The 72,089-nt window shown below is 44.5% G+C and overlaps 1 protein-coding gene across 2 annotated transcripts; it reads right to left on the bottom strand.

The window, feature by feature from the left end:
* Positions 1-44,715: 44,715 nt before the first annotated feature.
* VANGL2 (VANGL planar cell polarity protein 2) lies at positions 44,716-71,873 on the bottom strand. Of its 2 annotated transcripts, XM_060088332.1 has the most exons (9): positions 71,612-71,873; positions 59,920-59,942; positions 56,365-56,625; positions 56,106-56,226; positions 53,589-54,196; positions 52,661-52,797; positions 52,012-52,147; positions 49,137-49,368; positions 44,716-48,243 (listed from the first exon to the last, which is right to left on the bottom strand). In XM_060088332.1, exons 3-9 carry the CDS (start codon positions 56,433-56,435, stop codon positions 47,983-47,985), a joined length of 1,566 nt encoding a protein of 521 aa, XP_059944315.1. In that variant the 5' UTR covers positions 56,436-56,625; positions 59,920-59,942; positions 71,612-71,873; the 3' UTR covers positions 44,716-47,982. The 2 variants fall into 2 exon arrangements, with proteins under 2 accessions (XP_059944315.1, XP_059944314.1); XM_060088331.1 differs by lacking the exon at positions 59,920-59,942.
* Positions 71,874-72,089: the final 216 nt, after the last annotated feature.

The raw sequence follows: 72,089 nt of genomic DNA, 5'->3' as shown, positions 1-72,089 counted from the left end.
ATCTGATTAAACTGTAGAAACAAAGCTCCAGAACTAGCCCTGGTCTGAATGCTTTCTTTCTTGCTGGCTTTTTTTCTTCTCTCTCTCCTTCCTTCCTTCCTTTCTTCTCTGTCTTTCTCTGACTCCTTTTCTTTCTTTTTGATCTGTTCCCCCACTGTCCTTCTTTCTTTTTCTTTTGCATTGCTCTCAGTAATGCACATGTATCTTGATTGGGGAGCATTGTCACAAGGAGAGGAAGTAAGATCCTGAACATAAGATTTTGAGGTTCATAACTGAACTACTCTTATTCCACCAAAGGCATGAGAAAGAGGCAGGTAAGAGAAAGGAGCAAAACAGTGCTCCTTTGAAAGGAGAATCATAAAAACAAAAGCTCTTAGCCTTGTTTACCTTTCCTAAATAACATCAGAATACCTACATTTAAGAATAATAATAGCTCAACTCTGTGTAGATACTTTCTTCTGAAGTGTTCATCAAGTAGCTGGAAAGAGCAGGGACTTTGTCGTGGGTCAGACCTGAAAATGGTCCTGGTCCCTCCTTGCTAGCTGTTTGACCTGTAGGAGCTGCCCTGTAAGCCTGTTTCCTTGAGGCCCACACTCAGGCAGGCCTCAAGAGCACAGCCTACTGGTTGTTAATGGCCAGCGTCATCCTGATTGCCGACTGTGCTATACCTGTTGCCAAATGATTTTAGTCAATACTGGTTAGATGAAATAGTGTGTAAAGAGCCTATCATAGGGCCAGCCTGGAACATAGTAGTGGATGTTCAGTAAATTTTAATCCTACAGATTCTTTTTCTACCCACCAACCTGGAAGCAGTAAAAAAAATAAATAAATAAAATTATTACTTTTATGTTCCACAGCTCACAAAAAGGAAACCTGAGACACAAAGGTGGATGGACTGGCACCATAGTGAGTCAGAGGCACCAGCACTTGATCAAGCTCCTCACACTTGATTCAGAGCATAACCGCAAGACTCTCGGCCTCCCTGGTAATCAGTTAACACTTTTAAATCGGAAGGTGCATAAAGTTTGAAGTCAGAAAGATGTGCGTTCACATTCTATCCCTGCCACTTGCTATCTATATGATCTCAAACAAGTCACATAACCTTTTTAAACCTGTTTCTTCATGTGTAAAATGGGACCAATATATTGAAATGTTTAAGTGAGGTGATGCTTGTGTAAAAGGAGCTTAAAACGGTATTCTTTCTTTGTTAGTTTGGGCTAAGTCTACAAAACCAAAAATAAAACAATAGATGCCAAGCTCTCCTCACAGTACAAAGCTTGCCCTCTTTTTCAGGAATTTACTAAGGAGATAATCAAAAGCTGGCTTTGTGACCCTTAGCACATCCCCTGTATCAGGAGTTAAAGTTGAAGAGAAGGGGAAGCACAGAATTTCTTTAAAAGAGTTGTATAGGGCTTCCCTGGTGGCGCAGTGGTTGAGAGTCCGCCTGCCGATGCAGGGCACATGGGTTCGTGCCCCGGTCCAGGAAGATCCCACATGCCGCAGAGTGACTGAGCCCGTGAGCCATGGCTGCTGAGCCTGCGCGTCTGGAGCCTGTGCTCCGCAACGGGAGAGGCCACAGCAGTGAGAGGCCCGTGTACTGTAAAAAAAAAAAAAAAAAAGAGTTGTGTAAATGCTCGTGTTCACAGCATGGGGAAGGGGGACTTCCCTTCACCCTAAACCAACTGGATGGGCTTCAATAGAATCATAAACAGTAGATCATTCAGAGTTACCTGTGTCCTCTGGAGTTTGGGGTTTATAAGGACTGTGAAGAGAGGCTGTGGATTCATGGGCCTGAGGCCACAGAGCAGAGAAAAAAGAAGGCTGACCATCCACAGATGGCAGAACAGAAATAAGAATGTTTCCTCATACCAGACACAGGTTTTCTAAAATGGAGTTGACCTGGAGCCAGTTTGAAAACTCATGACTCCATAGAGGTACCTATGTTTACTATAGGAGGCTCATTCTTAGGAGTTGAAGTTAAAACCAGCCTGTCAGATAAGAAGCATAACCCACATGACAGGAATTACACTTACAGATTCCCAGCAGGGGAATCTTTGAAGAACGTACAATACCCCATTTTAATAAGCCAACAATATTAATCTGCCCATTTCCAGGTCACAGAACTACATAAGATGGCCTCAAATCTCCATCTACATCTTTTAGTAATCCAATGCCCTCTTTCATGGCATTGTTCTCATTGTCACTACTGGTTCCAAATTCCTGCTTCTGCTAAATTAGTTCAGTTTATGGATCATTTGACCACCTATGTGTGTTTCCCTACTCCTTACTACCTTAAACCCAGACAAGGGGACTTCCCTGGTGGCCCAGTGGGTAAGACTCTGCACTCCCAATGCAGTGGACCCAGGTTCAATCTCTGGTTGGGGAACTAGACCCTGCATGCATGCTGCAACTAAGAGTCCACATGCTGCAACTATGAGCCCTCATGCCGCAACAAAGTTCCTGCGTGCTGCAACTAAGACCCTGTGCAGCCTAAATAAATAAATAAATAGGTATATTTTTAAAAAGAGCAGACAAGACCTAAGGTTCTTTCCAAAATTTCCACCTGAAAAGCTCCATTTACACAAAGCTGTTGCATGGATAGAAGATTGTACTGAAGGTTTTTGGAAGAGAGTTTAAGCAACACAAAGTTCCACTCTTATTTTTATCTTCCCAGTAAGTATTTTTATTCCCATTCTTCTGGTAATAGACCCTTCCCCTCTAGGCAAAAATGTAGTCACATGACTTATGTAGGACACTCATAGTGCCTTTTATCACTGGCACTGATGATTGATCCAAGGGATGGAAATGTAATCCAAGGAAGGCTAATTAGAGAAGGTCCCTAGGATTGTTATATGCATACTTGGAACCCAAAAAGCTCTGTTTCTGTGGTCACTGAGCTGGGTCTGGCAGGAACCATATTTCCTACCACAAGGCAAAGTCCTGTCTGCAGTAAAGAGTGAATTCGGCATGGAAAGAAAAAGACAAGCAGAGATGAGCAAGATAGGAAAAGAAGGAAGGGGGGAAGAAGGGAAAGAGAGAGAGATATGGCAATGTTTTTTGGTTTTTTTGTTTTTTAAACATCTTTATTAGAGTATACTTGCTTTACAATGGTGTGTCACTTTCTGCTTTATAACAAAGTGAATCAGTTATACATATATATATGTCCCCATATCTCTTCCCTCTTGAATCTCCCTCCCTCCCACCCTCCTTATCCCACCCCTCTAGGTGGTCAAAAAGCACAGAGCTGATCTCCCTGTGCTATGCAGCTACTTCCCACTAGCTATCTATTTTACGTTTGCCAGTGTATATATGTCCATGCCACTCTCTCACTTTGTCCCAGCTTACCCTTCCCTCTCCCCGTATCCTCAAGTCCATTCTCTAGTAGGTCTGCATTTTTATTCCTGTCTTGCCCCTAGGTTCTTCTGACAATTTTCTTCTTTCTTTTCTTTTCTTTTTAGGTTCGATATATATGTGTTGGCATATGGTATTCATTTTTCTCTTTCTGACTTACTTCACTCCATATGACAGTGTCTAGGTCCAACCACCTCACTACAAATAACAGTTTCATTCCTTTTTATGGCTGAGTAATATTCCATTGTATATATGTGACACATCTTCTTTATCCATTCCTCTGTTGATGGACACTTAGGTTGCTTCCATGTCCTGGCTATTGTAAATAGAGCTGCAATGAACATTTTGGTACATGTCTCTTTTTGAATTATGGTTTTCTCAGGATATCTGCCCAATAGTGGGATTGCTGGGTTGCTTGGTAGTTCCATTTTTAGTTTTTTAAGGAACCTCCATACTGTCCCCATTAGTGACTGTATGACTTTACATTCCCACCAACAGTGCAAGAGGGTTCCCTTTTGCCCACACCCTCTCCAGCATTTATTGTTTGTAGATTTTTTGATGATTGCCATTCTGATCGGTGTGAGATGATATTGCATTGTAGTTTTGATTTGCATTTCTCTAATGATTAATGATGTTGAGCATCCTTTCATGTGTTTGTTGGCAATCTGTATACCTTCTTTGGAGAAATGTCTATTTAGGTCTTCTGCCCATTTTTGGATCGGGTTGTTTGTTTTTTTGATATTGAGCTGCATGTGTTGCTTGTATGTTTTGGAGATTAATACTTTGTCAGTTGCTTCATTTGCAAATATTTTCTCCCATTCTGAGGGTTGTCTTTTGGTCTTGTTTATGTTTTCCTTTGCTGTGCAAAAGCTTTTAAGTTTCATTAGGTCCCATTTGTTTATTTTTGTTTTTATTTCCATTTTTCTAGGAGGGGGGTCAAAAAGTATCTTGCTGTGATTTATGTCATAGAGTGTTCTGCCTATGTTTTCCTCTAAGACTTTGTTGGTGTCTGGACTTAAATTTAGGTCTTTAATCCATTTTGAGTTTATTTTTGTGTATGGTGTTAGGGAGTGTTGTAATTTAATTCTTTTACAGGTAGCTGTCCAGTTTTCCCAGCACCACTTATTGAAGAGGCTGTCTTTTCTCCACTGTATATTCTTGCCTTCTTTATCAAAGATAAAGTGACCATATGTGTGTGGGTTTATCTCTGGGCTTTCTATTCTGTTCCATTCATCTTTCTGTTTTTGTGCCAGTACCATACTGCCTTGATTACTGTAGCTTTGTAGTATAGTCTGAAGTCAGGGAGCCTGATTCCTCCAGCTCCATTTTTCTTTCTCAGGATTGCTTTGGCTATTCAGGGCCTTTTGTGTTTCCATACAAATTGTGAAATTTTTTGTTCTACTTCTGTGAAAAATGCCAGTGGTAGTTTGACAGAGAATGCACAGAATCTGTAGATTGCTTTGGGTAGTAGAGTCATTTTCACAATGTTGATTCTTCCAATACAAAAACATGGTTTATCTCTCCATCTATTTGTATCATCTTTAATTTCCTTCATCGGTGCCTTATAATTTTCTGCATACAGGTCTTTTGTCTCCATAGGTAGGTTTATTCCTAGATATTTTATTCTTTTTATTGCAATGGTAAATGAGAGTGTTTTGTTAATTTCATTTTCAGATTTTTCAACATTATTGTACAGGAATGCAAGAGATTTCTCTGCATTAATTCTGTATCCTGCTACTTTACCAAATTCATTGATTAGCCCTAGTAGTTTTCTGGTAGCATCTTTACGATTCTCTATGTATAGTATCATGTCATATGCAAACAGTGATAACTTTACTTCTTCTTTTCTGATTTGGATTCCTTGTATTTCTTTTTCTTCTCTGATTGCTGTGGCTAAAACTTCCAATACTGTGTTGAATAATAGTGGTGAGAATGGGCAATCTTGTCTTGTTCTTGATCTTAGTGGAAATGATTTCAGTTTTTCACCATTGAAGATGATGTTGGCTGTGGGTTGTCATATATAGCCATTATTATGTTGAGGAAATTTCCCTCTATGCCTACTTTCTGGAGGGTTTTTATCATAAATCGGTGTTGAATTTTGTTGAAACCTTTCTCTGTATCTACTGAGGTGATAATATGTTTTTTTCCCTTCAATTTGTTAATATGGTGTATCATGTTGATTGATTTGTGTATATTGAAGAATACTTGCATTCCTGGGATAAACTGCACTTGATCATAGTGTATGATCCTTTTAATGTGCTGTTGGAGTCTGTTTGCTAGTATTTTATTGAGGATTTTTGCATCTATGTTCATCAGTGACATTGGCCTATAGTTTTCTTTCTTTGTGACATCTTTGTCTGGTTTTGGTATCAGGGTGATTGTGACCTCATAGAATGAGTTTGGGAGTGTTCCTCCCTCTGCTATATTTTGGAAGAGTTTGAGAAGGATAGGTGTTAGCTCTTCTCTCAATGTTTGATAGAATTCGCCTGTGAAGCCATCTGGTCCAGGGCTTTTGTTTATTGGAAGATTTTTAATCATAGTTTCAATTTCAGTGCTTGTGATTGGTCTGTTCATATTTTCTATTTCTTCCTGGTTCTGTCTCGGCAAGTTGTGCATTTCTAAGAATTTGTCCGTTTATTCCAGGTTGTCCATTTTATTGGCATAGAGTTGCTTGTAGTAATCTCTCATGATCTTTTGTATTTCCACAGTCTCAGTTGTTACTTCTCCATTTTCATTTCTAATTCAATTGATTTGAGTCTTCTCCCTTTTTCTCTTGATAAGTCTGGCTAATGGTTATCAATTTTGTTTATCTTCTCAAAGAACCAGCTTTTAGTTTTATTGATCTTTGCTATCGTTTCCTTCATTTATTTCTGATCTGATTTTTAAAATTTCTTTCCTTCTGATAAATTGGGGTTTTTTTGTTCTTCTTTCTCTAATTGTTTTAGGTGTAAGGTTAGGTTGTTTATTTGAGATGTTTCTTGTTTCTTAAGGTAGGCTTGTATAGCTATAAACTTCCCTCTTAGAACTGCTTTTGCTGCATCCCATAGGTTTTTGGTCATTGTGTTTTCATTGTCATTTGTTTCTAGGTGTTTTTTGATGTCCTCTTTGATTTCTTCAGTGATCTCTTGGATATTAAGTAGTGTGTTGTTTAGCCTCTTGTGTTTGTATTTCTTACAGATTTTTTTCCTGTAATTGATATCTAGTCTCATATCATTGTGGTCAGAAAAGTTACTTGATACGATTTCAATTTTCTTAAATTTACCAAGGCTTGATTTGTGACCCTAGATATGATCTATCCTGGAGAATGTTCCAGGAGCACTTGAGAAGAATGTGTATTCTGTTGTTTTTGTTTTGTGATATGATATGATCTATCCTGGAGAATGTTCCAGGAGCACTTGAGAAGAATGTGTATTCTGTTGTTTTTGGATGGAATGTCCTATAAATATCAATTAAGTCCGTCTTGTTTAATGTATCATTTAAAGTTTGTGTTTCCTTATTTATTTTCATTTTGGGTGATCTGTCCATTGGTGAAAGTGGGGTGTTAAAGTCCCCTACTATGATTGTGTTACTGTCGGTTTCCCCTTTTATGACTGTTAGTATTTGCCTCATGTATGGAGGTGCTCCTCTGTTGGGTGCATAAATATTTACAATTGTTATATCTTCTTCTTGGATCAATCCCATGATCATTATGTAGTGTCCTTCTTTGTCTCTTGTAATAGTCTTTGTTTTAAAGTCTATTTTGTCTGATATGAGAATTGTTACTCCAGTTTTCTTTTGATTTCCATTTGCATGGAATATCTTTTTCCATTTCCTTACTTTCAGTCTATATTTCCATTTCCTCACTTTCAGTCCCTAGGTCTGAAGTGGGTCTCTTGTAGACAGCATATATACGGGTCTTGTTTTTGTTTCCATTCAGCCAGTCTATGTCTTTTGGTTGTAGCATTTAATCCATTTATGTTTAAGGTAATTATCGCTATGTATGTTCCTATTACCATTTTCTTAATTGTTTTGGGTTTATTATTGTAGCTCTTTTCCTTCTCTTGTGTTTCTTGCCTAGAGAAGATCCTTTAGCATTTGTTGCAAAGCTGGTTTGGTGGTGCTGAACTCTCTCAGCTTTTGCTTGTCTGTAAAGGTTTTAATTTCTCCATCAAATCTGAATGAGATCTTTGCTGGGTAGAGTAATTTTGGTTGTAGGTTTTTGCCTTTCATCACTTTAAATATGTCCTGCCACTCCCTTCTGGCTTGCAGAGTTTCTGCTGAAATGTCAACTATTAACTTTTTGGGGATTCCCTTTTGTGTTACTTGTTGTTTTTCCCTTGCTGCTTTTTTTTTTTTTTTTTTGCTGTACGCGGGCCTCTCACCGCTGCGGCCTCTCCCGTTGCGGAGCACAGGCTCCGGACACACAGGCTCCGCGGCCATGGCTCGCGGGCCCAGCCGCTCCGCGGCACGTGGGATCCTCCGGGACAGGGGCACGAACCCGTGTCCCCTGCATCGGCAGGCAGACTCTCAACCACTGCGCCACCAGGGAAGCCCCCCCTTGCTGCTTTTAATACGTTTTCTTTGTATTTAATTTTTGATAGTTTGATTATTATGTGTCTTGGTGTGTTTCTCCTTGGATTTATCCTGTATGGGACTCTGTGTGCTTCCTGGACTTGATTAACTATTTCCTTTCCCATATTAGGGAAGTTTTCAACTATAATCTCTTCAAATATTTTCTCAGTCCCTTTCTTTTTCTCTTCTTCTTCTGGGACCCCTATAATTCGAATGTTGGTGTGTTTAATGTTGCCCCAGAGGTCTCTGAGACTGTCCTCAATTCTTTTCATTCTTTTTTCTTTACTCTGCTCTGAAGTAGTTATTTCCACTATTTTATCTTCCAAGTCACTTATCCGTTCTTCTGCTTCAGTTATTCTGCTATTGATCCCTTCTAGAGAATTTTTAATTTCATTTATTGTGTTGTTCATCTCTGTTTGTTTGCCCTTTATTTCTTCTAGGTCCTTGTTAAATGTTTCTTGTATTTTCTCCATTCTATTTCCAAGATTTTGGATCTCTTTACTATCATTATTCTGAATTCTTTTTCAGGTAGACTGCCTATTTCATCTTTATTTGTTAGGTCTGGTGGGTTTTTGCCTTGCTCCTTCATCTGCTGTGTGTTTCTCTGTCTTCTCATTTTACTTAACTTACTGTGTTTGGGGTCTCCTTTTTGCAGCCTGCCGGTTCATAGTTTCTGGTGATTTTGGTGTCTGCCCCCAGTAGCTATGGTTGGTTCAGGGGGTTGTGTAGGCTTCTGGGTGGAGGGGACTAGTGTCTGTGTTCTGGTGGATGAGGCTGGATCCTGTCTTTCTGGTGGGCAGGTCCACATCTGGTAGTGTGCTTTGGCGTGTCTGTGGCCTTATTATGATTTTAGGCAGCCTCTGTCCTAATGGACTGGGTTGTGTTCCTGTCTTGCTAGTTGTTTGGCATAGGGTGTCCTGCACTGTAGCTTGCTGGTCGTTGAGTGGAGCTGGTCTTGGCATGAGATGGAGATCTCTGGGAGATTTTCAATATTTGATATTACATGTAGCTGGGAGGTCTTTTGTGGACCAGTGTCCTGAACTTGACCGTCTCACCTCAGTGGCACAGCCCTGACTCCTGGCTGGAGCACCAAGAGCCTGTCCTCTACATGGCTCAGAATAAAAGGGAGAAAAAAGAAAGAAAGAAAGAAGAAGATAAAATAAAATAAAGTAGAATAAAATAAAGTTATTAAAATAAAAAATATTAAGAAAAAATATTTTAAGTAAAAGAATTTTTTAAAAAGTGACAGACCCTTAAGACAAATGATAAAAGCAAAGCTATACAGACAAAATCACACACAGAAGTATAAACATACACACTCACACAAAGAGAAAAAGGGTTAAAAAAATATATATATATCGTTGCTCCCAAAGTCCACCTCCTCAATTTGGGATGATTCGTTGTCTATTCAGGTGTTCCATAGATGCAGGGTACATCAAGTTGATTGTGGAGATTTAATCCGCTACTCCTGAGGCTGCTGGGAGAGATTTCCCTTTCTCTTCTTTGTTCGCACAGCTCCCGAGTTTCAGCTTTGGATTTGGCCCCGCCTCTGTGTGTAGGTCGCCTGAGGGCGTCTGTTCTTCACTCAGGACGGGGTTAAAGGAGCAGCTGCTTCGGGGGCTCTGGCTCACTCAGGCCGGGGGGAGGGAGGGGTACGGATGCGGGACGAGCCTGCAGCAGCAGAGGCCAGCATGACGTTGCAACAGCCTGAGACTCACCGTGTGTTCTCCCGGGGAAATTGTCTCTGGATCACGGGACTCTGGCAGTGGTGGGCTGCACAGGCTCCCAGGAGGGGAGGTGTGGACAGTGACCTGTGCTTGCCAACAGGCTTCTTGGTGGCGGCAGCAGCAGCCTTAGCATCTCATGCCTGTTTCTGGGGTCCGCGCTGATACCCGAGGTTTGCGCAAGTCTCTGGAGCTCCTTTATGTGGCGCTCTTAATCCCCTCTCCTTGCGCACCAGGAAACAAAGAGGGAAGAAAAAGTCTCTTGTCTCTTCGGCAGCTCCAGACTTTTTCCTGGACTCCCTCCCAGCTAGCTGTGGCGCACTAGCCCCCTTCAGGCTGTGTTCACGAAGCCAACAACCCCAGTCCTCTCCCTGGGATCCGACCTCTGAAGCCCGAGCCTCACCTCCCAGCCCCCACCCATCCCAGCGGGTGAGCAGACAAGCCTCTCGGGCTGGTGAGTGCCGGTTGGCACCCATCCTCTGTGTGGGAATCTCTCCGCTTTGCCCTGCACACCCCTGTTGCTGCGCTCTCCTTAGTGGCTCCGAAGCTTCCGCCCTCCGCCACCCGCAGTCTCCGCCCGCGAAGGGGCTTCCTAGTGTGTGGAAACATTTCCTCCTTCACAGCTCCCTCCCACTGGTGCAGGTCCTGTCCCTATTCTTTTGTCTCTGTTTTTTTCTGTTTTCTTTTACCTTACCGAGGTACCTGGGGAGTTTCTTGCCTTTTGGGAGGTCTTCTGCCAGCGTTCAGGAGGTGCTCTGTAGGAGTTGTTCCACATGGAGATGTATTTCTCATGTATTTGTGGGGAGGAAGGTGATCTCCGCGTCTTACTCTTCTGCCATCTTGAAGCTCCTCCGAAGATCTCGCAATGTTAAATCAACTTTTTGGTTCCAGTTCCTGCAGCTCTGGTTTCTGTAACTCTTCCTTAGATGCTACAAACTCTCCTACTATCTTTCCAAACTTTGTGAGCCACTAAGATTTTTTTTATTGAAGCTTCTTTGAATTGGGTTTGTGTTACTTTCAAACAGAGAAGCCTAATTCATACAGAGAAAACAACAACAACAAAAAGCTTCAATTAAATGTTGTGTATCTCTAGCTTTAAAAGCCCTTTCCCCATTCTACACCCAGGAATGTTCACCCCATGTAGCTCTCTAGCTTCTTACTCTTTTGATAGCTTCACTCTTTTTCCTTGCTTCTTCCTTCTCTTTTCTATTCCCTCCTAGAGTCAAAACTAAATGGCTTCTCTTTTTATGCAGAACAGTTCAGCCACTTTTTTCATTATATTGGCCCCAAAATCCATGTTCTCAGATTATATCCTTTACCACGAGTGGTTTATCAAGGTATTTTCCTAAAGACAGTTCAATACAAAAAAAGTCTTGGGCCATTTGTTAGGGAAAAAAGTCCAATCCAGATATTCACTAACAAAATTTTGGATAATTGGACAGGTAAATTACTTAAGCTTTCTCATCTAAAAAATTACATTTTAGAGTTAAAGGGTCTATATAGGTGAGCTAGCCCAAACCCTTTAATAAACTTAGAGAAGTTAAGTGTCTTGTCTAGGTACAAAAGAGAGTTAGCAGTAATGTCAGGGCTCCTGATTCTTTATCCAGGACCTCTGGTCACCAGATAGGAGAATAAGCCTTTATGACCTACTGCCATAATATAGGTTGGTTTTGCTTCACAAACTCAATATTCAGAAGGAACCTCTGAGCTTCAGTATCTAAACTATAAATGACATAAAATAGATCACTAGTTCTCAAAAACTTTTAGATCTGGAAACTTTTATTTAAATGAAATTCTATACGGACTGAAAACAAAATAAAATAATAATAAATATATTTGTTCAGATCCTCCAATGAACAAGATGCCAAAGATTTACTGAGGGAGGTGCCTATGAGAAAAAGAGAAGGAACTGGAGAAGGAGGGAGGCTTTTCAGACCATGATGTAGATCTGACCCTTAGGAAAAAGAGAGGAAAGGAAGAAGAATTTGATTAGTAGAGTTTCCAACTGCTATGCAGTTCTAAGAAAGTCTCAGCTAGGCTGATGAGTCCTCAAGCCAAAATCACCCATCAGAGGAGTCTGCGTCTTACAAGAAAAGGTCTGCATTAGTATACAAACCACATTCAATCACTGACTATGAGCAGCCCATGAAAACCATGATCAGAGCATGTTGCTGGAGTCATCAATCAATTAGCCTTTCTGCAACAAAAGATCTCAGTGACATACTTTCATGACTACATCAATTTTTTAAAATGTTTTAAGCTGATGTTGCATTTGGTTCTTTTCTATACTTCAACTTCTCTCCTTATTGTGTTCATATGGGAAAAAATGGAAGACACAGAAAACAATCAAATGGAAGTTATAGAGTTAAAAAATACATATCTGAAATAAAAATTCCCTAGCTGGGCTTAACAGTTACAAAAGAAATGACCAGTGAACTTGATAACATAGTAATAAAAACCATCCAAACTGAATAATAGAGAGAAAAAATTACTTTAAAAAAGAGACAAGGACAGTATCTCAGTGAAGTGTGGCACTGCTAAGCAGAATAACATAAATGTAATCAGAGACCCAAAAGAGGGAGCAGAGAAATATTTCAAGGTATAATGGCCAAAAATATTCCAAATCTGATAAAACTATAAACTCACAGAAGCTCAGTCAGCACCAAGAAGCTCAGTCAACCCCAAGCAAGATACACATAAAAACCACAAAAAGTAATATCATAAACAAATTGTTGAAAACCAGTGATAAAAAAATCTTAAAAGCAGCCAAGGGAAAAAGGAGCCTTACATACAGGGGAAGAAAGATAAGAATTATTGCAGATGTTTAGTCAAAAAATTTTGCAAGCAAGCAGACAAAAAACATCCTTACAGTGTTGAAAGAAAAAACACTAAATCTAGAGTTCTCTCCAGAGAAAATATCTTTCAGAAAATAAGGCAAAATAAAGACTTTTAAAGAAGAATAAAAGGATAGAATTCATGACTTGAAGACATACACTACAAGAAATATTAAAATAAGTTCTTAAGGCTAAAATAAAAAGATTGCAGATGGAAATTTGGATGTACACTAAAGAATAAAGAGGATTGGCTCTAATCTCACCTAACAAACTCAAAAGCAAGACTCAAAATATTAAACAGTCTCCAAATAAATTAACAGCACACACAACTCAGAATTATTTTTAAAAAATACAAAAACCGGGCTTCCCTGGTGGCGCAGTGGTTGAAAGCCCGCCTGCCGATGCGGGGGACACGGGTTCATGCCCTGGTCTGGGAAGATCCCACATGCCGCGGAGCAGCTGGGCCCGTGAGCCATGGCCACTGAGCCTGCACGTCCAGAGCCTGTACTTCACAACAGGAGAGGCCACAACAGTGAGAGGCCCGTGTACCACACACAAAAAAAAAAAAAACCTCCAATAACCTAAAATTCACAAAACTGACATCCAATAAAAAAATTATCAGACATGCAAAGAATCAGGGTCATATGACTCATTTTGAGGACAAAAAAAAAAACAGCCAAAAAATGACACCGATGATAAAAAATAATAGAAAAGGACATTTAAACAGCTATTATAAACATATTCTATATGTCCAAGAAGGTAGAAGAGAGCATAAGCATATTAAGGAGAGACTTGGAAGGGAATTCCCTGGTGGTCCAGTGGTTAGGACTTGGCACTTTCACTGCCATGACCTGGGTTCAATCCCTGGTTGGGGAACTAAGATCCTGCAAGTCATACAGCATGGCCAGGAAAAAAAAAAAAAAAAAGGGAGAGACATGAAAGATATAAAACAGGCCCAATCTGAACTTCTAGAGATAAATAAATGCACTGGCTGAAAGTAAGAACTTATTAAACGCTGCATTAAAAAAAAGATTAGTGAACTTAAACTCTGTGTAAAAAAAGATTAGCAACAGAAACTACCCAAAATGAAACATAGAGAAAAGACTGAAAACAAAATAACCAAGAACTATTGACATTTAGGGCAACTTCAAATGGACCAATATACATGTAACTTGAGTCCAGGAAAAGGGGAGGGGAAAAAAGTTTGAAGTAAAATTAACAGTAAAATTTTTCAAGTTTGATGAAATTATAAACCCATAGATCCAAGAAACTCAATAAATTCCAACCACAAAAAAACTTAAGAAAACTATGCCAAGGTGCATCATAATCAAATTGTTTAAAACCAGTGATAAAGAGAGAAGCTTAGAAGCAGCCAAAGGAAAAAGGACATATGTACAGAGGAAAAAAGGTAAGAATGACAGCAGATTTCTCATTGGAAACAATGCAAGACAGTAGACAGTGGAGCAACATCTTGAGAGTGAGAGAAAAAACCTGTCAACCTAGAATTCTATATCCAGTGAAAATAGCCTTCAGAAACAAAACTGAAATAAAGACTGTTTCAGACATGCAAAAACTGAATCATCACCAGCAGACTGGCACCACAAGAAATGTCAAAGGAAGCCTTTCAGGAAGAATGATAATGATACCAAATGGTTTCATCAGAGGAGGTAGCACAGCTACCACTCAACCCCTTTCTTTACCCCTTTACTAAGGTGCTCCAGGTGGGGACTCTACAGATGCTTAACAATGCCTCAGAACGACCTCAAATGATCTATAAAGGCCTTTCTTGTTCTCACCATTTAAAATGACTTGATCACTGTACAGTAGAAACTAACACAACATTGTAAAACAACTATACCCCCAATTTTTAAAAAAAAACTTTACCTCTCTGACCATAAAAAATAAAATAAAATAAAAAGACTTGAGTCTGGATTGTGTGTTTTCTCTTGGGCATTTTTCCTATAAGCAGAATGAACAGCCACCAAATAAATATTAATGAGTGAGTAACTGAAATAGTTTCATGATGCAAAGAGTCAGGAATTAACAATGAGATTGTAGTCCAAAACCATCCTTTTTACAGTATTAGTGATATATACCAAGTATTGCTTTGATCATCAGCAATCAGGAATGTGGCAGAGGAAGTACAAAAAGGCAGAATTTGTGCTAGAACTGAAAGTCAGACAAAACCAATAGTAAAAATCATGTTATATAATAGTTAATAGCATACTGAATCTGACTGTTAAGAAACTGAGTGCTAATATAGAGCTTAGCACTATGCAGTGCAATCCCTATCAAATTACCAATGGCATTTTTCACAGAACTGGAACAAAAAAAATTTTTAATTTGTGTGGAAACACAAAAGACCCCAAATAACCAAAACAATTTTGAGACAGAAGAACAGAGCTGAAGGACTCATGCTCTCTGACTTCAGGCTATAATGCAATGCTACAGTAATCAAAACAGTATGGTACTGGCACAAAAACAGACACATAGATCAGTGGAATAGTGTAGAAAGCCCAGAAATAAACCCAAACACTTACAGTCAATTAATTTGCAACAAAGGAGGCAAGAATATACAATGGAGAAAAGGCAGTCTCTTGAAAAAGTGGTGCTGGTAAAACTGGACAGACACAAGTAAAAGAATAAATTAGAACATTCTCTAACACCATATACAAAAATAAACTCAAAATGGATTAAAGGCCTAAATGTAAAACCTGATACTATAAAACTCCTAGAAGTAAACATAGGCAGAAAACTCTTTGACATAAATCACAGAAATATTTTTTTGGATCCATCTCCTAGAGAAATGGAAACAAAAGCAAAAATAAACAAGTAGGACCTAATTAAGTTTAAAACCTTTTGCACAGGATAGGAAACCATAAACAAAACAAAGAAAACCTACAGAATGGGAGAAAATATTTGTAAATAATGCAATTGACAAGGGATTAAACTCCAAAATAGGCACACAGCTCATACAACTCAATAACAAGAAAACAAACAACCCAATCAAAAAAATGGGCAGAAGACCTAAGCAGACATTTCTCCAAAGAAGACATAGAGATGGTTAATAGGCACATGAAAAGATGCTCAACATCATTACTTATTAGAGAAATGCAAATCAGAACTGCAATGAGATATCACCTCACACCAGTCAGAATGACCATCAAAAAGTCTACAAACAAAAAATGCTGGAGAGGGTGTGGAGAAAAGGGAACACTCATATACTATTGGTGGGAATGTAAACTCGTGCAGCCACTATGGAGAACAGTATGGAGTTTCTTTAAAAACCTAAGAATAGGGCTTCCCTGGTGACGCAGTGGTTGAGAGTCCACCTGCCGATGCAGGGGACGTGGGTTTGTGCCCCAGTCCGGGAGGATCCCACGTGCTGCAGAGCGGCTGGGTCCGTGAGCCATGGCCACTGAGCCTGCGCGTCCGGAGCCTGTGCTCTGCAACGGGAGAGGCCACGACAGTGAGAGGCCCGCGTGTAGCAAAAAAAAAAAAAAAAAACCTAAGAATAGAGTAACCATTTGATCCAGCAATCCTACTCCTGGGCATATACCCCAAAAAGATGAAAACGCTAATTTGAAAAGATACATGCACCCCAATGTTCATAACAACACTATTTACAATAGCCAGGTCATGGAAGCATCATAAATATCCATCAACAGATGAATGGATATAGAAGATGTGATATATACATAAAATGGCATACTACCCAGCAATTAAAAAGAATGAAATAATGCCATTTGTGCAACATGAATGAACCTAGAGATTATCATACTAAGTTGTCAGGCAAAGAAAGACAAACACCATATGATATCACTTATATGTAGAATCTAAAAAAAAATGATACAAATGAACCTATTTACAAAACAGAAATATACTCACAGCCATAGAAAACAAACTTATGGTTACCAAAGGGGAAAGGGGTGGGGAGGGATAAATTAGAGATTTGGTATTAACAGATACTTACTACTGTATATAAAATAGATAACTAACAAGGACCTACTATATAGCACAGGGAACTATATTTAATTTCTTGTAATAACCTATAATGGAAAAGAATCTGAAATATTTACATATATGTAACTTTGCTATACACCTGAAACACTGTAAATCATTTATACTTCTATTTTTAAAAATTAAATTAAAAAAAAAGAAACTGAGTGCCAGGTCAACTCTACTACTAGTTACATAAGCTTGAGATTCACTCTTCTCTTCTGGACCTCAGTTTCTTTATATTTAAAATTAGGATTTTGGCTAAATAACTCTAAAAATCCTTCCAGCTCTAAAAGCGTGTGAGTCTATGAGAATAACTGAATTCAGACTAACCTCATCCTGTCTGTGACTATCTCAGCCTTCTCAATCTGACTAGTTTTCAGCAGGGAAATTCCCACAACCCCAAAATAGCCATTATTTTTGTAATTCAAAAAATAAAATTCGACAGCCTAGACGGGTCTTGAGGGCATTATGCTGAGTGAACTAAATCAGACAGAGAAAGACAAATACCATATGATCTCACTTATATGTAGAATCTAAACCTCCCCCCCCACCCCCCTCCAAAGAACAAATACAAAAACAAGCTTATGGATACAGAGAACAGATTGGTGGTGTCATTGGAAGGGGGTGTGTGTGCAAAATGGGTGAAGGTGGTCACAAAATAAAAACTTCCAGTTATAAAATAAGTCATAAGGATGTAATGCACAGCATGGTGACTATAATTAATAATACTTTATTGTATATTTTTAAGTTGCTAAAAGAGTGGTTCTTAAAAGTTCTCATCACAAGAAAAAAAGTTTGTTACGACTTTTTCTGTAAGGTGACAGATGTTTAGTAAACTAAACATATTGTAGTGATCATTTCACAATATATACAAATATTGAATCATTATTTTGTACACCTGAAACTAATATAATGTTATATGTCAATTATATCTCAGTTAAAAATTAAAATTAGTAATCGCTGTTTGAAAATCTTTTCAAAATGTATATATCATGTAATGTCCTTGAAAAGACAACACTATAGAGACAGAGAACAGCTCAGTGGTTGCCACGGTCTGCAGATGGGAGACAGGCTGACTACAGATGGGCAGCACAAGAGGATTTTTGAATGTGATAGAACTGCTACATATCTTCATTGTGGTGGTGGTTATATAACTATATGCATTTGAGAAGACCCACAGAAGTATATATCACAAAGAATGAATTTTACTGTGTGTAAATTTAAAACTAATTAAATAATTTTGTAAAGAATGAGTTAATAACTTCAGTGGTGATTCACATACTTTTTTTAAAGTTTACATCATTTTAACATATTCTAGATAAATTTCCAGGCATTAGATTTAACTTCTTATTTGAGTATCTAGTCTCTTGAAACTATCCCAATTCTTAGCATATACTTTAAAAATATATAATGACAATGTAAAATAAATATATTGTTTTAAAAATGTGACAGTGTATGTTCTCAAGACTTTTTAAAAACAGATTTATTGAGGTATAATTTATGTACCATAAATTCATCCATTTCAAGTGTACAGTTCAATGATTTTTAGTAAATTTGCAAACTTGTGCAATCATCACTATAATCCAATTTTAAAACATTCCATCACTCCAAAAAAGAACCTTATGCTCATTTGCAGTTTAAGAGATTTTCAAAAAAGTAAAGGAGGAGGAGTCAACCTGATAATAACTTTGCTAACACAGAATCACCAGACTGTCAGTGTCGTAGACCTCTTAAGACTATCTCACTCAAACTTCCACCCATGCTCAAATGCCTCTATAGTTACTGAGCATAGTTAGACAACATTCAGTGATAGGTAAGTAACGGTCTTATTTAACAACCCGTTTCATCCTTGGTCAGGTCCATTTATTGCAGTTATTCTTTAAAGCACTGAAGCCTCACATGGGCTACCTCCTGTAAGCCCTAACCCTCAGCTCAAAAGCTTCAGGAAGTCCTAACTCCAGAAAACTTAAGACTGTAAAAATCAAAACTATCTGTTCTAGGAAAAAGTTGGGGATCTCTTGGACTGAGCATTAAATTAGTATCCAAGGGAAGTACCAGGGGAAGGTTTAAAAGGTATTATTCTTAAGCACTTGTGTTTCAAACAGAAAACTGAAGTAAGTAAAAGAAGCCAATTGAGCATAGGCTTGGAAGATGGGCTGGAACATCAGGTGTCTGTAGAACTTGTCTGGGGTAGAGGATGAGAAGCAACAGAGCAAGAGGTTAGGTGACATGAGTTGAAAAGTCCAAGGGACTGTTTAAGACCATTCAAGGCAGAATTCTGAGGTCAACCAAGTCAAGAAGACCTGTCAGTAAAGTAGATCAAAACACTACTGTGTAATTTTAAATGAAACTAAAACTCAGAATACTTACATTTTGGTATATTACCCCATGCCATGAATTCCCTCACTTTCTACTAAGTGGGTAATAACTTGCATGACTGGTCCTTGTGTATTGCAACAGATGAGTAAAAAGACAGGTGGACAGGTCATAAACCTGTAAACCACCAAGAGGTTCTAGGAGAGCTGGGTACTTGGGAAATTACAAAACCACGAGGGATGGCTTCACAGTCTTGTGGCTTGTGCAGTCACACAGGGCCACACACTGAGAAGGTCCCTGTGTTTGGTTTAATGCTCTGATGTTGCAGTCCTGCAATTCTTAATAACTTTTTAATAAGGGACCATGTTTTCATCTTGCAACAGGGCATGCAAATTACATAGCTGGTCCTAAAACCCACTCACACCAAGGGTGGGAGGTGGGGGAGATAGAAATAACCACACATCACATTCACACAGCCCCTTAAGATTTCAAAGTCCTTTTGCACATCTTGCTTGACCCTCACAATGTTTTAAGAAGGAAAAAAAAGAAAAAGGAGGAGGGACTTCCCTGGTGGACCAGTTGGTAAGACTCCGCACTCCCAATGCAGGGGTCCCAGGTTCAATCCTTGGTCAGGGAACTAGATCCCGCCTGCATGCTGCAACTAGGAGTCAGCATGCTGCGACTAAGAGTTTGCATGCTGCACCAAAGAGTTTGCATGCTGCACCTAAGAGTCTGCATGCCTCAACTAAGAAGTCCTCATGCCACAACTAAAGATCCCACATATCGCAATGAAGATCCCGCGTGTCGCAATGAAGATCCCGCCTGCCACAATGAAGACCCAGTGCAGCCAAAATAAATAAATAAATAAATAAATAAATAAATAAATAAATATTAAAGGAAAAAAAAGAGGAAGAATAGTTGTAATTTGTCCAGGGGCATGGAATCGGGGGAATTTTAGAAGCAATGTTATCAACTGTGTGGTTTAATCTTTCCCTGCCCATTTTGCAAATAAAAGATCAGGTTCAGGGAGGTTAAAAGACTTGTCCAAGTTCACACAACAAATATAATACCAGGAAACAGGGCGCCTTTTTCTACTGCAGTGTTTTTGCCACTATACCATGTTGTCTCTGTGGATTGTGAGCTCCTTGAAGGCTGGACTTGATTATGTGTTGTTTTTGCAGGATCAGAGACAGTACCCAGTGAGTGTATATATAACTGCTTCCATTTTTTTAAAGACTTCATTATTTATATTTCAAATATCTCCTTTGATCTTCCCAACAAGTATATAAAGTAAATGAGGTAGGTACTGTTATCCTCATTTGCAAGTGAAGGAAACAGTTTCAAAGAGGTACATGTATTGTTAAAGAACTTTATAGTGACTGAGGGGGCAGACTGGTGAGCCTTACCCTTTCTTGTAAACTTCTCACCAACTCTCGCCATACCTCATTTCCATTTCTTCCCTGGGTACATCAGTGTTATTGTCCTAAAACAGGTAAGAAATCAGATATTTATTAAGCACTCACTCTGAATAAACATGCAAGAGAAACTAGAGCTATAGAAAAAGAAACTAAAATCTATATGTGTATATATACATATAGTCACACAGAAAGATAATGACTGAATCCCATTTGAATTTTAGAAGTGAAAGAGTCATTATAATTCATGTAGCCCAACAAATAAGAAAACTGAGGTCAGTCTAAAATCACACAGAAAATAGTTACAGAAGGGACCCAGGCTTTCTTGCTTCCAGGCCCAGTACACAACTTGGCTCCCCTGGCTCATTTCCCTAACTCTTTGCTTGGTGGCTTGAATTATCCCTTTGTTCTCTCCAAAGTTTCAAAACCTGAGAGTCAGCTATTGACAAGAGTCACCACACAAGCATCTCTGATCTGTGTGGCTTGGGGCAAGGTAGCAGAACGGGACAGGTATCCAGGGGAATTTACAGGTCGTTATGAATGTGGTAGTCCTCAACTCAGGGAAGTTAGGAGATACACAATATTAATAATACTTCAGTATTTTCATAATACTACATCTGTAAAATAACTACATGGAAACAATAAGTGAGAAGAGTAAAACAATAGGTATACAAAGTTAATAATTCCATTGTTCTCAAATTTGAACAGGGGGTCATTGATTACCCATAGTGGAAAGTAGTGGTGCATGTCTGTGGGAAAAGGATGGATTTTTTAAATAAATCACACTGGAACAACTGGACTCCTCCCCCTATCTGAGACCATACACAAAACGCAATTCCAGGAATATTAAAGACCTCAATATAAGAGGCAAAAATATAAAGATTTTCAAAGACAGTATAGGAGAATATCTTGATGATCTTGGCATAAGAAATGATTTCTTAAACAAGACACAAAAAGCACTAATCATACTCATACATTAAATTTTTTTAATCTGTTCAACTAAAGAAATCATCAAGAAAGTGAAAAGCCAAGCCACAAACTGAGAGCAGATATTTATAATATATATATATAACTGACAAAGGACTAATATCCAGAATTATATAATGAACTCCTATGAAGAAAGAGAGAGAGAGACAATAAAACAAAGAGGCAAAAGATATGAGCAGACATTTCCCAAAGGGCAGGGAAGAACTCCAAATGGTCAATGAAGACATGAGAAATTGCTCAGCCTTTTTAATAATCACAGAAATGCAAATTAAAACCAAAATGAAGTACCATTACACACCTTCAGAATACAAAAATATTTAAGTTTGATAATATCAAGTGTAGGAACATAGAGCAATGTAAACTTGGTATAAGTTACACCTGCTGGGTGCAGAGAAATTTGGTATAAATAGTTTAGTTTTTTCTTCCACTTAGAAATTCTACCCAAAAATGTACACCTTAGACTTGAAGGAATTCCTGACAGGTGCACCAGGAGACATATGCAAGAATGTTCACAGAAGCACTGTGCTTATTGACTCAAACCTAGAAACAACCCAAATGCTCTTCAACAATAAAATGCATAAATAAACTGTGATTTATTCACATGATATAATATTATACAACAACAATCAAAAAAACTATAGTTGCAGGCATCAATCTAGCTCACATACATAGGGATGCATGAAAAAAGCAAGTCACAAAATAACATGTGTGGTGTGATCCATTTATATAAAGACATAACCAAGCAAAAATAAGCCATATTCTTTAGGGATGCCAACATCCTTGAAGTTTAACAGTTGTTAAGCTATAAGGAAAAGAAATGATTATCACAAAGTCAGGACAGTGTTACCTAGAAGGGGGAAGAAGGAGCATGTGCCAGGGAGGGACACAGAAAGCAATGTTCTATTCTTTAAACTGGGATGGTGGTTATACTAGAATGTGCTTTAACTTTAAACTAGTTCATGAAAAAGTACATAGTATATTAAATCATGAAATTGCCATTTTATATGTCAAATCTGAGCAAATATTGACAATTTTACACGGCTCAATATAAAATATACGTATATATGTGTGTTTATACAATACGATCTATTTCACAATAAAAAATGAAAAAAAGAAAGAAGCATTAGTTAGCAGTCAGGAAACCTAGGTTCTAAGATGACTAATTAGGCTCCAACCTGGATGCTAAGACCACATAGGAGCTTTCTACCCCTGCTTCTGTAGAGAAGCAATGTTGACTAGTGGGTAAGCACTGGGGTTCTGGAGTCAGGCAGACCTAGGTTTAAATCCCAGCCATGCTTACGAGCTGTATCCCTGTGACCTGATTAAGTTATTAAGGCATTGATTTCCTCATCTGTAAAGCAGCTGTAGTAGTAGTACCTATCTTATAGAGCTGTTCTGAAGTGTATACATAAATGTAAATGAAGAATGTGTTAACAGTATATATATAAATAGCTTAGCACAATGCCTGGCACTTTGGAAATAACTGATGCTAGTCATGTTATTGGGTCCCATTGTCTTCCCTCATATTTCTTCAGAGAGTTTCAGAAAGGTGCAAAAAATTATATGAATATGTTTTGAAAAAGAACACGTTTCCATGCAAGCACTATGACTATTTTTATCCTCTTACATGTCCATGTTAGTATATTATCATTGATCACCCTGACAGCACTGGAAGCAAAGCAGCCAACAGGAGTTAGGATAGAGCCGACACTGCCTTCCACACAGAGTCAGATGTGAATGCAACACTTGAGTTTCTCAAGAGGGAATTAAGCCATACTCTTTCTAACCCCAACCTCCTAGTGCAAAATTGAGATCCTAGAACTCAAGAGAACAAGACCTCTCAAAAATCCACCTAGAGGTCACCCAATCAAACCCCCTCGATTCACAAAGAACCAAAGCCCTGAAAGGATTCTAAAACAAATGCCAAGGTGCCTTTCCAGGAGACCCAGATGTGCCACTGAGGCTTGGTCTGCCGAGACTTTCAGGGTAGTGGTGGCAGCAGCCCTTGGATGTGCAAGGTCCATTTTAAGATAGAGCTGCAGGCTGTTCAGACTAGGGTGGATTTCTGCTTCACCAAAGTCAGCAGGTGGTTTGGTTTTTCCACTCTGAAACTCCTTTTTTAAATTTGGATTCATGCTATTTCTGTATAGAACATTAAAAAATAAATAGGAAGTGGGAGGTATCCACTGCAAAAACAGGATGGACTTTGCCGATGGTCCTCACTCCACTTTCATAAGTTACCCCACCCCACTCACCATCAGCAAGAGGGACCAAAGGCTGGAAGATCAGTTTAAACCTGGAACCAAAAGAAAGTTTAAAATCTCTGACTTATTTTATATTCAGTCTCAACCAGCTTAAAACAAAAAAACAAACATGCGGAAAGAAGGAAATTTATACAAAAATGTAAACACTATGGGGCTTCCCTGGTGGCGCAGTGGTTGAGAGTCCACCTGCCGATGCAGGGGACACGGGTTCGTGCCCCGGTCTGGGAAGATCCCACATGCCACGGAGCGGCTGGGCCCGTGAGCCATGGCTGCTGAGCCTGAGCATCCAGAGCCTGTGCTCCGCAATGGGAGAGGCCACAACAGTGAGAGGCCCGCGTACCGCAAAAAAAAAAAAAAAAAATTCAAAATGAAAATACTTAGACTGAGCAAACACAATACTCTTCCCCCATTTAGCTTACATTATCTTTTACTCAGAGGATCCCCTTTTCAAGGATGCTTGCAGGGTATGTGTGACCCGGGTTGCAGTGGCTAGACTAGTTATCTATGATTACTTACTTCATGTAGTGAAGCTGCCAAACCCCAAAAGCATGGCGCAGAAGTGAAAAATTGCTAAGGGTTTTGCTACTGTTGAATTACCTTGTGAGGACCACCTGCAAAGGTGATCAGTTTGAAAGTACTATATGGATTTTTCTCAGTCCTAGAGCATGTATGAAAAAGGCCCTATCTCCTCAACTGCACTGGCCAAAATTCACCTTTGTCCAGTTCCACCGTTACTCACAGAGACCAACTCCAGTGTTTAAAATTGAGTGAATATTATGGTCCAGCTACAGACATAGCAGCATAAGAAGATTCTTCTTTGTCTATTAAATTTTTATTCCAGACTGGGATAGTGATAGTGAAGCTAAAATTGAGGTATTACCCCATCAATCATTTGACAGGTGTCCAATTGCTGAGCTTAGAATGACATGTTGCAAGTGATGGGAAACCTGGCAAGTATTAATGACCTCCATCAGACCACTTCAGGGACCACAGAGAAGTCTGCACTATTATTTTGGCCTAGTCATTAGCTTGCAGTGGATGAGAGCCACAATGATAGGTAAGATTCTTATCCATTAATTTGTTAAATAAACTCCAACCCCTCAGCTCTCCTGTCTGTGACACGTTGCTACTATGGGGAGCTTAAAACCTTGAATTCTTACTTGGTGGACCTGTGGAGGTCCCAAGGAAACACCTCACCCCTTTGGGCAAGAGTGAAGTTTTTCCTGAAGGGAAGGTCTTGTCCATGCGCTGAGGAAGTAAGTGGAAATTTGTGAGTCTAATGTTGAGTCATAATGGCATAAATGAAAAATACTCATGGATAAGGCAAATAGGGAACAAGAACACAAGTGGGAGAGCTGTTACCTGGACTCAGGCACCATAGCTCATGTAGAGAGTCTCCTTATGCTAGCAAACTTCTGATTTTATTATGTGAGTTAGCAGATTTCTTTACAACCAGTGATCAAAAATTATGTTGTAGATTAAATAAAATAAGAAAATGCTTTGGAAATTTTAAAATGCTATTCAAATATTCAATTAATATGAATATTTGGATCTCAGCAAAACATTTGGATCTCAGCAAAATTAACAGCACTACACAAAATCACACAATTTATTTTTCAATATTTCAGACAAATGAAAAATATAAAGGATAATAATAAAATCTGTGTAGTCAGCACCTAGTTTATAAATTTAGATTACCATATAAATTACCTTTTTTTTTTTTTTTTTCTTTTTGCGGTATGTGGGCCTCTCACTGTTGTGGCCTCTCCCGTTGCGGAGCACAGGCTCCGGATGCGCAGGCCCAGCGGCCATGGCTCACGGGCCCAGCCGCTCCGCGGCATATGGGATCCTCCCAGACTGGGGCACGAACCCGTATCCCCTGCATCGGCAGGCGGACTCTTAACCACTTGCGCCACCAGGGAGGCCCTAAATTACCTTTTCTTAATTGAAAGTATACTTGCCAAGTATACTGGTGCTTATTATTCCTGTGCATTTTTAAAATATTTTGACTACATTTGTGTCCCTAGACCACAAAAACTATTATGATGTATGTTTTCAAGTGGTATACTACATGTATTCTTCTATAATTTTCTTTTTTGCACAATATTGTGATTGAAAAATTCATTCATGTTTATCCATGATGTTATGGTTTGTTTTCATGGCTGTGTAGTATTCCACTATATGAATAAACCACAATGGTGGATATTTAAGTTGAGGGGTTTTCCCCCTTTGCTTTGTTTATCTATTTAAAAGAAGACTGAAATGTACATGTCTCCTTATGTACATATTCAGAGTTTCTCTAGGTCCTCTGCCTAATTACAGAATTACAAGTTATCAGGTGGGGGCCTCATCAAGATTACCAGATATATGAAATTGTTTTCCAAATGATTGAAGCAGTTCTCACTTCTGTTGCCTCATCAGCAACCAGCACCTGATATTGTCATACTTCCATTTTTGCTAATCTGATGAATGTGAAAGGAAGTTTTAGTTCACATTGCAATTTTATTTTGTATTTCTCTGATATTTTAATAGTTTATTGGGCATTTGGATTCCCTGTCATCTCTGCAGCCCAATCTTAATTAAATCATTTGTCTTTTCTCTTTTGATTTATAGGAGATCTATATGTATTTATCCATTATAATAATACAAGTATATACATTGTAAATATCTTCTCCCCATCTATGATGAATCTTTTTTACTCACATCAAGGAATTTTTTAGTTAACCAAAAGGTGTTTTACTTCAATACAGTGAAGTTTATCAATATTATCTTCTACAGTTTATCCTTTTCATGTCTTCACACAAGGTGCAAAACAGTAGAATATCATTTGTATGAGAGGTGAGCAGAGAAGAAGATATAAATGTATTTTGTATGCATACAAAAAAATTGGAAAGAGAGGGTAGACAGCAGAAGCAAGAAGAACTACAATCCTGCAGCCTGTGGAACAGAAACCACATTCACAGAAGCATAGACAAGATGAAAAGGCAGAGGGCTATATACCAGATGAAGGAACAAGATAAAACCCCAGAAAAACAACTAAATGAAGTGGAGATAGGCACCCTTCGAGAAAAATAATTCAGAATAATGATAGTGAAGATGATCCAGGACCTCGGAAAAAGAGTGGAGGCAAAGATCGAGAAGATGCAAGAAATGTTTAACAAAAACCTAGAAGAATTAAAGAAAAAACAAACAGAGATGAACAATACAATAACTGAAATGAAACCTACACAAGAAGGAATCAAAAGCAGAATAACTGAGGCAGAAAAACGGATAAGTGACCTGGAAGACAGAATGGTGGAATTCACTGCTGCAGACAGAATAAAGAAAAAGGAATGAAAAGAAGTGAACACAGCCTAAGAGACCTCTGGGACAACATTAAACACAACAGCATTCGCATTATAAGGGTCCCAGAAGGAGAAGAGAGAGAGAAAGGACCAGAGAAAATATTTGAAGAGATTATAGTCGAAAATTTCCCTAACATGGGAAAGGAAAGAGCCACCCAAGCCCAGGAAGTGCAGCGAGTCCCATACAGGATAAACCCAAGGAGAAACACGCCAAGACACATAGCAATCAAACTGGCAAAAATTAAAGACAAAGAAAAATTATTGAAAGCAGCAAGGGAAAAATGACAAATAACATAAAAGGAAACTCCCATTAGGTTAACAGTTGATTTCTCAACAGAAACTCTACAAGCCAGAAGGGAGTGGCATGATATACTTAAAGTGATGAAAGGGAAGAACCTACAATGAAGATTACTCTACCCGGCAAGGATCTCATTCAGATTCGACAGAGAAATCACAAGCTTTACAGAGAAGCAAAAGCTAAGAGAATTCAGCACCACCAAACCAGCTCTACAACAAATGCTAAAGGAACTTCTCTAAGTGGGAAAAACAAGAGAAGAAAAGGACCTACGAAAACAAACCTAAAACAATTAAGAAAATGGTCATAGGAACATACATATCGATAATTACCTTAAACGTGAATGGATTAAATGCTCCAACCAAAAGACACAGGTTTGCTGAATGGATACCAAAACAAGACCCATATATATGCTGTCTACAAGAGACCCACTTCAGACCTAGGGACACATGCAGACTGAAAGTGAGGGGATGGAAAATGATATTCCATGCAAATGGAAATCAAAAGAAAGCTGGAGTAGCAATACTCATCAGACAAAATAGACTTTAAAATAAAGAATATTATAAGAGACAAGGAAGGACACTACATAATGATCAAGGGATCTATCCAAGAAGATATAAAAATTATAAATATATATGCACCCAACATAAGAGCACCTCAATACACAAGGCAACTGCTAACAGCTATAAAAGAGGAAATCGACAGTAACATAGTAATAGTGGAGGACTTTAACATCTCACTTACACCAATGGACAGATCATCCAAAATGAAAATAAATAAGGAAAGAGAAGCTTTAAATGACACAATAGACCAGATAGATTTAATTGATATTTACAGGACATTCCACCCAAAAACAGCAGATTACACTTTCTGCTCAAGTGTGCATGGAACATTCTCCAGGATAGATCACATCTTGGGTCACAAATCAAGCCTCAGTAAACTTAAGAAAATTGAAATCACATCAAACTTCTTTTCTGACCACGACAGGATGAGATTAGAAATCAATTACAGGGGAAAAAAATGTAAAAAACACAAACACATGGAGGCTAAACAAAAAGTAACTAAATAACCAAGAGATCATGAAGGAATCAAAGAGGAAATCAAAAAATATCTAGAGACAAATTACAACGAAAACACGATGATCCAAAACCTATGGATTGCAGCAAAAGCAGTTCTAAGAGGGAAGTTTATAGCTATACAAGCCTACCTCAAGAAACAAGAAAAATCTCAAATAAATAATCAACCTTACACCTAAATGAACCAGAGAAAGAAGAACAAACAAAACCAAAAGTGAGCAGAAGGAAAGAAATCATAAAGATCAGAGCAGAAATAAATGAAATAGAAACAAAGAAAACAATAGCAAAGATCAATAAAACTAAAAGCTGGTTCTTTGAGAAGATAAACAAAATTGATAAACCATTAGCCAGACTCATCAAGAAAAAGACGGAGAGGACTCAAATCAATAAAATTAGAAATGAAAAAGGAGAAGTTACAATAGACACCGCAGAAATACAAAGCATCCTAAGAGACTACTACAAGAAACTCTATGCCAATAAAATGGACAGCCTGGACGAAATGGACAAATTCTTAGAAAATATAACCTTCCAAGACTGAACCAGGAAGAAACAGAAAATATGAACAAACCAATCACAAGTAATGAAATTGAAACTGTGATTAAAAATCTTCCAACAAACAAAAGTCCAGGACCAGATGGATTCACAGCTGAATTCTATCAAACATTTAGAGAAGAGTTAACACCCATCCTTCTCAAACTCTTCCAAAAACTTGCAGAGGAAGGAACACTCCCAACTCATTCTATGAGGCCACCATCACCCTGATACTAAAACCAGACAAAGATACTACAACATCATTGATGAATATAGATGCAAAAATCCTCAACAAAATACTAGCAAACAGAATCCAACAACAAAATAAAAGGATCATACACCATGATCAAGTGGGATTTATCCCAGGGATGCAAGGATTCTTCAATATAAGCAAATCAATCAATGTGATACACCATATTAACAAATTGAAGGAGAAAAATCATTTGATCATCTCAATATATGCAAAAAAAGCTTTTGACAAAATACAACACTGATTTTTGATTAAAAAAACTCTACAGAAAGTGGGCATAGAGGGAATCTACCTCAACATAAGAAAGGTCATATATGACAAACCCACAGCAAACATCATTCTCAACGGTGAAAAACTGAAAGCATTTCCACTAAGATCAGGAACAAGACAAGGATGTCCACTCTCACCACTAATATTCAACACAGTTTTGGAAGTCCTAGCCTCAGCAATCAGAGAAGAAAATGAAATAAAAGGAATACAAATTGGAAAAGAAGAAGTAAAACTGTCACTGTTTGAAGATGACATGATACTATACATAGAGAATCCTAAAGATGCCCCCAGAAAACTACTAGAGCTAATCAATAAATCTGGTAAAGTAGCAGGATACAAAATTAATGCACAGAAATCTCTTGCATTCCTGTACACTAATGATGAAAAATCTGAAAGAGAAATTAAGGAAACACTCTCATTTACCATGGCAACAAAAAGATTAAAATACCTAGGAATAAACCTACCCAGGGAGACAAAAGACCTGTATGCAGAAAACTATAAGACACTGATGAAAGAAATTAAAAATGATACAGATGGAGAGATATACCATGTTCTTGGATTGGAAGAATCAATATTGTGAAAATGACTCTACTACACAAAGCAATCTACAGATTTAATGCAATCCCTATCAAATTACCAATGGCATTTTTTACAGAACTAGAACAAAAAATCTTAAAATTTGTATGGAAACACAAAAGACCCCGAATAGCCAAAGCAGTCTTGAGGGAAAAAAACGGAGCTGGAGGAATCAGACTCCCTGACTTCAGACTATACTACAAGGCTACAGTAATCAAGACAGTATGGTACTGGCCAAAAACAGAAACATATATCAATGGAACAAGATAGAAAGCCCAGAGGTAAACCCATGCACCTATGGTCAACTAATCTATCACAAAGGAGGCAAGGATATACAATGGAGAAAAGACAGTCTCTTCAATAAGTGGTGCTGGGAAAACTGGACAGCTACATGGAAAAGAATGAAATTAGAGCACTCTCTAACACCATACACAAAAATAAACTCAAAATGGATTCAAGACCTAAATGTAAGACTGGACACTATAAAACTCTTAGAGGAAAACATAGGAAGAACACTCTCTGACATAAATCACAGCAAGATCTTTTTTGATCCACCTCCTAGAGTAATGGAAATAAAAACAAAAATAAATAAATGGGACCTAATGAAACTTAAAAGCTTTTGCACAGCAAAGGAAACCACAAACAAGATGAAAAGACAACACTCAGAATTGGGAGAAAATATTTGCAAACGAATCAACGGACAAAGGATTAATCTCCAAAATATATAAACAGCTCATGCAGCTCGATATTAAAAAAACAAACAACCCAATCCAAAAATGGCCAGAAGACCTAAATAGAGATTTCTCCAAAGAAGACGTACAGATGGCCAAGATGCACATGAAAAGCTGCTCAACGTCACTAATTATTACAGAAATGCCAATAAAAACTACAATGAGGTATCACCTCACACAGGTTAGAATGGGCTTCATCCGAAAATCTACAAACAACAAATGCTGGAGAGGGTGTGGAGAAAAGGGAACCCTCTGGCACTATTGTTGGGAATGTAAACTGATACAGCCATTATGGAGAACAGTATGGAGGTTCTTTAAAAAACTAAAAATAGAATTACCATATGATCCAGCAATCCCACTACTGGGCATATACCCAGAGAAAACCACAATTCAAAAAGACACATGCACCCCAATGTTCATTGCAGCCCTATTTATAATAGCCAGGTCATGGAAGCAACCTATATGCCCATCGACAGACGAGTGGATAAAGAAGATGTGGTACATATATATAATGGAATATTACTCAGCCCTAAAAAGGAATGAAATTGGGTCATTTGTTGACACGTGGATGGATCTAGAGACTGTCATACAGAGTGAAGTAAGTCAGAAAGAGAAAAACAAATATCGTATATTAACGCATGTATGTGGAACCTAGAAAAATGGTACAGATGAACCGAGTTGCAGGGCAGAAATTGAGACACAGATGTAGAGAACAAACATATGGGCACCAAGGGGGAAAGCTGTGGGGTGGTGGTGAGGGGGGGTGCTGAATTGGATGATTGGGATTGACATGTATACACTGATGTGTATAAAATTGATGACTAATAAGAACCTGCTGTATAAAAAAACTGGAAGGATACACAAGAAATTAATAACTTTTCAGGGAGGGTAGTGGTACAGGGGTTGTTCAGGGGCAGAACTAGGTGCACAATCTAGTTAGGAACAAATAAATGAATCCAGTTACAATCTAGGTTACACTTTAGGAACAAATACATGAGGTCAGAAATGAGACTTTCTTTTCAACAAAAGTTGAAAACTCTCTACAAAGTTCAAGCAATGTCTTCTGAAAATGTAACTTGATTTTAATCCATTGAGTCAGGGCTTCCTGAACCTGTGAATGAATTGCCCTTAACACGTTAAAATAATTTAACACAACATTATCCATCACATGGGTGTTTCACTAGTGTGTGGCCATGAGTGACTGGACAACTCATGGGCCTACACATTGGTATTTCATTTGGAAAGAGTTCTGGCCTTCTATCTGCTATAACATTCATGTTCATTAAAATTATGGACAGAACGTCTGGCCACTGTGGTTTGGATAAATAAACTGACACAATCCTAGGCCATTTTGTTTTTTTAAGTTCTATATTGATGTTTTATTGCCCTCTTTTCTTTCTGGAAGAAATAGGCAGTGAAATCATAGGATCTCAAGGCAGTGAATCTCAAGGTTTTCAAATTTTATCATCTCTCCCACAAAATGTGTGCCCTTACGACTATCAATAGACAAAGGTATTGAAAACTGAGAGATAATGTCTTTAGAAATCATTTGCTGACCATCACTGGTCATATGCACTTACTTATGAACATGCTATAAAGCTATAAATGTACACATGGTCACTAAAGCATATGCAGGTGAAGAAACTTCACATGTATAAAATCAACCCAAGTATTTACCAAAGCCCCCATGAGGGAGGATGAGCTGTCTTCTTTCCCTTGAGGCCTGATGGTAGGATAACTTGTACAATATCATTGAGCAGCTCTGGACCCATGGAGCAAACCAGCCATGCCTAATAATTCCTAGAACACTTTTTGTTCACGTGTGCCATGTGATAGGCTACACAAGCTTGGTGCCACCTAGCAGCCATCTGAGAAGCCCTAAAGATGATCTGGGTATCAAAAGAAAAAGAACACAAAACACCATATTAGTCTCCAAGAATTCAGAAAGTGGGCTCTGATTTTGGAGAACAGCAATATTTGACAGAACTGTCAGGGGAATATAGTCAGCTGATAAAGGTAAGAGCAAAGATACCCATGAATAGAAAATGACCACAGCCCTGGCTGTGTTATTAACCAAAATAACCATTTTATAATAACTAAAACAGAAAGTCAGAAAAGAACTTGAGAAATGTTTATTTGTCCAGAAGTGAGAAACCCCTGTTTTTGCAATTAATGAAGTACCCAAAAGCATAGCCAGAGTCAGTCTAAAAGTTAATTTTCAGAAGAGTACCCACTCTGGTGAGGCAATGTTTTCCCACCTGAGCAGAATATGCAGAAACAAACAAACAAAAAGACTGTAAACTACTTCACAATGAGCATAGACCGCAAAATCAGAGGCAAATTTTCACTTGTCTCACATATAAGTAGCCCTCTCACCTCAATTTTACACTTTTTAAAAATATTTATTTATTTATTTTGGCTGCACCAGTTCTTAGCTGCAGCACGCGGACTTCTTAGTTGCGGCATGCGTATGGGATCTAGTTCCCCAACCAGGTATCGAGCTCAGGCCCCTGCATTGGGAACGTGGAATCTTACTGGCTGGACTACCAGGGAAGTCCCTCAGTTTTACACTTTTTAAAAATTCAACATACCTTTGTAAAGAAAAACACACTCTTGTGTCTTGTGTGTTTCTCTTTTACTCTCACACTGTTACACTCACAACACTTCATTTCTGACACCCAAAGTGTGGGCTCCCTACATGTCAAGCAGTTCTCCATGACACCAGCTGGGTTTCCTGCAATCAGTTCAGTTCTGACACTACCTACCTGGAGTTAGCATTAGATCCAACAAATTAAGGGCTCAGTCCCATGAGACTACCCCCACTTTAGATGCCAATCACAAGTCTCAGGTTATCACCTGCACTTCTGAGCAATCAGCTATAAACCAGGGTTCCCATGACCCCTTCCTTGGGTTCCATAACTTGCTAATATGTCTTACAGAATTCAGGGAAACACTTACTTATGTTTATCAGTTTATTATATGATAAAGGATATTATAAAATACACAGATGAACAGCCAGATGAAGAGATACATAGGGTGAAGTCTGGGAGGGTTCTGAGGATAGGAGTTTCTGTCTCCATGGAGTTGGGGTGACCCCACTCTCCCAATTGGTGGATGTGTTCACCAACCCAAAAGCTCTCTGAACCCCATACTTGGGGGCAAGTGTTGGGCAAGAGTTGAGGAGTAAGGGTCCCCATATTCTACCTGTTAATGTGGCTGAGAGGTGAGAGTTAAGATTGAGGCAAGCTGTCCAAATGGTGTTGACTGTTCATTTTCTGCTGAGTGGGAGGAGGAAGAGATGTTATTGCGACAATGCAACAGCAAGCCCACAAGTACCAGCCATAAGGCGATAAGGCGGTGTTCACTTAGTCAAGGTATCCCCAAAGTTAAAACCAATGCTGTCAGTAGTGAGGAAATAGAGCTTTGGGTAGACCAAAATCAGAAGTTTGGTTGCTCGAGCCTGGGCCCATCACGTGAAATGGAAAGTAAATGCAAAGCCTCGCTTACTGACACAGAGCCACTCTCAAGAGTCTGATTAAGTCATTGCCCTCTGCTCCACAGAGAAACACTATCTTTATCTGCCAAGGCTATTACAGGTTGAGCTGTTTATAGAAAGCCTCTCTTGGGGTGACATTAAGCTGACATTTAAATGACAAGAGTCTGGCAAAGAAGGTCAAGTGGTCAGCATTTCAGGCAGAGAATACCTAATAAAAGACCTTCGTTGAAAATGAGCAAGATGTGTTCCAGGAACAGACAGAAGGACTGAATGTGGGGAATGAGAAAAAGAGAAGAAACAAGGGCAACTCCTATGTTTTTTAGCTTGAGCATGTAAGTGGATGGTGATGTTGTTTAATGAAACATGATCACCAGGAATGAAGCAGATTTGAGCAGGGAATCAGTTCTAGAGTTCTGGGGAGAAATGAGGGCAAGAAATAGAGACTTGAGAGTACTTGGCATATAACTAACATTTATTAGGTGCTTACTGTGTCCCAGGCACTATCTAAGCAGTTCATGAATATTTTCTTAGTTATACTCTCAACATCCGTATGGGGTTAGCACTGTATTATTATCTTCATTTTTTTTAATTTTTTTTTTAAGGTGCTGGTTATACGCCTGTTTCTTGATGAACTCTTTTTTTTTTTTTTGAAGATGTTGGGGGTAGGAGTTTATTAATTAATTTATTTATTTTTGCTGTGTGTTGGGTCTTCGTTTCTGTGTGAGGGCTTTCTCTAGTTGTGGCAAGCAGGGGCCACTCTTCATCGCTGTGCGCGGGCCTCTCACTATCGCGGCCTCTCTTGTTGCGGAGCACAGGCTCCAGACGCGCAGGCTCAGTAGTTGTGGTGCACGGGCCTAGTTGCTCCGCGGCATGTGGGATCCTCCCAGACCAGGGCTCGAACCCGTGTCCCCTGCATTAGCAGGCAGACTCTCAACCACTGTGCCACCAGGGAAGCCCTATCTTCATTTTAAAGATGAAGAAACAGAGAAATTTTCCCCATGGTCACTCAGCTAATGGAGGTAAAGTCAGAAGAAAAGCTCAGGCAGGCTAACTCCAGAGCCCAAGTGCATTACCACTATGCTGTGTTATCTGGAATACAATGGTATTTAAAGCCGTGGGACCAGATGACGTCACCCAGGTACAGTGTGTAGATAAAGAGAGAAGGGCATTGAAGTACTACAGCACTTAGTCATGTCCTTTCAGAATTTACAGTTTCCTCTGTCTGGTTCTGTACTTACCCTACAGGAGGCTAATTTACCCATTTGATCTGCCTCAGCAAGAATATGCCTGTACAGATGACCAACCTAGCTCCCAAACTAGACCTACCAGCTGTTATAAATTAATAAAGTAACATTCTTATTTATAATTGTATGTATGGCTGGTTTGATTCCATTATTTCACCTTGATTAATTGATAAAAATAGAAAGCCTGAACAGGTAGTGACCTTCCAAGATGCTAAAACTCTGTGGGGTCCCACCTGAAGCACCCAGCAGGCTTTTGTGGGCATCTTTTTAGTCACAATATGTGTCATTCCAGGAATTCTGGGAAGTAGGGTTTCCATGTAGCTTGTTAAAAATTCAAAGAAAATAAAATTCCGAACTAAAAATTCTTAACTCAGGATTTTCCTCAAACAGTACCCACTTTCAGCAACTATTTATAAGCTTTGGCAAGGCAAAGACCCTGCTCTCAGGAAGAACCATGGCAGCTAAGGACAGGCAAGTACCAGGTATGGACTCTGTGGTCTAAACATGAGAGATTTCCGCAAAGTTCCTCTTTTCTTTAGTTTTGAGCAATTGGTATATACATATATATCAGCAGAGCACATTAGATTCTCTAATTCTCTCTCTCTCTCTTTTTTTTTTTTTTTTTTTTTTTTTTTTTTGCGGTACGCAGGCCTCTCACCACTGCGGCCCCTCCCGCTGCGGAGCACAGGCTCCGGACGTGCAGGCCCAGCGGCCATGGCTAATGGGCCCAGCCGCTCCGCGGCACGTGGGATCCTCCCGGACCAGGACACAAACCCATGTCCCCTGCATCGGCTGGCGGACCCCCAACCACTGCACCACCAGGGAAGCCCCTCTCTCTCTCTTTTTAGATTTCCAAAGAGAGCTTCTGTTCTTTTGCTTTTGGTTTTTGGTTTTTAAATTTTTTTTTTTTTTTATACAATTTTAAAGGTTACTTTCCAATATTACAAAATATTGGCTATATTTCTACCCCTATATTGCCCTACCCTCCTCCCCACTGGTAAACACTAGTTTGTGTTCTACACCTGTGAACTCGATTCTCTTATGTTATATTCACTTAGTTCGTTATATTAAGTTCCACATATAAGCAATATCATATAGTATTTATCTGTCTCTGTCTGACTTATTTCACTTAGCATAATGCCCTCCAAGTCCGTCCATGTTGCTGCAAATGGCAAAAGTTCATTCTCTCTCTCTTTTTTAATTGAAGTATAGTTGCCTTACAATATTATATTAGTTTCAGGTATACAACATAGTGATTCACAATATTAAAGGTTATATTTCATTTATAGTTATTATAAAATATTGGCTATATTCCCTGTATTGTACAATATATCCTTGTAGCTTATTTATTTCATACATAGTAGTTTGTACCTCTTAATCCTCTACCCCTATTTTTCTCCTCCCTCTTCCTTCTCCCCACTGGTGACCACTAGTCTGTTCTCTATGTCTGTGAGTCTGTTTCTTTTTTGTTATATTACTACTTGTTTTATTTTTTAGATTCCACTTATGTGGTATCATACAGTATTTATCTTTCTCTGTCTGACTTATTTCACTTAGCATGATACCCTCCAAGTCCATCCATGTTGTTGCAAATGGCAAAATTTCATTCTTTTTATGGCTGAGTAGTATTTCATTGTGTGTGTGTGTGTGTGTGTGTGTGCGTGTGAGTATGTGTATCTCACATTTTCTTTCTCCATTCATCTGTTGATGGACACTTAGGTTGCTTTTGTATCTTGGAAATTATAAATAATGCTGCTATGAACATTGGGATGCATATATCTTTTCAAATTAGTGTTTTCTTTCTTTTTTTTTTTTTTTTTGATATATTCCCAGGACTGGGATTGCTGGGTCATATGGTAGTTCTATTTTTTTGTTTTTTGAGGAAACTCCACACTGTTTTCTACAGTGGCTGGACCAATTTACATTCCCACCAATAGTGTACAAGGGTTCCTTTTTCTCCACACTCTTGCCAAAATTTGTAATTTGTGCTCTTTTTGATGATAGCCATTCTGACCAGTGTGAGGTGATATCTCACTGTAGATTTAATTTGCATTTCTCTGATGATAAATGATGTTGAGCATCATTTCATGTGCCTGTTGACCATCTGTATGTTTTCTTTGGAAAAATGCCTATTCAGGTCCTCTGCCTATTTTTTAATCAAGTTGTTTTTTGATATTGAATTATGTTAGTTCTTTATATATTTTGGATATTAACCCCCTATCAAACATATCATTTGCAAATGGCTTCTCCCATTTTTTCATTTTGTTGATGGTTTCCTTTGCTGTGCAAAAGCTTTTAAGTTTGATTTTAAGTTGATTAAGTTTCCCATTTGTTTATTTTTGCTTTTGTTTCCCTTGCCTGAGGAGGCAGATCCAAAAAGATATTGCTAAGACCTATGTCAAAAAGCATACTGTCTATGTTTTCTTCTAGGAGTTTTATGGTTTCTGGTCTTATATTTAGGTCTTTAACCCTTTTTGAGTTTTTTTGTTTTGTTTTTTTGGGGTTTTTTTGCTGTACGCGGGCCTCTCACTGCTGTGGCCTCTCTCGTTGTGGAGCACAGGCTCCGGACACGCAGGCTCAGTGACCATGGCTCACGGGCCCAGCCGCTCCGCGGCATGTGGGATCTTCCCGGACCAGGGCACGAACTCGTGTCCCCTGCCTCGGCAGGTGGACTCCCAACCACTGTGCCACCAGGGAAGCCCTTGAGTTTATTTTTGTACATGGTATAAGTGTCCTAATTACATTCTTTTACATATTGCTGTTCAGTATTACTAACACCACATATTGAAGAGATTGTCTTTTCCCCATTGTATATTCTTGCTTCCTTATTGTAGATTAATTGCCCATAAATGCATGGGTTTATTTCTGGGCTCTCTATTCTGTTTCCTTGATCTATGTGTCTGTTTTTATTACCATACCAGTACCATACTTTTTTTGATCACTGTAGCTTTGTAGGCATAGTCTGAAGTCAGGTAATGTTACCTCTGGCTTTGTTCTTTTTTCTTGGGAATGCTTTGACTATTCAGGGTATTTTGTAGTTCCATATAAATTTTAGGATTATTTTTTCTAGTTCTGTGAAAAATATCTTGGGTATTTTGATAGAGATTGCATTAAATCTGTAGATTACTTTGGGTTGTATGGACATTTTAACAGTTTTAATTCTTTCATTGTATGAACATGAGATAACTTTCCATTTATTTATACTATCTTCAATTTCCTTCATCAGTGATTTATGATTCTCAGAGTATACGTCTTTTACCTCCTTGGTTAAGTTTATTCCTAGGTATTTTATTCTTTCCCTATCTCTTTTTATTTTATTCTTAAAACAAAAGATTTGTTGATTTAGAAATTATTTTTTATAACTTTTTTGTGTGTGTGTGCGGTATGCGTGCCTCTCACTGTTGTGGCCTCTCCCGTTGCGGAGCACAGGCTGCGGACGCGCAGGCTCAGTGGCCATGGCTCACAGGCCCAGCCGCTCCACGGGATGTGAGATCTTCCCGGACCGGGGCACGAACCCGTGTCCCCTGCATCGGCAGGCAGACTCTCAACCACTGCACCACCAGGGAAGCCCAAGCCCTTTTTTTTTATAACTTTTATTTCAGTTACCATCACTGACCTTAATAAAGTAACTCCCTCATTTCTCCAGGAAACCTATTGACAACTTCCTAAAGCCCCATGATTTTGACACTCACTTTTTAGCAATTACTTGGACACAGTTTCCTCACTGAAGAGAAAGAGAGGCTCTTCCTGGTCAAAAAGTTCTTGTGCCCCACGTTTTCAAGCAGAAGTTTTTCCATGGAGATGAAATGACATTTTTTCAAGGAAAACTTCCCAGTTGGCCCCTCTTGGTTAGATTCCTATTATAAGGTCCCATTACTCCTTCACTACATTCATCACATTTGATATTATGTGATCAGTATCTGTGAACAAAGACCACATCTGTATTATTCATTGCTATATCACCAATACCTAGCACAGTTCCTGGCACTTAGAAGATGCTCAACAAATATTTGTTGAATGACTAAAATGAGTGGAATGCACTGGACACAGATAAGGCAGCTTCCAGCAACATAATGAACATGATCATTATGATCTCAAAGACTGCATAGTAATCTCAATGACTTTCATGAAGAAACTTGAGAAGATATGTGTAAATTATTGGTATATTGTTACAGTTTATTTTCATTCTATACCCATAGCAATTAATATAAGTATTGAAATACATTTAAAAAGTTTATCTGAAACTCTCTAAACTTGGTAAAACTCTTGAATTTCCTCTGTTTTATTGATCATGTTGGCAAGAAATTTATGGTCAGATAATTTTTATTGTAAGCTGTTCCTTTAATTTCTGTGGCCTCTAGTGATAAAGTCTCACCAGCTTGGCTCTTTTCTATGTCATTATGAATGTCTTTCTGGGTCAGTTAAGAGGTCCAATGAATTGTTTTGCATAAGCTCTACACATAAGGCCATATCACAACATATCATTTAAGAGTCTCATAAATGACAATTTGATGTAGATGGTGCAGTTCTATAATATAAGGAACAATGAGTTTACCAAACTATTTATTATATTCATGAAATTTAGATCTCAACATATCTCCAAGATCCAGTATCTTAGTGTTAAATAAGGGATGTTTGGGCCCCTCAAGCTGTCATAGGAACACAAAACTTCTTTTAGGGTCTTGCTACTTAAAGTAAGTTCTGCAGAACGACAACAGCATCACCTGGCACTATGGACTGAATTGTGTTCTCCCCAAAATTGATATGTTGAAGCCCTGACTCCTAATGTGATGGTTTTGGAGTTGGGGCCTTTGGGAGGTAATTAGTTTCAAAAAATGAGGTCTTGTGGGTAGAGCCCCCATGATGAGATTATAGTCTGTATAGGAAGAGGAAGAGGCCAGAACTCATTCGCCCTCCACCAAGCCAGGAAGAGAGCTCTCACCAGAACCTAACCACACGAGCACTCTGCTCACAGACTTTCAGCCTTAAGAACTGTGAGAAAATAAATTTCTGTTGTTTAAGCCACCCAGTCTACGGTAATTTTTATGGCAACCTGAGCTAAGACACCTGGGAGCTTGTTAGAACTGCTGAATTTCAGACCCTGTCTCAGACCTGCTGAATCAGAATCTGCATTTTGATTAAACCTTCAAGTGATTTTCATGCTTGCTACATGGCACAATTAAAGTTTGAGAAGCTCTATTTTAGGGACCTCCTTCAAGATAGAATAAAAACCACCTGAACATTTCAATTCCAGGTAGCAGATTCCCTGGTATCAAATTCTTCGATATGCTGCCAACCAGAAGTACCAAACTGCTGACGGGTCCTGGAAAATGAAATCTTCAGAGTCAGCTTTCCCTGCTTCCTTTTTAACTGGATTTCACCTTTGAGAACAGAGGTAAAGTGATAGGATATAGGTAAACAGGCAGAAGACAAGTAGTTCTTCAACAACTGTTTTTCAGCTTTATTAAAGTATAATTGACAAATAAAATGTTACATATTTAAAGTGGACAACGTGGTGATTTGATATATGTCTACTTTGTGAAATGATTACCACAAGCAAGTTAACACATCCACCACCTCACAGTTACCACTTTTTTATGTGTGTAGTGAGAATGCTTAAGATCTTCTCTCTTTACAAGTTTCAAGTTCACCGCACAGTATTATTAACTATAGTTACCATGCTGTATATTAGACCCACAGAGTTTATTTGTCTCATAAGGGAAGGGGCATACCCTTCAACAACAGTTATTTACTGCACTAAAAACTATCCCAGTCAACTGTCTCTAAAGTCATACATTCATATACGAAAAAGAACAAACATTAACAGGAACTTGAAAGAACCCAAAACTGGAACTAAGTTAAATGGCTGTGGACGCATGCAAATTTCCAGCTGTCACCATGTTGATGGGTCCCCAGACCCTCCTCTTCCGTTGGCTTTATCGGATTTTCAAACTTCATGGTGATGCACTTTGAGGAATCCAGGGGAAATAGCATATGTTTTCACTTTTTATTTTTTTTTCCTGAATCACTAGTGCCTATATTATTTCTTTTATTAGTATGTCTGTGTCTAGAACTAAGGTTATGCTTCGTTTTATTTTGTTTTTAATAGGCTTTATTTTTCCCCCCAGTTTTATTGAGATATAATTGACATACAGCCCTGTAAAAGTTTAAGGTATACAGCATGATGAATTGAATTACATGTATTGTGAAATGATTACCACAATAAGTTTAGTTAACATGCTTCCTCTCACGTAGATGCAAGAAAAAAAAGAGAAAAACCATTTTTTTCCTTGTGATGAGAACTTTTAGGATCTATTCTCTTAGTAACTTTCAAGTATACCACACAGCAATGTTAACTATTGTCATCATGTATATTACATTCCCAGTACTTATTTATCTTTTAACGGAAGTTCGTACCTTTTGACCAGACTTTATTTTTCAGAGCAGCTTTAGGTTCATGGCAAGATTGAGCAGAAGGTACAGAAAGTTCCCATATGGACCCTGCTCTCACACATGCATAGCCTCCCCCACTATCAACATCCCCCACCAGAGTGGTCTATTTGTTACAATTGATGAACCTACATTGACCACCCAAAGTCAATAAGTTACATTAGGTTTTACTCTTGGTGTTGTACATTAGATGGATTTGGACAAATTTATAATGACACATATCCACCATCATAGTATCACACAGAGTATTTTCACTACCCCAAAAATCCACTTTCATTTTTAACCACATATTTTGCCCCTGATGAAGCAGCTGCACTGGTGAACTGTGCCCAAAAGCAAGCAGAAGGGACAGGACACAACTGAAGATCTCATACTCCTAACTTTTTTTCACCAAAGTGGTCCCCCCTACAGGATATCAGATCGCCCTGGTGTCTTTTTTTTGAGTGGTGACATCAAATAGTTTACCTATCAAGCTCAATGCACTCACCAAGTATTGACTTCAATCTGTCTCTTGCTAATGGTACTGACCACCTCTTGGGTGCCTACAATAGGCAACAAAATAATAAAATTTCCCATGAATCACCATGAACTCCTAGAGGATGGGGACAATGTTTTATCTTTTTATCTGCCTGCATGGCACACAGTTAAATATCCCCCTAAAACGTGCTGGGATGAAATGAGAGGTCAATGCCTTGCTCAACTTTTCCAAATTTAAATCAGTACCTTCTCCCAATTTTCCATACATACTTCATTTTGGTACTTGTTATTATGAGCTTCTAGGATGACATGTCTGCCCTGTCCTTTGTAACAAGGGAAATGGACACCATTCTCAGCCTACAGAGAAACTGGAGAGCTGGACAGGGATGACTGTTTCCCAACATCTTTCCACTGTGTGGATGGTCCTGTACTATCTCTCTAGCATCTTCCATGACCATTTGTCCGCGGACACTGTAATGGTTTTCCAAAGGCTGACTTCCTCCCATCGCAGCCAGCCTTCCCAGCAGCTGGAAGAGTATTTCCATCACTGGCTTAAACTAACAAATAAAAAGCCAGGGGCTATTTTAAGCAGCCGGTTTTCTGTTTTGTAGAAGCCATTCAACTGACCCAAACAAACAAAAAAAATTAATATGGAATCACTAAGAACTGGGTCTAAAGATTCTTACGTCTTCTCACCCAGAGCCCTAACCCCTGGTTCTCCCTTGGCTTCATTTCAAAGGCAAAGGCTGGAAAATCACATCTGGGCAGCTATGGGAAGGAGAAGTCCCAGGCAAGATCCTGACTATCCACCAAGTTGAGTCCCTATCTTCAGTGATAGGTACAGTACTTCCATGAAAAAATATGTCTTTTCGGCTAAGTTACAAATACCCTTTGTTACATGACAAATGGGCGGGATCATCACCTTTACTTTCAGCAAACCCTGAGAGAAAATACAATCCCATGAGATCTGACCTTAAATCTGTTAATTCCTGGGCCTGACATCAGAGGAGGAGGGTCATGAGGTTAAATACAGACTCCTCCAGGGTCCACAAGGGTGGACTCAGAGAAGCCAGGAACATATCCACTATCTTTACCAACCAAAGCACTTTAGTCCCAGGCTGGGAACGTCATAGGCACTGAATAGAGATTTACTAAAAGGTATTTAAGAACAAGAATAATTTCAGAGGTGTGGTAGGGTAGAAATTTGGTCACAATAAGTCAAAAGCTGGCTTTGAGGTGAAATGAAAACAGCAACTGAAGTTAAAAGCCTAGTTACAGAAAGGACAGAACTATGAGAATGGGGATGCCGTTCCAAGGGAAGGTTTTTTTAATTCATTTTCACATGAGAAAGACCTGAATGCAAATTTAAAGGGAGAAGTAAGTATATGATCTCTTTTATATGCCCCTATTGTATCATTCGTTTTTTATAATTCATTATTCATTAAATAAATTTTTTAACTGAACAGCGACTGTATGTGAGGAACTGGTATAGATGCTAGGAATACTTAGGTGAACAGAATAGATAAACCTCCCCTCAAGGAAGTAGTGTTACCCAGTCCTGATTCTTAAACAAACTGCTTAAATTTCTTGAAGGGAGGCTCTCTGAGCTCCTTGGAATCCAGTCAGGACTAATCTGTGCTCTGCCTGTGAACAGGCCACACAGTCCTGTGTTAGGTTATCTGGTCTGTCACCTCCCTGTGGCCTGGATCTTCCTCCAGGACAAGGATACAACTCTGGTCTTTGCATCCTCAGAGTGTGGCAAACTATGAAGCAGGGTAGAGGAGAACCAAATATAGTAAATGGGTTAACTTCACACAGGAAAGTTTACATTTGCTGGTTCATTTGTTTTTAACCTTAGAAAGAGATTTATATGCTAAGAATTTTGCCCAAAGTCACAGAGAAGCTTGGGTCTAGGTAGAGCTGAGAGAAGGGCCTTGATCTCTCAATGATAATTCCAAGCCTTGATGACAAGCACAGTGCCAACAGAATATTTCCATTTTAAATAAATGACTACTGCTAGAAAATTCTTTTGTGCAGTATCTGAAAGATTAGAGAGATAATGGTAGAAATAAGACGATACTTAGTTAACACAAGATACACTTCAGGAATGTTTCTTAATAAAATGTGATGAGCTGTCACTATTGAATGAAATCAACTGTTCTCTGAAACTCCTATGAATCTACCCAGACAGGAATCTTTCCTTCCTCCTTAACCACCCCAGAGAACAGCTGAGTCTTCATGTTCCCAAGTGTCTCTCTTCTCAGAATCAGTGTTCAGAATAAGCAACTTCCTTTTTCATTCATCCTGAAAAGAGTGGAGCAGTGATGAGCTCACGCTGCCCCCTCCTGGCCCACCCACTCCCTAACAAGGAGCATACATTCACTCTTTCCTGACCCTCTTTGGCTCTTTTTACTCCTGTAAAAAAAAAAAGAAGACAACAGAATGCCCCCACAAAAGTCAAATGTCTTTATTTTATATTAAAAAAATTTGTACAGTTTTAGTTCCTATGTTTAAGAAAAAAATCCCTAAAATTGTCATAATGTTTAGATCCACTGCAAACTGTAAAAACAAGCTTTTTATATATTAAAAAAAAGAATTTACATTTTACAATTTTCTACATGCATGCACAAGGTCTCAGCTCTGTAACCCAAAAAAAGGAAAAAAAAATCTAGATCCAACAGTGGAAAACTCTACATTTACAATCTCACTTGGAAGGAACTCAAAAATTCCTCTTCCTTTCACACATAGAAGAACAAATCACAACAATCACACACCAGGACCGAATCCATCAGCAGATGCTGCCCTATGGGGAGGGCAGAGGAAAAAGAAGACAGACTGACAGACACCACAGAGGGGCAAAGGAGCTCATCCGGGCCCAACAGAGAAGAAGAGAAGCACAAACTCTGGGAAACAAACGTTTCAGATGAGAAAGGATCCCAATGTCTCATGACAGGTATTGTGTCAGGGTTTGCAACAGGACTGAGGTGGGGATGGGGAACTGAAAGGGTAAGGGCTGAAATGGAGGGGGTTGGGAAGAAAAAAGGAGAAGCTAAAGGGAAATAAACAAGAATAGAAAGAGAGAGCATTAAGAGTAGTTTAAGAGAAAGGGACAAATGGGGACGGCGGCAGAGTGGCGAGGTAGGTGAAGGGCTGAGGCACAGCATCCTGGTGTGGAGGGAAGGAGGACCAGCCTTCCAAGGTGGTGAAAAGGAAGGCCTGAGAGGTGTGGTGGGGATCAGCTAGGATGCCACGTAGTCATAGAAAAGAGCACTGAAGAGACCCAGCCACAGCATCCCTGATGATGGCATATGGGGCACGGGTGGTAATGGGTGGGCAACACCCCCACGAGGGAAGAATGAGCAAATCCAGCATGTGTTGGGACAGGCAAAGTGGGGGACACTGCTCAGAGGGACGGAGTCAGCTGCACACCCCACAGCAGTTCACAGCATGAAGACAACTTCCCATATAGGAGAAGCAAAAGACAAACACAGCCATACACTTGACAATTCATCCTGACATTTCAAAAAATAATAATAACAATAATCAAAGAAGACAAAGATACCACAGTTCTGACGCAAAGGACCAAAACACTACCATTCTCAGTCACAGCCCTTAGTGCTTAGAGAGTCGGGGGGAAAAAATGTCTTTTTGTTTTAGGAAAAGGGAATGAAAAAATCACAGTGATTAAAAACATGACAGGTTCTTAAAATAAACATTCCCCCGCTCCTAACCTAGGGCAGTGACTCTGATCCCAAATACTTGCTCTCTCCCCACCCCAACTCCTCCTCAAACCACACCACATCCCACTCCTGCCCACAAAGGCAGTGACCCCCATCACCATCCAGGCCCCATTTTCCAGGATAGTGAGGTATTTAGAAATGTGACCAAGAAGGGACTCTTCTGAAACCAGGTCTTTGAAGAGAAGGAAAAAATACCTTCCCAGGACCCCCAGGACAGGATGTATCTCACTCAAGCTTATCCCCAAACATACAGCCCCGGCCCAAGGCTGACCTCCAGGCCCTGCCTAGGTCAGCCCGATAACCCACCCAATTGCAGACAAGGTAAGCACTGGCTGAAGAACCCTTCTCTAGTAAGTGGTGTGTGGAAAGATGTGCTTTTTCAGAAAGGACAGCAGGAGAAACAATCCCCAGGCTCCATCAAGCCCAGGGCTGCCACTACACAGAAAAGAAGACTCCCTGGTAAGAGATCAACTGTGATCTTATCCCAGGGTGCACTCTGCAAGGCAAGAACCAATGGGTTTTCCAGGGGAAAGATGGGCTTATAAAGGGGCATTGTGAGTTATTCTGAGGACTGGCCCAGGGGACTGCTCCAGCCCAGCCACCAGAATGCTCCCCAACATGGGTGCTGGCTGGAGATATGTGAGTACTTCTTAGTTCTATTCCCCTTGGCTAAAACTACATAATTTAAGGGTGTCTGATTTAAAGGCTCAGATTTACAGTGAAAGTAAGTATTAGAAGGCCAGCAAATTTTGCTCAAGAATTCAGATTGGGTGCAAAGACTACGGAAGCTAAATGGGGTGAGGGGCTAAGTACCCATCAAGGGCAGCAATCTTGGTCGCTCACCCCAATACAGAGGGAGACCAGAGCCCAGAAAACCAGGCAGTGAGGGAACAGGGGGGACCCTGGCCGGCCAAGGAAAAGAGACCCCTGAGGCAAAGAGGTGGACTTAAGGCAGGGGATAAGGAGGGGCTGCTGGTTCCCCCCCAAAAAGAGATGAGGCAACAGGTCTCTGGAGCTGAGAGTAGAGACAGCAAGACTGGGGGTGGCTGGTGAAGGAAAGAAAAACATTTGGCTGAGACCACCAGGGTGGGTCAGGGTCTGCAAGCCACTAATTCTGTATAGGAGTCTACGTGGCATCCTTCACTGGGAAGGGGGAGACCCGTCCCACCATGGTGGGAACAGAGGTGAAGGAAGTTCAGAGGGTAGGGGTCAGCGATGTTCATGGTCTCTCTCCCGACCTTCCCCCAGGGGCTGCACAGGAGAGACCCCTTGGAAGAAAGGTACTGTCCCCCAGGGCCCAGGAAAAGTGGTCACAGAGGGCTTCCATCTCAGTTTGCCTGTGGTCACACGTGACCACACAAATCAGAAATGGAAGGTAGAGATGTCAGGGTAAAGGATGGGATTTTCCCTTGCTCTGAATATGTGTGGATGGGGGAGAGAGGCTCAAACAGCTGGAAGCAAATAACCCTGGCAGGGAGGCCTCAGACTCTGGGGCTGTGTGAGAGGATGCAGGAGGATCCTTGCCCAAGAACTCCAGCTTGGGGTAAGCAGGCAGGGGGAGCAGATCCACCTGCCGCCAGGAGGCCGCAGGTAGCGCTGCCCAGGAGTTTGGCACAGTGGCTCTCTGTAGTCAGATCGGTGCCCCCCAGAGAAACCCTTTTGGGGGCCGCTGGACAGAACTGCGTATAAGAACATGGGTTCGAGAGTGGGGCTCAGGTGGGCCCTGTGCCCTTTCAGAAGAGACTGTCACCCGGGGAAAGGAGAGGGAGAGAGGCACTGGTTCCTGCAGGGCCTGGAGTGATACAAAAGTGAGGGGGGGGCGGGGGTGGGAGGAAAGGGAATTTCCCAGGTACTGTTGACAGCAGGATGGTATCTCCAGGTTCACATGGGGTAAATAAGGAAGAGGGGAGGAGACAGGTGGGGGGGTGGTTAATTCAAGTAGAAAAAAAAACTAGAGCAAGAGGAAGAAGGTGGCAGGAATGTGGCAGGGCCTGAGGGCCACGCCCCCACCACCCTCAGGAGCCCCCCGCATCTCCCACTCCCCCTGCTGTTGCACAGTCACACCGAGGTCTCAGACTGCAGCCTCATGACAAACTTGTGCGACTTGGGGTCCACAAATTCCTCGGAGAGTTTGAAGAATGGGACCTTCTTGGTGCTGACCACCAGGCTGAAGTCCTGGCGTTTCAAGAGGAAAACGATGCCATCCTTGAGCCCGTTGGTCACCGGCTCCTCACTCACCAGTGTCCACTGTTTGGCCAGCCAGCGTTCCTTGTGGTACTGGATGGTGGGTCCAGCTGCCAGGTACCGCTCCAGGAAGGCCTGAGGAAGGGAGAAGGGACTTCACAGGAAGTTCTCCCTCCCATCCACCCACCCTCCTTTACCCCTCGGGGGGTACAGCTTCCAAAGACCACCAAGATGTCCCCAGGCTCACTCTCTGCAAACGATCTCAGAATGTCAGAGCAGGAAAGGGCTTGAGATCATCTGCCTCAGATCCTAGTTTATCAATGAGGGATTGGGAGCCCATGGAGGTGATATGGCTCAGTAGGGTCGGGACTGGGACTCAGCTCTCCTGACCCCTTATCCCCGGCACCTGCTATGACCCAGGCAAGCCCTCCCTTGTCCTTCCTTCTTCTCCCTTCTGCTCATATGGGTAGCGTCCAGCAGGGCTGCACCAGCAGAAAGCTAGAGGTGTCACGGTTAAAGCGCAACATCTTTAGTCACCTGTTCCCCAAAGATGGCTCAGGGGATGCAAGTCTAGGAAGCTGCCCGTAGAGCTGAAGGGTGGGAATGGCTCAAAAGGAGCACAGTGCAAAGAACATCTTCTGGAGGTGGGGGGGGGGGGTAAAGGTGGGAGTTTGGACCTGAAAATTCCGGAACCCCTACAGAGATGAGAAATAGGTCTCAACCATTCCCAAAATGGTCCTGAAACTCCCTCTTCTCCTCACCACTTAAGAACTTTACCCCACGCAGAGATGGAGTGGATGGAGTACGGATGAGAAACTCCCTCTTCTCCTCACCACCTAAGAACTTTACCCCACGCAGAGATGGAGTGGATGGAGTACGGATGAGAGAAGAGACTACACAGAGGTAGAGATGAGAGAGAGAGGGATGGAGCATACGGAAGGAGGTGAGAGAATAAGGGAGAAAGAAGTGGAAAGGAAGGGGCCAGAACTGGGGAAAGAGGAAGGATGCCGGGGGCAGAATGGGCCTACCTTGGGTGTCATGTCGTGAGTGATGCAGAATTCAAGGTGCTGCAGGATGCTCTCCATGGTGTGGTAAGGCTGCTGCTTGGTGGTGCGAAGGTACTTCTGCATGGCACGGGCCATGGATGCGAAGATGGCCTGGGCTGCCTCCCGTGGGTCCATCACCTCCCTGGGGTTCTTCTGCTCCTCTTCCTGCAGCCGCTTAATGTGAGTGAAGGCCTCCTCCACGGCCACCACAAGCCTGGGGAACATGAGGAGTATGGACCAGACGCCAACCTCTCATCTTCCCCCCAGCTTCAGCCCTCCAGCAGCCTGAGCAAGGGCAGGCCTCTGTGCTCTCCCTGAAGCAATACACACCCAACTGGAGTCAAGAACCAGGCTTTGGGGGCTGTGTGTGTGCATGTGAACATGCATGTGTGCAGCTGGGTAGAGGGGGAAGGTCTTTCCCCCTCTAGGGATAGGAAACAGTTGTAGAGCTCAGTGAGCTCAGCCCAGTGACCCAAGGAGGACAATCTAGTGTCAAACCCAGAGAGACAACTATGGATCAAACCCTAGAAAACACCTTCTTAAGACCCCTAAAATCACACTTCAGTGGGTGAAAAATTAATAGCTATAACTACATCAAAATGACAGATGTCTATTCAACCATGACAGCATGGGCAACATTAACTAACACCTGGGGTGGGTAGAGGTAATGCAAAAAAAATATGCTGCAAATCAAGAAGGAAAAGGTAAGAACAGCATAGAAAATGGGCAAAGGAGTGAACAAATAATTCGGAGGGACCTGAAAGGCTGAAAAAGAGATGAAGTCTTCACTGGATAGTAATCAAAGAATTAAAATGTTAATAAGATACTGCTTATTCATCAAAATGGAAAAAATTAGGAAGATGACCATCATCCAAATATTGGTCAGGATGGTGGAAGATTTCTCTGAGTACCATCAGCGATGAGGTGCAACAAACCAGATATACTGACAAGGGTGAATCTCAAAAATATACTGTTAAGGGGGAAGCAGGGAAAAGAAGCCAATTTATATTAAAAGCATAGAGACATACAAAACAATACCAGTATCCGGAAACCCAGGAACCTGGGGACTTCAAGCAGCTTAGGATGGGATTCTGGGCTAAGTAAACGTGTGGATCTGTGTAAGTCTACCATGTCTGTTTATTCTTTTGCTTCCCCCAAGTGTCTCAGTAAAGTTTCTTCTGAAAAGATCCTTTTGACTCAGGATCTGAACCAAGGGAAATAGTTTTCTCCTGGTTACAACCAAGGTAATGGGGAAGGAAAGGGTCCCCTGTGGTGGTGGCAGCACAGGAGATCCAAAGACCCTAGTCAGAGCAAAGGTAGAGGAGGAAGGGAGCATCTCCAGTTTCCTTCCCATGAGGGCCTTTTCTGAGACAACTGGAGACTTGCTGGAATGTCACAGAAACGGAGCTGCTGACCTTCAGTCTACTGCAGCCTCGTGTAAGAACAGGGTCAGGGCTACCTTTCTCCCTGGAAGCCTGGAGATCATGTGGGAGGAAGGGCAGAGTTCCATGACCCTCTGCTCCTCCTCCATGGAAATCCCAACAGACCAAGGTGGGCCCTGGCAAACGGTAAGCACCAAGGAAGAATCTTCAGGCATGACTAGCATTCACATAACAATGTGAACAGGAAAAAAGGAGAAGTGAGGACAGCGTTTAAGAATTTACCAAGATATGGGCACTAGAACTTCATTTTTTTTTCCCCCCGGGAAATAAATGGATATTATTTTATTTTATTTATTTATTTTTTAACATCTTTGTTGGAGTATAATTGTTTTACAAGGGTGTGTTAGTTTCTGCTTTATAACAAAGTGAATCAGTTATACATATACATATGTTCCCTTATCTCTTCCCTCTTGCCTCTCCCTCCCTCCCCCCTCCCACCTTCCCTATCCCACCCCTCTAGGTGGTCACAAAGCACCGAGCTGATCTCCCCGTGCTATGCGGCTGCTTCCCACTAGCTATCGGCTTTACATTTGGTAGTGTATATATGTCCATGCCACTCTATCACTTTGTCCCAGCTTACCCTTCCCCCTCCCCGCGTCCTCAAGTCCATTCCCTAGTAGGTCTGCGTCTTTATTCCCGTCCTGCCCCTTGGTTCTTCACGACCATTTTTTTTTTTTTTTTTGGTTTCCATATATATGTGTTAGCATATGGTATTTTTTTGCAGGTAAAAATGTACCATCTGCTGAGCAAGCCTACAAGATCTACTGGAAGGAGGGCTAGTCTAGCCTCAATCCCTGCCATTGCCAGGGAGGCTCACATCCTTTAATAGTCCCTGCTCCACTGTGTAGGCAGAATTCAAACGCCCCGTCCACTTCCATCAGATGCCCATCCCTTGGTTATCCAATAATCTCGGTACGTTTTGCAGATGCAATGAAAGTGCTGAGTCAGTTGACTTTAAAATAAGGAGATTATCCTGACAGGTCTGGTCTCATCACACGAGCCCTTTAAGAGCAGAATTTTCTCTGGCTGGTGGCAGAAGTCAGAGAGCGACCTGATCTTGCTGGCCTGGAGGAAAAGGTGAACTGCCTATGGGTCCAGGTGACAAGGAACTGATTCTGCCAACAACCAGTGAGCTTGGAAGGGGACTCAGGCTCAAACGAGAGTCATCTTGATTTCAGCCCGTGAGCCCTGAGTGGAGGGTCCAGCTCACCCGTGCCTGACCCATGGGACTGTGAGACAATCAATGTGGGGTGTTTGCAGCACCAGGTTCATGGTGATTTATTAAGGCAGCAACAGAAAGCGAATGCACACACCCCACCCATATCATCAGCAGTTACAGAAGCCGATGGTCTTCCTCTCCCCAGCCTATCCACACCCAACAGCCCCCAGCAGCCCCTCCTCCCCCAGGGACCCACCTGGCCCTCCTCTTGCGCACCCTCCGCTCATGCTCGGCCTCCTCGTAGTAGTACTCGTTGTGGCTGTTGTCCCGCCTCCGGGCCGCTGCTGCAATCACAGCCCGGGACTGGCCTGTGGAGTTGTTGGTGCTGTTTTCTGCACAGGAGCAGGAGAGAGAGGGGATGGTCACTTCAGAGCGTGGCCTCCTTTCTCACTCCAGGAAGTCTGGAGCCAGCAACCTGACGCATCCAGAGGAAGCTGTGTCCACCCCCCAGCAATACCTCCCGTTCCCAACCCTCCTGGCCGCGTCTGGGAGAGGCCCACAGGAAAGCAACAAGGAAGGCATTGGAGCGCAGGAGTCCTGCACATGTTCCTCCCCAGTGCAGGAGGTTCTAGGGCTCAGAGAGCGAGGGCTTAGGACCAGGGCTGATGAGCAGACGCAGAGGAGCCAGATTAAGGGGACGCACCATAGCATAAAGGGACAGCAAGGAGAGTCAGCAGCTAAGACCAGCCACCTGGAGTTAAGGGAAATGACAGAACAGAAGGGGCTGGGACATGGGCTGGGGAAAGGAGAAAGCAAGGAAAGAAGGGGGAAAGAGAAACAGGAGGCAGGAACTTGGGAATCCTGCTTGGGAAGAGACCAGGAGGCCGAGGAGCAGGGCCGCTCACCCTCTCCGAGGGAATACACCTTGAAGCCAGACACTTTCTTGGCCAGGACGGACTTGGGCAGGTTGAGGAGGGCAGGGTTGTAGACAGGGAAGTCATGGTAATACTTCTCCAGGATCCACACTGCCACGCGCTGGATGCTGTGGGGGACACGGCAGGAGCGGGAGGGAGAACGGACAGACAAGGGGTGCAGGGGGAGGGACACATCAGGGCAGGTTGGCAGGGCAGGAGAGGACAGAGGGCAGGGACAAGCTGCTTCCAAGGAGCCTGGCTCAGGGCCTGAGGTCTACTTACCAGGCTCCCAAGCCTTCCCCAGGGCTGGGCCTGCTAGTCCTTCCCTGCCGTGCTGAAGCCCAGGGAAGAAAGGGCATTGGGCTAGGGTCCCCAGTCAAGGGTCACCTCCTCCCCTCCATCATTCTCCCCTCAAGATTCCCTGCAGGACCAGGAGGTGCTACTGATACTCTGGATGGCCAGGGCGGGCATCCTGCCCACAACTTTAGGGGGGTTGAAGAACTTTCCTCATTATCTTTTCCTCCGGGGGGGAGTCCCTCCTCTGGCCAGCTCACCTCTGTGACCACTGACTGAGGGCCCTCAAGAGACTGTGTCTCCAAGAAAGAGCTAGAAACATGATTCCAAAAAGCCCCTGTTCATACCCCAAACCTTTATCCTCTTTGGTCCATCCCTCTCTAAGATCCCCGATCTCTAATTGTCTGTTCATCTATTCACTCCCAACTCCTAACTCCCGCCTTACCTGCTCCAGGACCCTTAGCCTGACAAACGCTGTTGAAAACCTAGGATGTGCAGAGTACGCAACTCCGTCCCACACAGCCCTTCTAACCCATCCCTTCCAGCCCCACCATCACACCCTCCTACCCTACGGTCCTCTCAGCCTCCTCCCCAAGCCTGTCTGCCTGCCCTGACACGCCCATACCTGAGATGGCCCACGTTGTAGAAGCGGCTGGCCCCGTCGGTGGAGCGCACGACCTTGAGCGTGAACTGAGGCTGGAGCTGGCGCAGCTCCAGCAGGACCACAGCCAGGTAGTGCACGAAGAGCAGGGCATCTACCAGCGACACGGCAAACTGCACCACGCCCTGGTAGCTGCGCTCGCGGGCATCCAGGATGCGCACGCCGTAGAAGAGCCAGTAGGAGACGACGAGCAGGAAGACGAGCACCATGAGCAGGGCACGCAGCACGAAGACACGGGGCAGAGAGGCCTTGGGCCGGCGGAAGAACAGGGCCCAGCTGCCCAGCAGCAGGATGAGCAGCTTGAAGGCCACGGAGATGAAGAGGCCCTCGCAGGCTGTCCCGCACGGCTCCAGCTCCTCCCGCCACAGCAGTGGGGGCAGCAGCAGGAAAGCCAGCGGCGTGAGGAAAGAGAGCAGGGCCAGCGTGGCCCCCGCCGCCACGCCCAGGTGCCGGGAACAGTCCAGCGGGACGCTGTCCTCCATGTCCTTGGCGATGCGCGTGAGGTCATCATGGGAGATGCTGTGCTCCGAGGTGCCCGTTACTACTGTGGTCGTCTCCCCCCAGTTGTCGTCCTGCATCAGGAGGGGCCGCAGCAATGCGGGGAGAGGAGGAGAAGGCAGGGACACAGGAGAAAAGGTGAGCGGAGAGAAGACAGAGAGCAAAGCAGGGAGAGGAGAAAAGAGGGTAATCAACAAACATGCAGCCGTCAAAGTATTTACTGAGCTCCATGGCATGCCCAAGCCTGGCCTCTTCAGGGATGGGACATCTGAGACCTGGGCCCTGTGGGAGCTTCATGCCATCAGCCAGACAGCAAAAAACTACCCATGTACCCTCAGAGCAGAGGGTACAAGACAGATGCCAGGGAGCCGCTCAGCCAGAGACTGGGATCTGAGGTCAGACTCTCCAGGCAAAGCGGGCAAGCTCGAGCAGGCCAGCTGCGAGGCCAGGATAAGCAACAGGTACCTATCCTCCAAGTATCGAGAGCCACTCAAGGTTTCTGGTTAAGGGAGTGACCTGACAAAGGCAGCGTGGTGAAGAGAAGAGGACACCGGGAGGAAGGGTTGGGGAAGGTGAGTGACTAATGCAGGGCATGTGAGACACAGTGCAGACTCGGGGCCACTCTGGGTCTCTGGTCCGCCTGGCTGGCTCTATTGGGCCATGTGAATGCCCACCACACAGGGGCTGCCTGCTCCCGGAGGCAAGTGAGTGGACAGGTTGAGGTCCCCTGGTGCCCTTCTGAGTGTGGTCCACTCAAGCTGTTTCTCTGCAGGGGCTGGATGCCATCCCTCAGAGGAGCCCTAAGACCACCAGTGGTCATCCGTGCCTACACCCTTAACTCGTGAACAGTCTGGGAATATGGAGTCACATTTGGACACCCAGGGGTTTCAGGCTACAGGACAGAGACACAGAATGGGGAGTGTAGGAGACTGGCTGGCAGGGTCAGCGACTAGGGGGTGGAAGAATCTCCTCCCCGAGGAAAGGAGAAGAGTCTGACCAGAAGATGAAAAGTGGAGGCGCTGCCTGCTCTCAGCTCAGGGAACCCTAATATGACCCTCAGCCACACGGCCTAGGCGCTCCAAGCATCAAGGGCCTGGGCTATCGTCAACAACAGGAGCTGATCAGGTCTCAGGGTCACTTCAAGAATTCAGGAGGCCAGGTCTCTGGGAGAAGATGGGATTGGGAAAGAGAAAGAACATTTCCCTCAGGTAGTGACCTGCTCCCAAGACCCAGGAATCCCCAGTGTCAGTCACAGAGATGTCCTGTGAAGTCTCCAGCTCCCTAAGATGCTCCCAAGAAGAAAGAAAAGGAGGAATGAGACATGGACAACCTCACAGTCAACTCAAATCCTGCCTCTGCCTTCTGCCAGCACTGGGTTCTGCCCCCTGACCTCCCTGCCAGGCGCACACAGTGGGCCAGAGAGGCTAGACCAGGAGCAACCTGCTCAGCCCTGTCCCAGAGAACTCTCTTGCAGAACCTCCTCCATCTCCCCAGGCTCACTTCTTCTCCCTCCCCTTTCTCCATCGACTCCTCCCACCTACCCTAAGACCAGAGGCGCTATTCTAGAGTCCGACACCAGAGAGCGCTGGAGTGCCCATGCCTTTAGGCTCAAGGAAAACTCAGGGCTGCCACACCCCCAGCCCCTCCCACTCCAGATTCCCAACCCCCTAACTGGCTGGCCTGAGCCCAGAGGAGCCAGGCAATTCCCATTACACAGCCCAAGTCACATGGGTCATAAAGACGAAAGAGGCTGCTGCTTCCAAAGGGATCTCTGAATTCTACTGAAATTCTACTGCATTCTACTGAAACAAGGTCCTAGCTTGGGACACTTAGCAGAAGTATGACACAAGATGCCTTCCCTGATCTGGTCTCTGTCGGAAGAGACCAGGTTTCCAGGCTCTTCCCCTTTCTGATGGACCTCTAACTTCTCCAAGGATCAGTCTGGAAAACACCTGGTCTAGACCTCATCCCCCTGACGCTCACCCGCTCATCCCCTCTCGTGGACTCATTGTCCAGCAGGGGCTCCCCTGGAGCCTGGATCGTCACCGACTTGTCCCCACGGCTCCCGTCTCGGCTCTTAGAGCGGTGTCGGTCCCGACGGTCCCTGCAGCAGGAGGCCAGGGGAACAGGCACAGGAGGTCAAGGGGAGGACCCGGGTTTCTCCGCAGCCACCCCCAGTCCACCACCCCTGTGCATGCTTCCACCCCTCCCCCCACCTGCGTCACGCCCCACGCACACCCACCTGTGCTTGCGGGAGCTGCGGGAGTGGCCCGACTTGTAGGAATAGCCTGAGTACTGGGACTCGGTGTCCATGGCGTCTGAACGCCGCGCCTTGTAGCGCTCCAGGGCCACAGGCTGGGGCCTTTTGGGGGGCCCCACAGCCACCTCCTTTAGCACCGACTTCTTCAGGCCAAGGGGCACCTTTAGAAAATCAACCGTCACCCTGAGGGACTCTATTTTGCTGGACGGGTGGGCTGGTCTCAGAGAAAATCAAGCGGCCCTCCTGAGGAGAGGAAGCAGCGTGATTAGGGGGAGCTGGAGCTTTCTGTGGGGTCAGAGTGGAGAGGAAGGCCATCCCCAAGAGGCAGGAAGCTCAGGACAGCCTTGCCACTGCCTGAGAATATTGCACCCAGCTTCCTGCTCTGTCCAGTGGGCCCAGTTCCTCCTGCCCTGCCTCCTAGAAAGAGCACCCCCAGACTGTGCCAAGGGCTCAGGGGTGGGGGAAGATGGCCAGCAAAGGCCACCCAGAATGACCCAACACTGGACCCCCTGCAGGGTAGAACCAGGCAATGCTTTCCTATACTCAGCCAGGAAAACTAAGACTCGGAGAAGGCAGGTTCTGGCCAGGCCAACTGGTTGGACCAGTGGAGACCATAGCAGGAGGCAGCTAGCTCTGCCCAGAGGCTACCCCAAGCTTCTCCTTCTCTCCCCTCATCTCCTCCCACTCATAAGTTCTGAGTGTGCCCACAGGGGACTGCCTATGGCTGCTTCTCTTGGCATCCGCTCCCCAGCATCTACGGCAAACACACCCATAGTTACTGTCAGGTCAAGTTGGCGGCTCCCCCTGAGGCTGTGTGTGTGTGCATGTGTGTGCTTGTGTGTGCGCACAAAGCGGGGGTAAGGAATGGAAACTACGGATCACGTGGTGGGGGGCAGGAGGAAGAGGCGAGTAGAAACCATTCTCTGAAAACGTAACATCCTGAACTAGGCAAGGTCATGAGCTTATCTGGCTATTTGTGGGCTGAGGGGCAGCATCTTTCTTCTATACTTTCACCTTCTAATTCTGCAGGGAGAAGGACCTCTCCTTCTCACCTCCTCTCTCACTCTCAACCAAATCCTGCTCATTCCTCAGAGCGCAGCCCCTACCCCCTCACAAAAGCCCCCACCTCCCCCAGCACCCAATGTTACATCTTCCCCTCCAACCCCGACCCCACCAGCATCATCCCCGTACACCGAGCAGTCATTTCCTACCTTCACTCACTGAGTCATCAGCTCTTGCTTAGGCTCCTTCTAGGAACCATGTACCCTGCTAGGCCCTGGGTACAGTGGTGAAAAGACACTGAGTTCACAATCTAGCGGGGCAGGTGCACACTAAACAAGTAAACAGGTGAGTATAAACGACTAACTACATCAGTGATGAAAGGAGAATAACGAGGACAGTAGGACAGACAAGTCTGGGGAGCGGGGCTCCTTTAAACTGAGTGGTTCCACAAAGTCTGAGAAAACAACAGCCAAGCCTGAAAGAGCACAGGAGTTAAGCAGGCAGAGCGGAGGGAAGAGCCTGCAGAGCTCAGAATCCCCTGTGGAAGGCCAAAGGCAGCAAAGAGTTGGGTGGACCAGTGGAGCCGGAGCTGCGGAAGGGAGAGGGCAGTGGAAGGTGAGGCTGAAGAGGTGGCCGGGGGCCGGGTTATTGCAAACTCCATGGGTCAGGGGAAGAGCTCATGGGAAGCCTGCAAAGGGTTTTAGCTATGCAGGTATGGACTGGAAAGAGGAGAAAGCAGAAGTAGGGAGATGAGTAAAGAAGCGACTATTGGGCTTCCCTGGTGGCGCAGTGGATAGGAGTCTGCCTGCCAATGCAGGGGACACAGGTTCGATCCCTGGTCAGGGAAGATCCCACATGCCGCGGAGCAACTAGGCCCGTGCACCACAGCTCCTGAGCCTGCGCTCTAGAGCCCGCGAGCCACAACTACCGAGCCTGTGCTCTAGAGCCCGCAAGCCACTGCTAGTGAGCCCGTGTGCCACAACTGCTGAGGCCCACATGCCTGGAGCCCACGCTCCACAATAAGAGAGGCCACCGCAGTGAGAAGCCTGTACACCGCGATGAAGAGTGGCCCTCGCTCGCCGCAACGAGAGAAAGCCCGCGTGCAGCAACGAAGACCCAACGCAGCCAAAAATAAATAAATAAAATTAAAATTGGAAAAAAAAAAAAGCGACTACAGTGGTGAGGCTTGGATGGGGCAGAGCAGCAGAGGAGATGGGAAATAGTCACTTTTGCGACATATGTTGGTGGTAGGACCAACAGGACTTAATTGGACTGCGTGAGGGGGAGGGGAACGTCAAGATCTCTGGCCTGAGCAAGAGAGTAGGTGGTCGTGCCATTATTAGATGGGAAGACTGCGGAGGAAGTTGGTGAGTTCAGTTTCCAGTGTGCTGAGTTCATGGCTGTGAGACAGGCTGTGGAACAGGCAGCTGGTGTCAGAGGAGCTGGACTCAGAAAAGAGTCTGAGCTAGAGGTATGGATGGTGTGCAAGGTCAAGGGAATGTATGAGATCACCCAGGGAGAGGGTTAAATAGGGAGAACCCCAATATGTAAACGTGTCCAAGGAAAGGGATCAGGCAAAGGGGCTGAGAAGGCAAGGCCAGAGGAGCCTGGAAGCCAGAAGAGGAGGCTGTCATGCAGCCAAGAATTAGAATGTTTCAAGGTAGGAATAAAATCAGCCAGGTGCTGCCAGAGGTCAGTTACGTTAATTTGCTTTATGTAGTTGTTAACTTTTCTCCAACTGAACTGAACCATCAGTAACTTGAGAATAAGAACTATGATTATACATATTTGTATCTACCACCTTCCCATGGGCAGATAGCAAGTAACTAATACCCACCTGACTCTCAGGGAAACTGCAACGACTGTAGGGACATGAAATCAATGCTAAATCCATCCATTTATCCTCCTAACAGAGTTATGTGGAGGCGCTCCACGGCCTAGTGATGTCTGTCAATAGCCCCATGTCAAGGCAAGTGTGTGACAGAAACATACTTAGGAAAACAGAGACACAGGATCTTAACCCACCCTAAACCTTTCTAAAAACCTTTGCTACAAACAAGGCCCTGTTCATCTCCCTGTCTGTAAATTACATATTGGGCTCCACTACCCCATCTCCCCCAAGAACCCATTCTACTGGTCTAGCCCCTGATACAGTTCAGACACATCACCTGCAGCTCTCTTGCTGTGGCTCAGCTTCTTCTTTCTAGTCATCCTCCTAAAAACTGAATTTCACCAGGAGGTTCAAAGAGAACGACTGGGTTACAGAGTGAGAGAGGTGGAGAAATAAAGACGAGGACTGCCATGGACTCCAGTCCAGACAGAGACACCAGAACCCAGACTCTCCATCTCCCCAGCCTGAATTCTCATGTCTTCCAGAGCCAACAGCAAAAAGAGCCTGGGATTTGCAGCCAAGTATCTGAATTCCAAGCCTAACTCTCCCACTGATGAGCTGTGTGACCATGCGCAAGTTACTTAACTTCTCTGTGCTTGGCAGCCTGGTAAGCTCATTGGTAAAATAGGGAAAATGATACACACCTCGTGCGGTTGCTGTACGTATCCTGGGGGTAAAAGAAGTACTTTAATAAACTGCTCAGCAAGTAATAAGTTAAGCAATTAATACACTCTGGCTTCAGGATCATTCCTACTCCAATCCCCAGATACTTCCTCTGAGACTTGGCAAAGAGGTGGTATAAATAAATCCTGCTGCTTGTACAACTAAAGTCACACACACACACACACACACACACACACACACCAGGCCAGAACCACCACTTCAAACACACCCAGGAGGGAAGCTGATGCCATTGTGCTTCCCCTACAGATAAATTTCAAACCAGACAAGGGTGCTAGTCCGCTCCCAACCCTTTGTTCTAAGCTGCCCTGGCCTAAAGCTCCCTACCTTCCTCCCAGCTACTTATTAAAGACCCAACATAAACCCAGCTCCCCTGGCCTGCTTCTCCCACCCCTACCAACCCAACTCCAGGTGCCCAGAAAGCACCAAAACATGCTCCTCCCTCCCCTCCCAAAGAGAGGGGCCAAAAATGAACCCAATTTCTGAGGCCCTTGCCTGCTGTCCCCTCAAGTACCCCAGGGAACTAATCCAAGCACTGGAGAGCCTGTGGGGAAGGATGGGAGGTGAGCAAAGAGAAGGGCAGAAGTTCCCCTTGTTTAACTGGTCTCAGGAATCAGGGGTTTGGAGGGTCTCCCGGGTGGGCAGCGTTCCCAGGAAAGAGAGTGGGGGAGGGGATCGCTGGATGAGATCAACAAGTGGAAATGTGGGAGGCATGACAGGACTGGGAGGGAAGTCCGGACTTGCTGCAGGGCAGGGAGTGCCCTGGTTTGGGGGGTGGGAGGCTGTAAAAGGGAATGTGTTCCATTGCTTTTCACCTTGCCCCCACCCCATCCCAGACACACAAACACACTCACCCGGTCCCCTGCTCAAACCAACCATGGATTATCTGGGGTTGGCCAGAGAGGAGAGTGGGAGGGAAGAGAGGCCGTCACAAAAAGGAGACCCTTCTCCCCTCCAAAGGCCTTTCAGAAATAAAATTAATGGAATGTGTCTCGGTATCATCCCAAGAGGATTGGGAGGAGGGCTGGGGGGGAAATGTGGGGGCTTTTGTCCCTGCTGCCCAGCTTCTCCCACATTGATCACCATGGCAACCAAAGCCCCCTGTTGCCTAGGTGATGGCAGCCAGGTCCTGGAACCCATACCCAGCATCCCAAGCGAGAGAGGTTATGGAGGTGGGGGGGTAGGGACACAGGGGGAGAGAATGGGGTTTCTCCTCTGGCGGCCCCAGCTTTTGTATGAGCTCTGGGATCGGGTTTCTTCAGGAAACAATCAGAGGCCTCTGGAAAAAATACACTCAAAACCCGGCAACAGGCAGAGGGAGTAAGGACCTGGGTGGGGTGGGAGGCATTGGAGGGGTTTGTGTTGGCCAAAAGTCAGACCAAGACTAGCCTCTTCCCCACTGCCCCACTCAGAGGAGCAGCCTAGACAGACAAGGCCTTGGACACAGACGCAGGCAGCCCCATGCGAGGCGCGTGCTGAGGACGATGACCAGACGGCCGCCTCCCCCTGCTGCTCTAGCCCGGGGCTATCCCACCACCCGGTCCCAGCTCCTTTCAGGCCTGGGGTGGGGAAAGGAGGTAGAGACAGGACCCAGATCAGGCTGGGGGGAAAGAACTGTGGGAGCAGGGCAACCAGGTAGAGAAGAAGGTGGGGAGGGGACAGAACACAAACATGCACCCAGAAAGGGCACCTGCAGTTCCTCGTCCCTACCGAGGACAGGGCTGGGAGTTCCAGACCCGAGGCGCAGCGGAAGACGCTCGTGTGGGATTTCAGAATGCACTTCCAGCTGGAGCGGGGAAGAGGATGAGAAAGAGGACAGGAAGCCAGAAGTTTTCACCCTACAGGAGCAGTGCTCCAATAGGACCATTTTTTAAACAAATGGCCTTCCTCTTCTCAGGCCAGGATGGGGAAGGGTGGTCCTGCCTGGATGCAAGGAAATGGGCATGATCACCTCTCCTTTAGACCCTTCCTGCAGAGGAGTCTGTGGACCCTTGCCCATTAAAGGTCTCTGATTCCTACAATCTTCAAAAATACTGAAACACTATGCTGTACATCTGAAACTAACACAACAGTGTAAGTCAACTATCCTTCAATTTTTTTGAAAAGGTCTCCGATTCCTACACAAGAGCCTAAGTCTTACTGCATGTGCCCTGCACCCTCTTCCCCACTGCACATCACGGGAGGTGTGGACATGTGGGCCCCCAGCCCCATGGCTCCCTAAGCTTCACCTACCACTGCCTCTGTCCAAGGATATCAATGTGAGTTCCACCCAAAGTGCTGGATGCCCACCCTCCTGGGGGGCACCAGAAGTCCCATCTCCCAGCCCAGTATCCAAGGAGCTAGATGTCTGCCCAGAGAGACCAAGCACCTTGCCAAGACATCAGCTAGTGTGAGGCAGAGCGGATTCCAAGTCACAACTAACTGTTTCTCCTCTTTGCCCCGTCACTCCCTGAGTTTCATGGATGTGCTCAATCCAGGCCGCCCTGTCAGACACTGGTAGAGGCAGGAGGTGTCCGATGTGGGGGGAAAATGCAGCACCTAACAAGCTCCCAGGGAGGAGAGGGAGGTTCCAGAACCTCTGACTGTGCCCACATCGCTCTCCACGCCCCCCGACCACCACCACCACAGGAGGAGACCGTGGATTGACCCACCCAACTCTCAGTAGGTCCCAGCACTAAGCTAGAAGAGGCCTTCCAGGTGCAACCCCAAGTTTTACAGATAAAAAGGTAGGGCCCAAAGAAAGAAGGGTACTAGCTTATGGTACTACATCCGAGGCAGCCCTTTCTGGCCTCCGTTGTTAGAAAGACCTCACTAACACTGTGACTCTGAGGCATGCTCCTCTTGGAGTGAGACCAGGTTCCTCCACGACACTCCTCCTGGACTCTGGTTCCTGGAAGAGCCAAGACTATAAGATGGCCAGGACAGGAGAGAATTCACTGGCTCCTGCCCTACCCCTTCTTCCTCAGTGACAAAGGGACAGAGACTAGACCGGCCTAAGCTTGTTGAGACAGTTGAGACTGAAGAGCCCCTTCCCCTGTAAGGGCTGGTTTCTGCCTCTACCCACTGACCACTCCTGACTGAGGATCTCAGTGTTCCTTCATCATTCCCATCCAGCCTTGCGCCATGGACGAGTCCTCCATCCCAGGAGGCCCATGCTGGGTTCTCCCTACCACGAAAAGAACTAAGGCACAAAGTGGGCCAGGACCAGCCCCAGGCCCTAGACCAAATATGGGATTTTGCTCCCCCCATTCCTGTACCCTGAAAAAGGCCCCAATGTCCTTAAGTGACAGTGCTGTCCAGGAGGCCAGAGGGAACAGCTGGATCACAGTGGGCTGAGGGGTAGGAAAGAGCCGGACGCAGACGTCCAAAAGCTGGCACCAAGCCCCGCCCCCGCCTTGTTAACGGGCACTCTCCCAGGACGGCCCCAGACATGAGCTCACTCTCCTTAGAGCCCTGGGGCAAGGGGCAGGATCCCTCTCCTCACTGAGTTGAGCAGCAGGGGAAGAGCCGTGCTTGGGTCATGCAGACAGTCTATGCTTCTAGAGCAGCTGTTCACCACCAGACCCCAGTGCAAGGAGCACTGCAGGGGAGGGCCCATGGACTGGGCTCCCGGCCAGGATACCTGAGCTTGCATTCTAACTGAAAAGGAGCTAGGGAAGCCAGAGCCAAGCTCTTCTCCACCTACTTCCTTAATTTCTCTTGATCTAAAGCAGAGGGGGAGACTGAGGACCCTCCAAATCCACAGATGCACTTAAGCACAGACACAGGCACATGTACACCCGTACTCGTACTCCCCCTCTGAAACCTGGAATGGCTCCTGCCTGCCCCGCCCAGCTCCACCCACCCTGGCCAGGCAGGTTCTGTAGAGACCTGCTCTGCTTTCTCTCCAGCACGCCCACCCCCACCCCGGCTCTCAGGAAGTCCCTGCCCCCAACACACTGCACACAAGTACACGCATGTTGCACACACGCCATAGCGCTGCATTCCCTGCCTCCCCCAGACCCATTCCCAGTCGGTCCGGAAAGGAACAGTGGGCGGGAGGAAGGAGTGCACGGTAGAAGGGGCCAGTAATCCCTTTGGCATCTGTCCCAGGTGGAGGCCAGAGGGGGAGACAGGATGCTAAGCTGGGGAGAAGGTAACCGGGGCTTCTAGATGCCTGGATGCTCTGTTAAATTTTCACCAACGAGCAGGCCCCATAATTCCCACCCACCAGGCTCTGAGCTTCTTCCTCCCTCAGCTAGGGCAAAGGACTGGCCCCTACGTGCCCATCACGTAAGCTGCGGAAGAGCCAAGAAGGAAAAATAGGCACCTTGAGTTGTCCTCAGGGACAGGAGAAGGTGGACAACGGGAGGCGGGCAAGCCACGTTGACCCAGAGGCCAACTTCCTGTGCGCTCCACATGCCCACCCTCACGGAAAACAAAAATGCCTCCGCCTCTTCTTAGCCTACTGTCCTAGGTGGGCCCCACCTGTCCCTGACCCCAAGAGACCTTCAAAGCCTGCTCACCCAGCGCCCACCTCGGGGGGAGGGGGGGCGAGTAGAAAGCAGCTCCTCGGGATGAGGAGTCAGCCAACCTTAGGTCTGCACGTGGATGGGGAGAGTTGTGACGTGGGGACACTGGCAACAAAGGTCGGTTTGTGTGGGGAAAGCAGCAGGGAGGGCCTAAGCGTGCAAGATGCAGTGTGGCTAGGGGTGTGGGTGGCAGGCCTGGCTCTCCCTGGGTCTCCCCATTCTGAAAACCTTCTCCTCTTGCTTCACTCCAGGGCCTCTGACCTGGTAAATCAGCCAGTTCTTATCTAGGAAAACCGAGCCAGCTGTAAGGCCCAAGCACCAGCCAACCTCCACTGTCTTGACAAACCCACCACCTGAGGTTTTCACTCTTTCTGAGGAGCCTCAACAACCCCCAACCCTTATGTCTGCCACCCCAATCCTGGAGTAAAGCAGGGGACAAAAATAAGTGTTTCTGTTCACACTCAGTTGCTTTCCAAGTTACTGCATTCACACCTCGGGCTCAGCACCTGTTCCTGTGTACTTCCACTCACCCTAAAAAGCCAGAGCCCCCTCCCCAAACCCTCACACACAGACACACTCTCTCTTCTAGCCAGACTGGGGGAGCCACGAACTCTCTGGTGAGACTCTCTGGGGTCTGAGGGATATTGTTAGGGGGTTGCTGGAAAACTCTACAGACAACGAGGGCCAGGCCCTTCCAATCAAAACAAGACTCCATGGGTTATGGTGGCCAGAGCCCCCACGTGTGAAGTGACCCAGCAGACAGGAACAGGGCAGCCCCCGGGGATGTTCTACCCAGGTGGCAGGCCTGCCCCAGGCTGTGACAACAAGGTGCTCCTCCTAGGAGACCCCATTCCTCCAGCAGACTGACACCCTCCCTCAAGGGTAGAGTTCTCTACTCCTCAGGCTGACATCTGGACTCGTGTCTGCTTTTCAGGAGATAGGGGAACTATTCAAGTTCGAGATTAAAGGCAATAATGAACAAAACCTGAACTAAATGAAATGAGAGGAGGGAAAGGCGGAAAGAGCACTTTGGGAAACGGAAGAGAAATGACACCAGATAGACCTAGCATAGACTCTGAGGAGCTATGTAATCTTAGATGAGTTGCTTGCCCTCTCTAAACCTCAGTTTTCTTATCTGTAAAATGGGGATAATTGTGCCAACTTCAGAAGGTCGAGTGTTCAATGAAATAATGTATACAGAATATCACGGAGTCAAGCACGTAACAGATGCTCAATAAAATGTTAGTTTCCACCTCTTTCTCCTATAGAGGGTGCACAGCCAATCCCCTTCACTCCCCTTCACATAACCTCATTGTGAGAAGTAAGACCCCACCAGGAATAAGATGGAAACAACACTTTGGCTACAGTGCTGGCCCCAGCCCCCAAATGACAGTCCCTCTCTAACTTAGGCCACACCCAGGTCTGAGAGAGCAGCCAAAACCCCTCATCCCTCTCTCTGCCTCTTTCCTCAGGGACTCCTGGATCCTCCAGCCTCTCTCTTCCCCTCCCTCCTTCCACATTTACAGTGAGGCAGGGCCTGGGCTCTAATCATCTCCTTCTCTCCTGCAGGCGCTAAGCTCAGCTGTGTGTGGAGTGGCAGGAGAAGGGGGCCCCAAGCCTCCCGCCCCACTCCAGCCCTCAACTTCTTCCCACTCTCCCCTCTCACTGCCCCACCCTGATTACCAGGATATCCTCAGCTCTGCTGATTCTAAGCCCACTTCTCCCAAACCCGTTCCCAGCTGTCATGTCTGTAATTACCAGCCTTGCCAGGGGCATCAGACAAGCACAGCAACACCTAATTTCCAAAGGGCGCCACCACACAAGGCCTCTGCCTCCTACTCTGAACCAAGCAGTGTGGAGAAAGGGATGGAGAGAGTCTTCCTGACCCACCTCATTTCTCTCCACATCTCAAGAGAAAAGGTGACAGAAGGTTGCCCAAGTCAGATCAGCAAGAGACAGGATATAAACAGGGAAGAGTGCTGGGGAATGAGTGTGAGTAGGATTTACTCCCAGGCCTTTTCCTTCACCTCTGCTACCAAAATCTCCCCATGAACAGGGTTACCCACCTGGAGAGCGTGAGAGAAATTTCAGGTCAATTCAGAGAGAGGGGAAGTCAATGCCCAGTAAAACAGGAAGACGGGTACCCACAGGGATGAGGGCAGATGCATACTGGAGGGAGCTGCCCAGGAAAGAGGAAGAAAGAGCAAGTTTTAAAAAGTCCCATCTGCGACCCAGACTCTGAGAAGAGGCAATAATATCCCAGCCTCTCCTCTCCCTAATACCTCCATCCCCAGCCAACCACACAGGACTTCATTTTATAGGCAGGGAAACTGAGGCCAAAACCCCAGTTAATACTTCAAGATCCAGTAACACCAGCAGCATGTGGCTCACCAGCACCCCCGGTTCCTTCTAGCTCATGCTCAGCCTCTACCTGCAGCACCCTCCCCAGGCCCCTCCCTGCCTGCCTAACTCATCCTTTAAATCCAGCTAAGGTTGATCCACACAGTGGAATATGATTCAGCCACGAAAAGGAGTGGAGGTGTGATGCTACAACATGGATGAACCTTGAAAAAATTATGTTAAGTGAAGGAAGCAAGACAAAAGGTCACACATTGTATAATTCCATTTATATAAAACATCAGAATAGGTAAATCCATAGGGACAGAATGCAGATTGGTGGTTGCCAGGGGCTGGGAGGTAAGGAATGGGGAGGATACATTAACTTGTATCCTTAATGGGTACAGGTTTCCTTTTGGGGATAATGAAAGTGTTTTTAGACAGAGGTGGTAGTTGCACAACACTGTGGGTGTACAAAGTGCCACTGTTCACTTTAAAATGGCTAATTTTAGGGCTTCCCTGGTGACGCAGTGGTTGAGAGTCCGCCTGCCGATGCAGGGGACACGGGTTCGTGCCCCGGTCCGGGAAGATCCCACATGCCGCAGAGGGGCTGGGCCCGTGAGCCATGGCCGCTGAGCCTGCGCATCCGGAGCCTGTGCTCTGCAACGGGAGAGGCCACAACAGTGAGAGGCCCGCGTACCGCAAACAAAAAAAAAAGGCTAATTTTAGGGAATTCCCTGGTGGTCCACTGGTTAGGATTCCACACTTTCACTGCTGAGGGTGCGGGTTCAATCCCTGGTCGGGGAACTAAGATGCCACAAGACGCACGGCGTGGCCAAATAGATAAATAAATAAATAATAAAATGGCTAATTTTTTTTTTTTTTTTTGGCCACACCGCGCACCATGTGGGATCTTAGTTCCCCGACCAGGGATCAAACCTGCACCCCTTGCAGAGTCTTAACCACTGGACCACCAGGAAAGTCCCTAAAATGTCTAATTTTATGTGATGTGAATTTCATCTCAGTTAAAAAACATCCAACTAAGGGCACATCTCCTCCAGGAACCCTCCCTGACACCCATGCCAGGACCAAGCACTCTTGCTCCACGTTCCGGTGGCCTCCTGAACACACCTCCATATACTACTCACTGGGTTACAGTGAATCGGCATGTTTATGCACATTTTCCCTATGAAAGCCGGTCTTATTCACCCCTCCATCCCTTGTGCTTCACACAGCACCTGGCAAATAGTAGGCAGTGCCCAATATGGTCTGCCAGAAGAAGTGCAGAACCAAGACCTAGCTCTCCTCCCCAACCCAGAACTCACTCCTTTAATAATCATCAATCAGAACCCAAACCATTCCAGCTAACATTTACTGAGGGCTTCCCAAGTGCCAGGCACCGTGTGAAGTAGTCACTATATATTACTTCATTTAATCCTCATACACCTAAGAGGTAGGGCCTATTATTAACTCCATTTTACAGGTGAGGCTTCAAAAGTTATCTACCCTATCTGAGGTCTCAGAACTAGGAAGTGGCCAAACCATAATTTAAGAGCAGGTGAAAATCCAGAGAAGGAGGCCACTAGAGGTTCCTGGAGGAAGGCCCAATCTGGGGAGGGAGGATAGTGCCTTTTTTTTTTTTTTTTTTTTTTTTTTGGTAAATATTTATTTATTTATTTGGCTGCGCCAGGTCTTAGTTGCGGCAGGCGGGATCTTTGTTGCGGCGTGCAGGATCTTTTAGTTGTGGCATGTGGGTTCTAGCTCCCTGACCAGGGATCGAACCCGGGCCCCCTGCACTGGGAGCACAGAGTCTTAACCGCTGGACCACCAGGGCAGTCTTGAGGATAGTGTCTTAAGACATCTAAGAGGCTGAGGAATAGGTTTTAAGAACCTGCCCAATGTCACAACACTATTAAGTACTAATTCCAGCCAACTCTTCTGGACGCTTCCCTTTGGCCTCACAGTGTGGGGAGCTGCTCAGGGAGGAATACCAAGGAAAACTGAAGACCCTCAAACTCAGGGGATGAGGGCCATCCCAGATCTCTTCACTGTTCCCCACAAAGCTTCTGTAAGTCAAGTTGATCCCCCTCTAACTGAAAGGACCTCTTGGAAACCAAGTAAGCAGATAAAAGTCTGTCCTGCTCTAGGGACAGGGAAGGGGGCCCTTCCTCAGATTTCGAAGGAGCATAGGAGCAGAGGGGGCACACCAGAGAGGCCGGCCCCAGAACAATTAGGGGGAGAGAGGGCAGAAGCAAGACAATGGGGGAGGAGGGGGCAACGCGGCCAGTAGTTCCAGTATGAAGTACTTTCAGAGGCAGCCTTTCCTAATGTCTGATCACAAGTCCTCTCCTCCTTGGAAGAGCCCCCCAACACACACCAGTATAATACATCATGCATGCACTGAGAGGACAAGAGCGAACAAGGTACCCTGGAAGGTACCCCAGAGCACACCATCCTAGATGCAAGAGCCTCGCTCGCCCTGGGAACCTTACCCATCAGATAGGTGTCAGGTTTGGGGCAATCATGCATTTTTTTAATCCAGTCTTTTCCTTCTCTGCCCCACCCCTAGTCCCAACATTTTCTGCTCTTAATCTGGGGGCTTAAGAAAGGTGGGGAGCCCTGAGGGCTAAAGAGGGAACATTCCAATTGCACATGCCCATTAGGAACTCCCATTAGGGAATTACCCAGAGACCCTAATGGGCCTGTGCATTCACAGCCTCAGCTCCTAAAACTGGGTGCCTCGATCTAACCTCTGGCAGCAAAAGGAAAATGACTGAGAGTGAGATGGGCAAACACGGCATGCATCCCAAAGATGACCAGCCCCTTCCCTTCATCCCAAAAGAGAAAGAATGAAAGAGAGAGAGAGAGGGAAAGAGACAGAGAACGTAGATGCTGCTTCTCTGGGGACAGATACATCCACTTCCCACCACACCATCATGACGGTGAGTACAGCCCTGGATGAGTGCCTGCCCCTTCCCCACCACAGGGACAACTGCCCTCCTGGCAAGCTCAGCCGCTATTCCTCACCCTGAGACCTGGCCCCAGATCACAGCTCCATCCCAATCATGCTTCTCACCAGCAAAAAGAAAGTGTGATAAACCACACAGCCACACCTGCAGAAACTCCTGAAGAAACCCTCCACTGCCCTCCCCAGAGCTCCCATGCTACCTTCTCAACCCCTTCCCTTCCCTTGGGAAGGGAACCCAAGACGTTACACACCGGGTCTCATCCCTCCAGACATGCTCCTTCCTCCGGCCTCCATCCCATACCAAAATCCCAGACTCCTCGGGAACTATAGGATCCTAGAGGCAGGGCAGTTAGTGGACTCTGAAACAGCAAACTCCAAGATGGCTTTACAAGAGAACTGTGGCCTGAGGGGGCTGAACTTGGGCTGCAAAGCAACGAATGTAGCCTCTCCAAGCACTAGAACCCTACCTATAAGGTGGAATAAGAGGACGTCCCTCCAATCCCCCAGATTCCTCTAGGACTACAACCTGAACCCCTGTTGCCTATTCCCCACAACACACACCCTTGTCCAAAACAGGCAGCTCATAAAATGGCCCACTCACTCCCACCCATAGGTCTCAGATACTTAAGGCACTACCCTCAAAATCAGGGCAGGGCCATTCAAGAAGCCTTAGAATCCTCCAGGCAGCCCTCCTTTTGGGATCTCTTCCAGGAAAATCTGCCTGCAGAGGCAAGTGGCAGTACCCTCAATACACACTCTGAAATACACACACCACCTGTGTGTGGTGTGGCAGGCACACGCTGGTACTTATCTATCAACACAGGTTACACACAAGAGAACACATTCACTAGCATCCCTTTCCAGTACACAGATGCACACATACCTATCCAGGTATGCCCCATTCTGCTCTTACACACCCACCTCCCTCAGTACCTATCTCTTTCCCATAAACCCCTACCCAGTTCACATACATAGATACACACCCCTTCCCCACAGTATACCCATAAATACATATCCAAACACACCACAGATACATGGTCAGCTCCTCCTTGGGTGCACACACACTCAGGCACAGAAAAACACCTTCATCTCCAAACCCACCTGCAGGAACACGCAGCACGTCAAGGTGCACACACACACAAAAACAAAGAATCATGCACACTGATGCTCCACCAAGCCTTTAAAACTCACCAATGCAGAGCCCACAGCCCCTCAAATGGGTAAATATGAGTGGAGAGAGGGATGCCGGCGCCTGTCCTCTGGGCCCCGATAGATCAACACAGTGCCCAGGTCTCTGGCCTCCATCCCCATCCTCGACCTGCACGAACACCCCCTCTACTCTCCTCGGGCGGGTCTCCCCAGACTCCACATCACACCCTCAACGCATACCTGCCCCCGGCCCTCCCCACACTTCTGAGGTGTGTATGCACCCCTAAACACCCTCGCCTTCCAACACCTCCAGATTTCGATCCTTCCACTGCCTCTCCCCCCACCTCCAACACACCCAGCCTCTGACTTCAACCGGCTCCCCCGGTAACATTAAGGCCCCCGCCGGGCGCCGGGCCCCGGGCCCAGGAAAGTCCCCGGCTCTCCAGGCCCGGGCTCCGCCCCCTCCCCACGCGCCCCTTCCTCTCCCCAAAGTTGGGGGGCACTCTGCTGTGCAGTGGGGGAACGGACCGGAAGGGGGTTACCCCGCGCCCCCCTTCCCCCATAAGCCACCCCACTCGCTGGGGGACCGGGCACTCCCTGGCCCCTTGCATGATTGTCCCCTTTTCTGTTTCCTTTTTTTTTTTTTTTTTTTTGCAAACTTTGCCCGCGCCCCCTCGGCCCGGCACTCACCAGCCGCTGCGAACTGCCGGGTGGGCTCCGCCGGCGCCCCACTCGGCCCGGCGCCTTTGTATCCGCAGCGTTCCGGGTCGCTACGAACTCCGCGCTCCCGGACGGGCAGCGCGGACGATGGGGGGTGTAGAGGGGGGCTCCTGAGTCTGGTCGCCCCCTCTCCGTCCCAGATCGCAGTCTCTTCCCCCTCAGGGCCCCAGGGGCAGGGGGCCGGGGGGAATGCGGGGCGCTTAGGCTCCCATGGCGGGACCAAGGATCAAGGAATCTGGGATCAGGAATCAGATCGGGAACCGGCGGAGGAGGGGGAGGGGGCGGAGGGGGAGGGGACGAGAGCCGACGGGGGTGCAGGGGGCGGGGGAGCGCGCGCTCCCGGGTGCCGCCTCCCGGCTGTTCCCGCAGCCGCCGCCCCTCCCGCCTCCGCGTCCATTGTCTGCGGCCCCGCTCTTCCACGAGTGGCCGCCCCCCCCCGCCCAGCCCT

Source organism: Mesoplodon densirostris, chromosome 2 (assembly GCF_025265405.1).
Source record: "Mesoplodon densirostris isolate mMesDen1 chromosome 2, mMesDen1 primary haplotype, whole genome shotgun sequence".
Taxonomy (NCBI): Eukaryota; Metazoa; Chordata; class Mammalia; order Artiodactyla; family Ziphiidae; genus Mesoplodon; species Mesoplodon densirostris.
The sequence above is the reverse complement of the archived record's forward strand: the minus strand, read 5'-3'. Positions and strand labels throughout refer to the sequence as shown.

Excerpts from the sequence above, each read along its gene's own strand:
- VANGL2 (XM_060088332.1), bottom strand. The coding sequence starts at position 56,435 with ATGGACACCGAGTCCCAGTACTCAGGCTATTCCTACAAGTCGGGCCAC. Across the intron at positions 52,148-52,660 it reads GGTGTATTCCCTCGGAGAGG|AAAACAGCACCAACAACTCC; the intron begins GTGAGCGGCCCT and ends GCTCCTGTGCAG. Across the intron at positions 49,369-52,011 it reads GTGCGCAAGAGGAGGGCCAG|GCTTGTGGTGGCCGTGGAGG; the intron begins GTGGGTCCCTGG and ends CATGTTCCCCAG.